General features: G+C 40.4%; 1 long non-coding RNA gene across 1 annotated transcript; it reads right to left on the bottom strand.

Moving 5' to 3' along the window:
- Positions 1-4,019: 4,019 nt before the first annotated feature.
- On the bottom strand, positions 4,020-35,676 carry LOC135208276 (uncharacterized). Its single transcript, XR_010313151.1, has 3 exons — positions 34,908-35,676; positions 30,345-30,410; positions 4,020-5,173 (listed from the first exon to the last, which is right to left on the bottom strand). It is a non-coding gene; the product is annotated as an uncharacterized LOC135208276 (long non-coding RNA).
- Positions 35,677-65,689: the final 30,013 nt, after the last annotated feature.

Below are 65,689 nucleotides of genomic sequence, written 5' to 3' on the forward strand. Positions count from 1 at the left end.
TGCTGTTGACCAGCCCCAGGAGCACTACCTACTAGGGCTGCTCAGAAACGCAGTCTCTCAGGTCGAGTCTGATTGAAAATGAGCTGACACCGGCACAGGTCATCAGACCTGGACCCGAGATCTGCCATTCCTGTACACCATTATACTGACAATACCAGTATTGAAAGCAAAATCCTGTTCTAAATAAAATATCACATTCAGCATTACTTAGATATCTCCAAATATGAATATTGGCCAATAATTAAGAAGTATTGCTGAGCCAGAGAAGCAATTAATGAGAAAAAAAAGAAAACGATTTATAAGATGAATTTGCTGAATTCTGCCATTTTATTCAACTATAATAATCATAAATAATAAAAATAAAAATAATAAAATAAAAAAATTAATAAAAAAATAAAAAAATAATAAAATAAAAATAATTAATTATAATAATAATTATAAATAATAATAATAATAATAATATATGCAGAGACTCAAGGCGATACTCAAGTCAAAACTAAATGCTGGAAATATGATAAAAGCCATAAACACATGGGCAGTGCCAGTAATCAGATACAGCGCAGGAATAGTCGAATGGACGAAGGCAGAACTCCGCAGCATAAATCAGAAAACCAGGAAACATATGACAATACACAATGCACTACACCCAAGAGCAAATACGGACAGACTATATATAACACGAAAGGAAGGAGGGAGAGGACTACTAAGTATAGAGGACTGCGTCAACATAGAGAACAGAGCACTGGGGCAATATCTGAAAACCAGTGAAGACGAGTGGCTAAAGAGTGCATGGGAAGAAGGATTAATAAAAGTAGACGAAGACCCAGAAATATACAGAGACAGGAGCATGACAAACAGAACAGAGGACTGGCACAACAAACCAATGAACAGACAATACATGAGAGACTAAAGAACTAGCCAGTGATGACACATGGCAATGGCTGCAGAGGGGAGAGCTAAAGAAGGAAACTGAAGGAATGATAACAGCGGCACAAGATCAGGCCCTAAGAACCAGATATGTTCAAAGAATGATAGACTGAAATAACATCTCTCCCATATGTAGGAAGTGCAATACGAAAAATGAAACCATAAACCACATAGCAAGCGAATGCACGGCACTTGCACAGAACCAGTACAAAAAGAGGCATGATTCAGTGGCAAAAGCCCTCCACTGGAGCCTGTGCAAGAAACATCAGCTACCTTGCAGTAATAAGTGGTACGAGCACCAACCTGAGGGAGTGATAGAAAACTATCAGGCAAAGATCCTCTGGGACTATGGTATCAGAACAGATAGGGCGATACGTGCAAATAGACCAGACATGACGTTGATTGACAAAGTCAAGAAGAAAGCATCACTCGATGTCGCAATACCATGGGACACCAGGGTTGAAGAGAAAGAGGGAAAAAATGGAAAAGTATCAAGATCTGAAAACAAAAATAAGAAGGATATGGGATATGCCAGTGGAAATTGTACCCATAATCATAGGAGCACTAGGCATGATCCCAAGATCCCTGAAAAGGAATCTAGAAAAACTAGAGGCTGAAGTAGCTCCAAGACTCATGCAGAGGTGTGATCCTAGAAATGGCACACATAGTAAGGAAAGTAATGGACTCCTAAGGAGGCAGGATGGAACCCGGAACGCCACACTATAAATACCACCCAGTCGAGAAAAAAAAAAAAAAAAAAAAAAAAAATATATATATATATATATATATATATAATAATTATAATACTAATTATAACAATAGTAAAAGCAATCACAGTTTGAAACCTCCACATGCCAGGAGTGCCTTGATATATGGAGAGATCCTATGACAATAATGCTCATAATAAGACTCTTCAATATTTGCAGTACAGGCGGCCCGCGGTTAACGGCGCAATCACTCAACGGCGAATCGGTTTTACGGCGGTTGTCAAAAATATTCATTAAAAAAATAAGGCATTTTAAAGGTATCTTTACAGCACAAATTTCAGTTAACAGCGCCGCTAGCGCCGTTGTCTAACGAGTTCATACATATGATAAATGCCGTTCAGACCATAAAGATTATGCAAATTATATTAACAAATTTTATGGAGAGTTATTACGTTATGCCGAAAATATCGAGTTACACAAGTGCAAATTTAGCTATGGATGTGTCGATTCATAAATGTTCATGCTTTTGTTTAAAATGTGTATGAAAATGTATTACGTGAAAGGCATTATTATTTCTGTACAGAAATATGATACAAAGGCAGCTTTTGAAACTGCCCTTCACGTTATCAAATACGATGTTTTTTCATGTTCTTTCTTGTAAGCCGCCGCCTGCCGCTCTTCCGAAAATATCGATTTAAAAAAAGTGCAAATTAGCGATCGATGTGTCTATTTTATAAATGTTTATGCTTCTAAGTTTAAAATGTATATGAAAATGTACTACGAATAGGGTTATTTTTATTTCTGTGCAGAAATATGATAAAAAGGCAGCTTTGAAACTCCCCTTTCAACTTATCGACTACGATGTTTTTTTTCAAGTTCGTTCTTGTATGCCGCCGTCTGCCGCTCTTCCGAAAAATATAGTTAAAAAAAAAAAAAAAAAATCAGTGCAAAATTTAGCGATCGATGTGCTCAATTTTTTCAAATGTTTATGCTTTTATGTTTAAAAAATGTGTATGAAAACATATTGCGTAAAACCCGGTATTTTCATTTTTGTACAGAAATAAGATACAAATTAAGGCAGCCTTTGTAACTAGGCTCCACGTTGTAAGGGGATGGTTTTTCATGTTCGTTCTTGTCCGCCAGTTCCGAAAAATGCATTGTGTTATTTTATTAATTACGCATCTTTTCCATAAACAATCCTTTAAAAAGTTTATTACATTATTTCACTGTATCCAAGAATATGATGTATTCTCATATTATTGTATTTAAAATACTACGGCAAACTAAGCCAGTATTCCGCGGAGCGGCCAATGTTGTGGTTTGAAATCAGCTGATGAATACGAGTCTGTTTCACCATAACGCAATTCTGAGCGAATGCTCTTGCTTCTAGTTAGCATAAACGAATATCTATATACTTGACTTATATGAGACAAAGTTATTTTCCTTATACAGCGTGTTTTAGGTGGAAAATATTTATTGAATATGTCTCGTTCGTGGAATGTGAACTACTATTTTTTTTCGTTAGCAGATTACGTTGGCGGCATGTTTATTGCGTAAAAAATTAACGTGATTCCGTTCACAATACTTATCCTTTATATCATCGTATTAACAACTTTACGCTATTTGATCTTATATCGCGTGAACCAACAGTAAATGTTGGCTTTCAAGCACAGTAGTTTTGATTAAAATGATTTTATCCCAATTTTATCTACAGTTGTGTGTGATGGCAAACTTTTACTGCAGTTTTATCCTTGTTGCCGATGTACGATAATAGTCATTAGCAGCTTGAACAGTTTTCTCAGCTTCAGTTATAACTAGGTTTAAATTTAACGGTATATTTCCCGATTGATCTTTAATCTATATTGATCTCTGATCTATAGCGAATAAGTTATTACATTAAGATATCTTAGTTCTATTCTATACATAACGCCATTTATAACAAATACGGTAATGTTGCACTGTAGTACGATGATCGAAATACAAGCCAAACAGATGTTATCCAGTTCGGTTGTACTTAGAAAAAAAAAAAAAAAAAAAAAAAAAAAAACAAAAAAAAAAAAAAAAAAAAAAAAAAAAGTAGTTTCTCATTCGGTTGTTCATGGCTGTACACGTTCACGCAACGAGTATAACGTTAACACCATACTTTGTTGTCGAAATTCATAGAATCGTTTTACAGATTGAAAGTAAAAAAAAAAAAAAAATCAACCATCTCTCCTTAGAACTGAGGTGAAATGGATAAATCTAGTTTGTGAAATATCACCTATCTAGTACCTATATAAGCTTGAAAGTCAAGGTTCCATCGTTCATATATAGCAATTACGCAAGACCAAGAAGCCATTAAGAATTTAATTCTAATGGAACAAAAGATGTATGAAGGCTGCAAAAACACTACCACAAGTCCCTATTGTGATGGAAGCTAGCTTAACTATCTATAATACGGACTGAAAAAAATATAAAGAAATTTTTATTATTTACAACAAATATCACCCTTTCTGTAAAAGTTAATACGTGACACTTTTTACTCCATACAGCTATTTTCAATTATACTGACTACCACGAATATTTTTAATAAAATCAAAGTTACCCATTCTTTGTCATTAATGAAGTTCTGGCTTTCCATTGTTTACAAATTTCATGAAATTACTGGAGATAATAAGCATCACATATTAGTATTAATCTCACATAACCTTTGTACCCAAGCAAGTATGCATTGAAAAACCTAGTATGTATATAAATATTGGAAATCAAAGGGCAGAGATCTAGGTGAAACCTGCCGAGTAATTTTAAAGCTAGCTCATGGAAAACTCTCTCCTTAAATATACCCAACTTCTCGACATAATATATATATATAAAGATGGCTGCCTAGTAGCTGATATGACATAAGAAAATTGTTTAGTATTATGTAACCCGAGGTATTACATTACACCTAATATCTGATATCAACAAAATAATTGTAGATGAAAATGTTAGACAACTAACTGGTATGATAAAGACTCCTGTAGTTCCCACTCGAAAAACTTTAACAAGGAAAGCTGAACTCTATGTACTAAACCTTGGGCCAGCAGGTACTGTTATGACCCTGATGAGCTGACACTTGCAAATTAATATAAATTAAATTCTATTAGTTTTCATAGTCAACGAGGTTAAGATTTTAATATTATCCCCGATTGTGAAAGTACAACTCATTCCAAACATTTTTCTATTTCAGTCATAATCAACTGTTTAAGTTTAAACGCTACATCTGGGCCTTTTTATAAATCTGATGCAATTGTGATAAAAATTGGTTAGTTGTATCTTGAAGTAGATTCTCTCAATCTGCAGCAAATTCTTGTGGGACTTTCATGGGAGTATGGAGTCTTCCACTTGTCTAATTTGTAGTACTTGTATAAGCTGTCTACTTTTCTGAAGAGATGAGGAACCAGTTGACTTCACCATATTACGACAAGATCTTTGGCCTTATGAGGATGTCAGATATTACAAAGTAATTCTTCGTAATCCAATATTTCTGCTGCGATCTCCAATTACTTGGATTGGAATGCCTGAAATAATTTGTTTAATCAAGTCTAAAGTATGTCAGCTGAAGTTTTTTTTTTAAGCGCCTGCTGAGAAATCTATAAAGTGTAAATAACTTCAAAAAATACTTAATAAAATTAGATTTTGTATATACTTACCCAGTAATTACATAGCAAAGAGTGGTCTACTCTACGGCAACCTAAATTCAAATTTCGTGGGTAGCGCTTCAATGGCTCTGTGTAAGTATACAGTGCTGTTCCCCCAAGACAATACTAGGAACAACTTGGCTAATCGCATCCTTCTGTTTTATGCATAATGTCCATCAGAGGGGAGGTGGTGAGCTCTGATCATATAATTACTGGGTAAGTATATACAAAATCTACTTTTATTATAAAAAGATAATTTTTTAATATGTGACTTACCTAGTAATTAAATAGCTGATTCCATACTGAATGGAGGTGGGATCATGGACATATTCTACTCCAAAGTATTAAACCCTGTAATGAATTTGAAATAGAAATCTGCTAGCACTGGAAAAACAATGCTTGTCGTTCCTATCAGTAAGAGAGCTATGCTCATGAATACTGTCTCTGGTTGGTGCTCATCTTAACTCATAGTGGCATGGCAGAAAATCCAAGGGTCACCTCCAACTTGAGGGGAACTTTGAAGTGAGAGGAATGCTCCTATGGCTAGCAAAGTATTATAGGTGACCACCCTTGTCCCAGGTGCACCACCAAAATAGAACAACCAGAAAACACTGACACCAACACTGAAATAACATCATGACCCATCCACTGAGAGTGGTGGGTGCGTCAAGTACACTGTACCCCCGGCTCTCCAAACTCAGGACCTTACTGAAGACGTGAAGAGATAATTGGAGAACATCCTATGCTTCCTTCCACGATGTTGTGCCAATCACTAACAATGGTCTCAAGATGTTGAAAAATGTTGACCTTTTTTAAGCACACATAAAAAAATTGGAATTTTTTTTATAAAATAAAATTTTATTGTATATTTACCGAACAATTATACAGCTGTAGGTTCCCTAAGAATGGCAGACAATAGATTCAAAACTTCCACAGTGGCGCCGCCATCGCTGATGTAGGCGACATCATCTCCCTCCATTTAAGGGAGCTACAGGTACAACTGCCCAGGTAACATCAATTCATTCTGCCCAGCCATCCACCTGCAGGGAGGAGGGAGGGCTTTGATTAATAATTGTTCGATAAGTATGCAATAAAATTTTATTTCAAGAAAATTATATTGTTATGTTACAATAAAGTTTTGTACATACCCGGCAGATATATACTTAGCTATAGACTGTCATCCCTGACAGAAATTCGAATTTCGCGGCACACGTTACAGGTAGGTCAGGTGATCTACCGCCCTGCCGCTGGGTGGCAGGAATAGGAACCATTCCTGTTTTCTAATCAGATTTTCTCTTCCACTTGTCTCCTGAGGGGAGGCTGGGTGGGCCATTTAATTGTATATATCTGCCAGGTAAGTATGTACAAAACTTTATTGTAACATAATATCATTTTTGTACATTCAACTTACCTGTCAGATATATACTTAGCTGATTGGCACCCTTGGTGGTGGGTAAGAGACAGCTAAAAAAAAAAAAAGGAAAAAGACAGGAAGACAACATACGTTGTAGGTAATATATCAAAAACAGTGGTTCCTACCTGTTTTGGCGGAAGACTTCATGGCTACTGTCTAGGAGCCTGTTTCGCCTCAAGAGCCTCAGCGAGGTAGTGACCTCATGCTAAGAGTTCTTGTGGGTCTGTCAATGGGTCTTATCCGCTTACTTGACAGAGCCTGAGGATCTTTGTCAATGGGGTCCCATCCACTTACATGACAAAACACCTTGCCTAATGGCATCATCAAGGAGCACAACACCGATCCCGATCACCTGATCCTAACACCCGGGTTAGTAATGAGATTGAAAGGAGTCATCCCCAACATCCTTTCAAACAACCCTAAAAACTCAACACCAAACTTGTAAAAACAAACAAAACTCATTAAGGATCAGTATCAGCTCCTTGTCCCAGCACAGCATCCGCTGACACATATGGACCAAGAGAGAAGCATCTCTCGTATGTCCCTCTGACATCCTTCAAGTAATGGGAAGCAAACACAGTTGCATCTCCAGTACGTCGCTGCTAAAATATCTTTCATCGACATATTCCTGTTGAAAGATAGAGAGGTTGCAACCGCACGTACCTCATGCGCTTTAACCCTCAGCAGTTTCAAGGATTCATCTTGGCACTTCATGTGTGCTTCCGATATCACATTTTCTAACAAAGAACGCTAGTGCGTTTTTTGACATGGGTCTCTTCGGGTCCCTCACAGCACACCAGAGACTGACGGCAGTTGATTCTTCTTTTGAAGATAAAACTTCAGAGTTCTGACTGGACAAAGAGACCTTTCTAACTCTCTCCTGACCAGAGGAGAAAGTCCCTTGACTTCAAAACTTCTGGGCCAAGGTCTAGAAGGGTTCTCATTTTTAGCTAGAAACAAGAGGTTGGAAAGAGACAACTGCACTCTCTCCTTTAAAACCCACACAGGAGTCTAATGCTTGTAGCTCACCGACTCTTTTGGCAGTTGCGAGGGCCAAGAGAAAAATGCATTTTCTCGTGTTGTCCCTGAACGATGCTTGATGAGGGGGCCCGAACTTATCAGATTTGAGGAACTTTAGAACCACATCTAGATTCCAGCTAGGAGGAAGAGAAGATTTGGTCTTGGAGGTCTCAAAGGACCGTATAAGGTCATGAAGATCTGTTTTCCTCTATGTTCAGGCCCCTATTCCTGAATACAGTAGAGAACATGCTCCTGTATCCCTTAATGGTGGAAACCGCCAAATGTGATTCTTCTCTTAGGAAGAGAAGAAAATCGGCAATGTCGGTCACAGAGGTATTGGAGGAGGACAGCTTCTTCGACCTACACCATCTACAGAAGACTTCCCACTTCGATTGATAAACCCGCAGGGTAGAAGACCTGCGGGCTCTGGCGATTGCGCTTGCAGCTTTTCAAGAAAAGCCTCTCGCGCTGACGAGTCTTTCGATAGTCGAAAGGCAGTCAGGGAGAGAGCGGGGAGGTTTTTGTGGAACCTTTCGAAGTGGGGTTGTTTGAGCAGATCTGTCCTTTCAGGAAGAGATCTGGGGAAGTCCACCGTCCATTCCAGTACCTCTGTGAACCAATCTCGAGCGGGCCAAAAGGGAGCGATGAGTGTCATTCTTGTTCCTTTTGAGGACAAACTTCCTTAGCACTTCCCCCAGAAGCTTGAATGGGGAAAGGCCTAAGCGTCTATGCCCAACCAATCCAGGAGGGCGGCATCGATCGCTATGGCTCTGGGATCTTCCACTGATGAGCAGAAGTTGTCCATCCTTCTGGAGAGGAACGTGGCAAACAGGTCTATCTGAGGTTTCCCCCAGAGGGACCAGAGCTTCTGGCAGACTTCGGAGTGGAGGGTCCACTCTGTTGGAAAGACCTGGTTCTTCCTGCTCAGTCTGTCTACTTTTACATTCTTTACTCCTTGCACGAGTCTTGTCAGAGTATGATGCCTCGTTCCTCTGCCCAGATTAACAGAGCTCTTGCTATCTCGTATAGGGAGAAAGAGCGAGTCCCTCTCTGCTTTCGGATGTAAGCCAGAGCCGTGGTATTGTCCGAATTGACCTGGACTACCACGCCTCTGACGTCCGATTCGAAGTACTTTAGGGCTAAATGGATAGCCAGAAGTTCCTTCGTGTTGATGTGCCAGGACACCTGTTCTCTTGTCCAGGTGCCTGACACCTCTTTCGTTCCCAGTGTTGCTCCCCATCCTGTCTCCGAGGCGTCGGAAAACAACACTAGGAGCGGGTTCCGAAGAGAAAGGGACACTCCTTCGTTCCTCTCTAGAGGGGTTAACCACCACTTCAAGTGGGACTTGATCTCCGGTTGAATGGGAAAAGAATCCGACAGTTCTCCTGTCTTCCGATTCCACATTCGTCGTAGGTAGAACTGCAGAGGTCTCAGGTTGAGCCTCCCCAGGGAAACTAACTGCTCAGCGACAAAAGGGTACCCAGGAGACTGAGCCATTCCCTCGCTGAGCTCCGTTCTCTCTTAAGAAGGTTGGGACTTTCTCCAAGCCTCGAACAATTCTTTCTCGCGACGGAAACCCTCGAAAACCCCGAGAATCCATCTGAATTCCCAGATAGACAATGTTCTGGCTGGGGATCATCTGGGACTTCTCGAGGTTCACAAGTAGTCTGAGAGATCGTACAAGATCCAAAGTCGTTTCCAGGTCCTCCAAACACTGATGTTTCGATTTGGCTCTTATGAGCCAATCGTCCAAGTAAAGAGATATGTTCACCCCCTTCAGATGTAGCCATCGCGCTATGTTCCTCATCAGGCCCGTGAAAACTTGAGGGGCTGTAGACAGGCCGAAGCACAAAGCCCTGAACTGAAAGATCCTGCCCTGTATCATGAACCAATATTTCCTCGATGCAGGATGCAGGGGGACGTGAAAATACACGTCCTGCAGGTCCAGGGAGACCATCCAATCTCCAGGACGCAGAGCTGCAAGAACAGAGTTGGAAGTTTCCATAGAGAATTTCTTCTTCTCTACGAAACGGTTCAATGCGCTCACGTCCAGTACAGGCCTCCACCGCCCCCATCGAGGCTTTCGGGACGAGGAACAGTTGATTGTAGAAGCCTTGAGTGTATGGACCCTGCACTAGTTCGATGGCCTCCTTTTCTAACATCTGGTCTACAAGATGCAATAGAGTTTCTCTCTTGGCAGGGTCTTTATACTTCGCAGACAGTTCCCTTGGGGTCGACGTCAAGGGAGGCCTGTCTCTGAAGGGGATGAGATATCCTTTTGTCACGATCGAGAGGGACCAGGCGTCTGCCTCTCTCACAGCCCATGCTTCTGAGAACTTCAGAAGCCTGGTGCCTACTGGTGTTTGGAGGACTGACACGTCATTTGGTCTTCTTAACTGGTCTGAAGAAAGACCTACCTCTCTTTTCAGTTCCTCTCTTTCTAGAGGGCGGCTGTGGGTTACGTGACTACTTCTTCACAGCAGGAATGGCTAGCCTCGTCTTCTTTGCTGACTGCACCAGAAGATCTTGAGTCTCCTTCTCTGTGAGTGAGTGAGAAATATCTCTCACTAACTGAGAAGGGAAAAGCTGGTTCAAAAAAGGTGCGTAAAGCAGAGACGACCTCTGAACAGGAGAGACAGCTTTTGTAAGGAAAGAGCTGAATACAGCCCTCTTCTTAAGAATTCCTGCTCCGAAAAGGGAGGCCACTTCCCCAGATCCGTCTTGGACCGCCTTGTCCATGCACGCCAATATACTATGCAGGACTTCGGGGCTCAGGAAGTCAGGGTCCTGTGTCTTCTTGGCCAACGCCCCAAGGGACCAGTCTAGAAAGTTAAAAACTTCCAAGACATGGATAATCCCTTGAGGAGATGGTCCATTTCCGACATTCCCCAAGTGGTTCTTGCAGATGACAGGGATTGTCACCTTGACGCGTCCACAAGCGTGGAGAAATCTGCCTCAGCCGAAGCAAGGAGAGCGAGCCCCATTGCTTCCCGTCTCATACCAAATGCCTCTCCTCCCAGAAAGCCTGGAGAGGGGAGGGGGGGGCAGGTAAAGACAGTCTTTCTAGATTCCTCCTTGGAGCTGAGCCAATTTCCAAAAGACTGTAGCGCTTTCTTCATGGAAATGGTCGGGCGCATCTTCGAGGAGGATGATTTAGAGGTCTTCGTACTCGTGAACAACGAACAAGGAGACGCAGGGGCTGCAGGACTCAGAGAGTCTCCAAATTCTTGCAGCAAAAGAGCTGCTAATGTTTTGTAGTCCGAGAGACCCACACCCCTATGAGCTTCTGAGTCTGAAATATCTTCAAGCTCCTGTCCAGTTCTGATGGGAGAAGAGCGATCAACCGAAGGAGAGCGCCTCTTTTCGCAAGGTGAAGGGCTTCTAGCAGTGTCAGAGCCATCTTGACAAGGGCGACTGCCGCCTGTGCGACATCTTGCGTCCCTGCCAGGAGAAGGCTGATCCTGCGAAAAACTCCTATCATTATCAGAGCCATCCTGACAAGGGCGACGGCCACCTGTGCGATATCTTGCGTCCCTGCCAGGAGAAGGCTGACCCTGCGAAAAGCTTCTAGCAGTACCAGAGCCATCCTGACAAGTGTGATGGCCGCCCGTGCGACATCTTGCGTCCCTGTCAGGAGAAGGCTGATTCTGCGAAAAGCTACAAAGAGGAGCCTCCCGGTTAACTTCTCTCTCGAAAGGTGAAGCTGGAGATACTGGCGCCTCGCGCCTGGCTGGCGCTTCGCGTCTGGTTGGCGCTGTCCGCATCGGACAATACTCGCGCCTGACCGGACTGTCCGCATCTGGCGCTTTGCGCCTAGTTGGAGCCTCTAGCCTAGCTGACTCTGTCCGTATCGGACAATAATCGCACCTGTCAGGGCTGTCCGCATCTGGCGCTTTTCTTCTAGTTGGCGCCTCTCGCCTGGCTGGTGCTTCGTTGTCAGAGGATACTCTATCTGCCGCCTCGGACCTAGGACGAGGAGTAGAGGAGAGGCGCTTGGAGCCAGGAACGTCCACCGGATGAGAAGATCTTTTTATAAGAAAAGTCTTTTTCCTCCGAGAAGGATCCTTTTTTAGAACTCCTACCAATGACGAGATTTGCTCCTGCATTTTAAGGAGAATCTTAGTAGCTGTATCCTCCTCCTCATCAGAATGAGGGGAAGGAGGTCTGGATGATGTAGGAGACGATGTAGGAGACGATGTAGGAGACGATGTAGGAGACGATGTAGGAGACTCCGAGCCGAGAGCAGGCGCAATTAAGGCTTTCTTGGTCTCTCCCTCTCGCATGGAGACTCTTCTGGAAAGCGTTCCGGGCTCGAGTCCAAAGTAGGCGCTTTCCAACTTCTTTTCGTAGGACGCGATAGATCGTCCGAACTCCATCCACGTCTGTGAGGAGACGAATCAGACGAGGAGAAGCACTCTTTGAGGATGACTTTCCAATGGCGATCCTTGGCCGTCTGGGACGCCACAGATCCTGCCGAGGGGACGTCTGATCGGTGGGGATTCTCTGTAACCTCCGTAAGGCTTTCGACATTCCTTCTCCTCTGGGCCTGGGAGCTTGGAAGAGGTCTAGGCCTGTGAGCGAGACAGATCCAATCAGACGCACCCTCCACTGCACTGGGGACACTAACATCACTTTCCACTGCACTTTGCTTACCTTCTAGAGCTTGCATTTTACGCTCCATCCACTTGAGGGCAGCCTTCAATTCTGCAATTTCCGATGATGAATTTGCAGTATCTGAGAAGGGAGAAGGTGCTGATACTGTCTGGGAGGAAGCTTTTCTAGCCCTATCCTTCTCCAATTTCCTTAAGTAGGAATTTAAAATCTTCCATTCATCCTCACTCAAATTAACACATTCACTGCAAGTGTTAGATACAAAACATTCATTCCCCCTACACCTCTTGCATACAGTGTGAGGATCTACCGAAGCTTTTGGTAGTCTCACACTACAACCCTCATTCACACATCATCTAACTGCATAGTTAGAGTCCGACATCTTGAGAATAATCTGAAGCCAAATCCAAAAACCAGTCCACAAAAGCGTATGCCAAACCAGAGATCCAATACGTCATCAAATAAATCAGTCCAGAAGATCAACGGCGATGAAAAACGAAAGTCAAGTCAGGAGGAACCAGCAACGATGTTATCAGAACTGGCGACAGAAAATCTGATTAGAAAACGGGAATGGTTCCTATTCCTACCACCCAGCGACAGGGTGGTAGATCACCTGACCTACCTGTAGCGTGTGCCCCGAAATTCGAATTTCTGTCGGGGACGACGGAGTCTATAGCTAAGTATATATCTGACAGGGAAGTTGAATGTACAAAAATTCCATTTTTATTGCAGTATCTTATCGAACAATTATACAGCTGATTACCCATTACAAGGATGGGGGCTGTGGATGCAAGTAATTCAAAAATAACATATGATTCTTGAAAAAATGACCCAAAAGCACCGTTAGTGCCTGTTGCACCTTACCTTGTAAGAGAGCTACTGCAAGAGAATACTGCCTCTGGTTGGTGCTCATCTTACATAGCAGAAGGCTTGGAGTATGACCAATGGGTGCCTCTACATGTAGTGGAAGATCCTCGTAGTCATGGTGTTCACCGCTGACTCAACGGAGATACAACAAAATATTGCCCTTGCCCTGGGCTAAGACCAGAAATAACCAACATGAAAACACAACTGTCACCTACACCGAAATAAAACCTTTACCCACCAAAACTAAAACTAAAATGACTGGCGAGTACTCCAGGTACATTGTACCCCCAAGACTTCCCTTCAACTTGTCAACCTTGATACAAGGTGAAACAGGCTAACAGTGGGAGTAACCCCTATGTTGTTTCGCCCATTTCTATTTCTTTCAAATAATGCGTAGCGAACACAGATTTAAGACCTCCAAAAAGTATTTTGGAAGATAGCAGATAGTGACAAGTTGTGTAAAAAAACTAACTTCGTGCGCTTTCACTCTCAGTAAAGGAAACACCGAGTTGTTAGCTTGAGTGTGTGCTTCGACAATTAATTCTCTCACAGAGAAAGGTGATAGCATTTCTTGAGAAAGGGCGAGGGATTTGTAACAAGCACCACAAACGATTCGACTGACCTCTAATTTTCTCCTTTCTGCAGAGGTAACATCTTAATGCCCTCACGGGACATAAGAGCCTTTGTTCTTCCTGGCCTATCAAGTCTGTCAGGTTCTTGAGAATGAAGTTACATGGCCAAGGATTACAAGGGTTCTCGTTTTTAGCGAGAAAATGGAGCTCCAAGGAGCAAACTGCGTCCCCTTGAGAAAATCCCATCTTTTGTCCATCACGTGTAGCTCGCTAACTCGTCTAGCTGATGCTAATGCAACTAAAAATGTCTTCTTGGCGAGAGTCCTCATAGACAAAGAAAATAGCGGCTCAAAGGGAGGACCCGAAAGCCATTCAAGTACTATATCGAGATTCCATGCTATTGAGCCCTTTGACAATTTGGAAGTCTCGAATGATTTAATTAGACCGGAAAGATCACTATTCGTGGATAGGTCCAGTCCTCTGTTTAAAAACTGAAGCCAGCATCGCTCTGTATCCCCTAATAGTTGAAGGCGCAAAACGCTTAACGTCCCTTAAGAATAGAAGGAAATCCACTATATCGTTCACAGATGTTTCAGAAGAAGAGACAATTTGTTTACACCATTTTCGAAACACTCCCCATTTAGACTGGTATGTCTGTTAGAAGAATCTCTTCTGCAGTTTGCGATAGCTTCTGCAGTTCATTTCAAAAAACCTTTCGCTCTGACGAGATTCCTGACAGTCTGAATCCTGTCAGTGCCAGAGCGGATAATCCTTGGTGGAATCTTGCGAAGTGCGGTTGTCTGAGTAGACATCTCTTTTAACGGAAGAAGCCTGAGGAAATCTACAAGCAAGTCGAGGAGATCTGGGAACCATTCTTTCTTTGGCCAGAACGGAGCGACTAGTGTCAGAGAAACTTTTTCGGGAAATGACACTTCGTCCAGAACCTGTCTTATTAGGCCGAACGGGGCAAAGTCGTACGCTTCCTGGTCCGACCAGTCTAGTAACATTGCGTCTACTGACCATGCAAGAGGGTCCAGGACTGGAGAGCAAAACAGCGGAAGGTGGTTGTTCCTCGAAGTTGCAAATAGGTCTATCATCGGCTTTCCCCAAAAGCTTCCATAGGTCTATGCAGATCTTCCGTTGAGAGTCCATTCCAACGGCAGTGCTTGGTGACGTCGACTTAGTTCGTACGCCAACACGTTCATTTTCCCTTGAACAAATCGAGGGATCAACGAAACTTGAAATTTTTCTGCCCACAGAAGCAGATCTTTTGCAAGGTTGTAGAGGGTGAAGGAGCGCGTTCCCCCTTGTTTCCTGCTGTAGGAAAGTGCTGGAGAGTTGTCTCCACCTGTCCCGTCACAAGATTAGAGAACACCTGAAGTCCCAGGTACACTGCTAATAGCTCCTTCACGTTGATATGAAGAGAGCGCCAAGTTTCCGACCATTTCCCAGACGCTTCGTTTTTCCCCAACAGGGCTCCCCAACCTGCGTCAGATGTGTCTGAAAAGAACTGAAGGGTTGGGTGGAGCGGACGAAGCGAAAGACCCTCTACCAGTCTTGGTTTTGAAAGCCGCCATGCTATGTCCTACTTGATTTCGTCTGTAATCGAGAACACTGTCAAGTCCGGTCGAGTATTCCTGCACCATGATTCCTTCAGGAAGAATTGTAGGGGTCTCATGTGCAGCCTTCCGAGTTTGACAAAATGTTCCTCCGAAGCTAGTATTCCTAACAGACTGGTCCAATGGTTGGCGGAACAGGACTTGTGGTCCAGGAAGTCCTGGACTACTTCCAGACACAACTGGAAAAACCCAAAAAACTTGAGAGTTCAGTCATCCCCAAATAGAGAATGCTCCGAGTCTGCATTAACAGAGATTTCTCCTCGTTTATAAGAAGACCTAACGAGTGAGTTAAAGAAAGAGTCCTCTAGAGATCCTTCATACACAGACTTCTAGAAGAGGAGCGGAGAAGCCAGGTGTCTAGGTAGAGTGACACTGATGCTCAGGTGGTGTAACCACTTCCTCAGCGGAGTCAGCACTCGCGTAAATACTTGCAGTCCTGTCGAGAGGCCGAAGCAAAGAGCTCGAAACTGGTAGATCTTGCCCATGAACATAAACCGAAGGTATTTCCTGGGGTCCTGGTGAATTAGGAGTATGCGTCCTGCTTATGCAGGGATACCATCCAATCCCCTTGGCGAAGGGATTCCAACACAGAACAAGTAGTTTCCATATTGAATTTGGTCTTCTGAACAAACAAGTTCAGTGTGCTTACATCCAGTACGGGCCTCCAGCCCCCTGATGACTTGTGGACTACAAACAGACTCTTGTAAAACCCCAGGGATGGTCTGTCGCTTATCTCCTCTATGACCGCCTTCTGCACAAGAGAGTATTTCTCAAGTTAAAGCTACAAACTTCTCCGATCCTGGAGAGTACGCGGGCAATGCAATGGGAACATTGGATAGAGGTGGAGTGTCTTTGAATTGAATTGAATTTATAAAATTTGTGGCCATTTGCCACGCGCCGGAGCCAAAGGCCATTCAGCGCATATATATCGACTGGATATATTTACTAATACAAGAACACTTATATAAATCAAATTATTAATATCAAATTCATATTAAAATACTCAATTAAATATCATAAAACAAATGGATTTCCTTAAGAAATTTAAAAATCTCCTCTGTGGGAGCACCCTCTCCTAAAATATCTGACAAAGGTTTGTTGGTGAAACCAAACAGACGCCTATGATTACAATAAAGAGGACAGTCAGCAAATATATGCCTCACTGTAATGCCAACATTACAATTGGAGCACTGAAGAACCTGCCTCTCTGTTCCACTAGTTAAAAGATACCCGTGTGTTAAAAACGTATGCCCAATACACAGGCATGTTAAAACTACTAGATCTTCTATCCATCCTAACAGAAGGTGAGCAGGGATGAACAGAAGGCCTTATCGATTTCAGCTTTAAATTACTATTTAAGTTGGACCAGTGATTCTGCCACTTAGTCCTACAAAATGATTTAATAAAAAGTTTAAAATCTTCACAGGGAACCCTCACAGAGTGGGAAGCTAGGGAGGAAGCTGCCTGCTTAGCGGCTGTATCAGCCAGCTCATTACCACGAATTCCCACGTGTGAGGGAACCCAACAGAACTTCACACTGATGTGTTTTCGAGAATGCAGGAGGACCAGCCAATCCTGCACCTCTTGAACGAGTTAGTTGATTAGATGGCATCAACTTCTGGAGTGCAACTAGGGAACTCTGGGAATCACAATAAATAATATAAGAGTCCCCAGTACTACCTGTACTAAAAATAAATTTCAAAACGCTAAAAATAGCATAAATCTTAGCATTAAAAATTGAGAACTTCATTGGAAGGCTTTTTTTAATTGTTCTCTCAGACGATGACAGAACATCCAACTCCATTTGCTGATTTTGACCCATCTGTATATACAGCAATCGAGTTACTATGCTCAGAAACATGGGCCAAGAAGCTACTTTTAAGCTGAACACTGAGCTGATCTTTTTTTGGCAAATATCTAAAGGAGGCCTACACCAAGGAGGGAATTTAGAAAATGTAGTTTCCATAACCAGTGGAGGAATAAGGCCTACCTCTCTCGCACTGATGTTTAATCTAACTTCAAGGGGCTTAGGCAATGCAGGTTTAGTTGGTGCTCCGTCAACAGGATGTTTTATACACTTAAAATTTGGATTAGATTGAGAGGTTAGTGCTCTTGACAAATATCGGAGACCCTGTTCCTCCCTCTGAATGAAAAGAGGAGGAAAACCAGAGTCTACATAAAGGCTCTCAACAGGAGAAGTTTTAAAAGCACCTGTACAAATACGCAATGCCATATTGTGTACTACATCCAGCTTGCCTAACAAGGTCTTACATGCCGAGCCATAAATCCGAGATCCATAATCAATCTTACTCAAGCATAGGGCCTGATAAATTCTTAATAAAGTAGTACGGTCAGCTCCAAAATTCAGGTTACTAAAACTTTAAGAATATTGCACCATTGTTTAACATTTACTGCAGTCTCAATTATATGTTCAGCAAAAGTCAATTTTTTGTCAAAAATAATTCCTAAATATTTGACTTCATCTTCATACAACAATATACAACCTTCTAAAAATAAGGTTGGAATCTCTTCCCTTCTTCGTGTTCTACAAAAACGTATAGTTTTAGTTTTCTCAGCAGAAAATTTGAAACCTTTATTAATTAGCCCAGTAGTAGCAGCATTAATTGCAATCTGAATTTTAGTACAAGCTTCAACTGCAGTAGCTCTACTACACAACAATATCATCCGCGAATGCTTGACCAGTTACTCAAACAGGGAGATGTTCAAGTAAACCATTAATGGCAATATTAAAATAGGTTGGACTAAGCACACTCCCTTGTGGAATGCCTTCTTCCTGAAGATACTCTGATGAGAAGGTAGAGCCAATTCTAACTTTTAGGAACCGGTCAGACAGGAAGTCTTTGGCAAAACTAAACTTATTGCCACCAATATGCCATTCAACCAGCTGCATTAAAATACCAGCCCTCCAGGTAGTATCAAATGCTTTTTCCAGATCAAAGAACACAGCAATGGTTTGATTTTGGACTGCAAAAGCATTCTGAATCTCACGTGAGAGAAATAATAAGAGGTCCAAAGTACTTCTATTCTTGCGGAAGCCAAACTGCCTCTTCGATAAGAAGCTCTGTTTCTAATAACCTTACCAGACGAAAATTCACCATTCGTTCGTAAATCTTGAAGACACAGCTGGTAAGAGCAATAGGTCTATACTATTAGGATGACTAGGGTCCTTTTCCAGATTTCAATAAAGGAACTTTAACAGAGTTTTTCCACAACTTGTATGAAGTCCCCGAGCACCAGAATTCTTTTAAAACATAGACAAATAATTTTTTTGACTCCAGAGGTAAATGAGAAATCATTGCATAAATAATATCATCTTCTCCAGGTGATGTTGGAGAAGACAAAGATAAGGCATATTCGAATTCGACAATACTAAATGAAAGGTTATATGCCTCAGAGTTAGAACAAACAGGCGAATTAACTATAGTCATGTTTCTAATTTTGCAAAATTCAGGGGAGTAGTGACTGGGGCTTGAAATGCTTGAAAAGTACCAAGCAAAGGCCTCTGCCACCTCTCTTGCATCCGATATAACTACCAAGTTGATTTTCAAAACTGGTTAAGGAGAAGTGGAAAATTTCCCTAGAATTTACGGATTCTATCCCAAACTAAAGAAAGTGGTGAGTTATACTTTAATTCTGATATGTACCTAACGAAGGACTCCCTCCTTGCTTCTTTAAAGACTTGCTTTTGCTTGGCGAGGTTTTTCTTGTAAATTATTCTATTAACCAAGACAGGACGCCTTCGATATCGCTTGTAACTAGCTCTTGCAATTTTCCTAGTCAAGGCACATTTACCATTCCACCAAGGTACCAGTGGACGACGGGGTTTCCCTGATGTTTTAGGAATTGACGTCATTGCCCCTCCAATCAGTACACTAGCGAGATATTCGTAGGCAGCCGAGGGGCAAGGAAATTCATTGGCCTTACGATTAACTTTGGTAGATTATTCATACAGCTGCCAATCTGCTTCCTTTATCTTCCACTTGGGTAAAGATGGGGAGGGTGTATTTTGTACATAATACTTAAGATGGATGGGATAGTGGTTGCTCCCATAGAGATTTTCATCCACTGACCACTTATAGTCTAATCGTAATGATGACGAACATATTGTAAGATCAATTGCTGAACTGGAGTTATGGGCTACATCAAACCTTATAGGAGAACCGTCGTTCATTAAAACTACATCATTACAATCTAACAATCTTTCAATTATAAGCCCACGGTGATCACACCTACCTTCCCCCACAAAGTATGTTTTGCACTGAAATCCCCCATCAGAATGAAAAGCTGAGGTAGTTTGTCTAAAAGTGATTGCAAATCTTCAACCTCTAATTGTCTTGGATTGCCAGCTCTGTCCACCAATAGTGTTTCTAGGCCAGGTTCTAGATAAAGAGATCACAGAGTGACCCATTTGTTGATGACAATCTGTGTTACACAAGCTTGCAGTATGGAGTCTAATTGGATAACTTTTTGTGGTAATGACTTGGCCGCAATAATACATGTGCCACCTTGAGCACGTTCACCTACAGGTGGTGGAGATCTGTGAAAAATAAAGTTCTGTCCACAGTTAAGAGAAACATTACCAACTTTAGTCTCCTGCAAACAAAGGGCAGCTAAATTATGCTCCTTGAAAAGGACCCGGACCTGTTCTCTGTTTGAATGGAAACCTCGTATGTTCCACCGACATAGAGCCATTATTTACTATTAGATTTTTTTTTTTTTTTTTTTTTTTTACTTTTTGGACTTGGATTGGGCTGGTCTGGAAAGACTTGGTCTTTGTTTCGTAGATGAACTTGGCAGATCCTCAAGAGACCTGCTATTTCCTCTCTTGGGAACCCTACTATGGTGTATTTCTAAGAGGCACCGTCTCTGCAGTGTGCACCTGAGCCTTACGAGGTGCATTGAACAAGGTGTCATTCTGGGACATACCCAGATCAGGCAGTGAAGCTGCCTGTGAGGCTTCTACATCAGAAGCCCGAGAGACCTCCCAGAAGCCCAGAGGAGGCCCATCGGGAGGGGACAAAGGAGCCTTCTTGAATGAAGGCGGAGATGCTGAATGTACTTCGAGCTCAGAAGGGGATAGCTGAAGCTTTGACTTTGAAGTTGGTATTCTAGATTGATCTTTATTAGATTTTCCAATTTTCACTACATCACTATATTGAGGTCTTGGGAACAAGTTTTTTTGCCTGGCCAATACTTAGCTGTTCAGCATGTGCTTTCTCTATGGCTGCCACTTCTTTTTTAAATGACTCACATTCCTTATGCCTTGCATTATGATTTCCCTTACAATTTATACATAATATTGATTGGAACATTCGCCTTCATGCTTTTGTAATGAGCAGGCAGCACATAACTGGTTTCTAGTACACACCTTTGACGAGAGACCATACCCAAAACAAATGAAGCATTGAAGTGGTTTATGCTTTTTTATGGTTTGTGTGGGGCGGACGTGTTGAAGGTCTCTCTCACATTTTTTCACAGATAAGAAGGGTTTTTCGCCCTTGGTGATTATACCTTTTATAGTAAGCAATGTGTTAATAGTGCCTCCACGTAATACCCGGCATGTAAGCCGGAGAGTGTTATGCAATTGCAGATATTCTAATATTCTTTCTGCTCCAATCAGTGCCTTAGAAATCTTTCAAATCACAGCTACTCGAGGCCTATTGGTCTTGGGAAATGGGTAAAAGAATGCAGTGTATGTGTTATTGCTTGGCCCTTCCCTTACCACAAAAATGTCATCCGACCAACCTCCAACCGTTGCGAACAATTGTCTGTACTTTACACAATACCAATCTAACCGTTCCAACGTTGAGTCCGCTATACAATCTGTCAGTGATATCTTCTCAGATAAGGAAATCAACGTTGCATATACGAAATGCAAAGATCTGATACCAGAGAGCATCCTCAAGGAGCGATCCACGAAGAACTTGTCCTCACACAAAAAAATATCATATATCACTTAGTGGCTAAGGACCTGCTCGGTGGAAATCTACGCCGATGACCCTTACAATCTGCCTCCAAAGGGGCCCGCTGACCTAAGCCTACCCGCGGTGTACCACACGGCAGAAAATGCCTTCCAAACAGCAAAATCCCTCTCAGAAATATTGGGAAAAAACTCAGAAAAAATCGAGGAGACCAATGATAAATTATCAAGAATCTGGGACGTGATCAAAGGACTGCAGGATTCCCTAGACAGTCTTAATACGGTGGAAACAAATAATCTCACACGGATCTGGGATGCGATCAAAGGAGTGCAGGGATCGATTGACAATCGCACAGATAGCCACCAAACTCCTATGAATGCGGCATCCAGTTTTTCCTCGCCTCCCAGCAACACGGAAGTGCCCCCTTCACCTGTAGGCCATTCTGAGGAGACAGTTGGTCCCCCAACCTCCCCTCCCTCCCCAGTGCCTCCGGTGGAAGATAACCTTCCGGTGATGATTACCAGCCCTTGTGATCCTCCCCACCCTCTCTCTCTCCCCGCCAACCCCCCATCGTAGATGCAGATGAGAGTGATCTAGAGGGGTCTGGCGGCTGGCAGATACAAACAAGCAGAAAGAAGAGAAAAACCTCTCGTTTGGCCGCTGGACCGGAGCCCAACATTCGTATTAGAGTTTCACCTCGCCCGACACCTGAGAAGAGATGTCACGTAGCAATTCACAATCTGCGCTCATCGGTGACGCTAGACGCCATAGTGGAGAGAGTCAAGTTTCTCACTGAATCCGACCCACTTATCTCTCACGAACTCTCATGCAGAAGTAAACAAAGTGGCTTACAGGATTACCTGCCTATTTCAACACCTCGACTTTCTTAAAGGCGAGAACTTCAGTCCTAACATATTAGTTTCAAGATATAACCTAATCCGGGACCAACCACCCCCAGGGGAACTTACGGTCACTCCAACCAGGGTCATTTCCACCGCAAGTGCCAGCCAACCGCCCACGGCAAGTGACTGCCCACTCCCCCTGGATAACCCCCCTTCCACCCAAATGATCAACGAATTCATCTCCCATCTTCGTGAGTAGCCATGGATACATTAAACATAATCTCTTGGAATATTTTTGGCCTCAAGCGGAACATTCCTCTCCTGAACATGCTCTGCAAAAATTTCAACGGCATCATTGCATTGCAAGAAACGCTCCTCTGGCCTCATGACCTTGCCATCTGCGATTCAATTCATGAAGACTTCAGAACCTTCTCGACTTCATTGATGCAAGTTACAGATCAAATCATAGCCGGTCGCCCGAAAGGGGGACTTTCTTTCCTGTGGCACAAATCGTTAGACAATATGATAAAGGTGATGACCTAAAGGAGTGACAGATTGCTTGGGCTTCAAGTGACAGTAGGGAACTCTAAACTCCTAATAATTAATGTTTATATGCCATGGGAAAATAACAATAATTTTGATCATTACTGCATGATCCTAGGGGAGTTACACAGTATTATTCAAGATTCTCCTGCTGATCATATTTGTATAATAGGGGACCTTAATTCTCACCCCACAAAACAATTTTATAATGAACTTACTCGCTTCTGTCAAAATCATGCTCTCCAAATTAGCGATGTAATGCTCCTCCCTCCCTCCTCCTACCCATATGTACATAATAAAGCGGACGCAATTACAACCTCCTGGCTGGACCACTGCATCACATCTCCACAACTTCATGATTCTATTATGACCTGCAATATTAGCTACGATCTTGCAAAGAGCTACGATCACATCCCATTACAGGTGTCATTCAGTACCCCATCCCTCCCTACCGTGAACCCACTATCTGACCGCCCACCAGCGGTTAACTGGGAGTTTAAAAACCAACAGAAAACCAGATACTTTAGGGCGACAACGGAAACCAGGTTGCGGTCAATAATTCAACCGGCTGACGCCTTAATGTGCACCAACACAAAATGTAGAAATGACCACCACAAGAGGGATCTGAATGAATTCTATTCGAACATAATCTCCGCTATGCTTGCTTCGGGCAGGACTGCCTATAGATTTCGTCAAAGTAATTCTCGTAATATACCTGGTTGGAATGACTTTGTTAAGGATCTGTATACATACTCACGAGAAATGTTTTTACTGTGGAGGCAAAGTGGCAGTCCGAGGGAAGGACACACTGCATTACTAATGAGGCAGGACGAACTATACCAGAGAGACCATGAGACTTATCACTGTTGTGCACAATGACATTCTGAGACATCTCACAAACACTCCACGCTACCACTCCGCCACACAGATTTTCTTAGAAAACCACCTGGACAATTTAAAAATCATTGTAAGGCGAACACTGTCCAGCCTGGTAACCCGAGTGAGAAACAGCGGCAACTCGCTCATACAAAGCATCCTAAGGAGTGAAGCAAGAAGATCTAAATTGTGGGAAAGATGGGAAAATGAGGCCTTTGTCCCCTAAAGGACTTAATCTCTGTATTAGCAAGATGTCATCTGCAGATTTTGTCATTATTATATTTATTGCTGATATTTTCTTTTTTCATTATTTCTGTGATTACTATCAAGTTAGTTTTTTTTTTTTTATACACATTCAATTTATGTATTTAGCCCTCTGGACCCGACTACTGTAACCACCTAAGGTCTCTAGTTGAAATTTAAGTTTTATAATCTGTGCACTAACTGTTACAACTCTCAATGCATTTTTTTTCTCACCAATATTATTACTATTACCAGTATTATGATTACTATCTTTTATGCTACCTTAGCTATTTTGTGGATAAGTGCCGATTACTCATTTTTCCTATCATGTTGACTCATATCTAGATTGTGTATGTTACTGTGTATTTTGTATATTCATTGTATATGGCTCTGAACCGAAATAAATTATTATTATTATTATTAAAAGGTCTAACATGAAATCTCTCCTTGTCAACATATACATAACCAAGAACTTCATCATTATTAAAAGTGAAAATAATCATTCTTGACCTTGGAACCTTGAAAATCTCCCACACTTTATTATCACACATTTCCAGCAATTCCTTATCAGACTGTTCATATAGGTCTTGACTGAATACCACTCCCTTAGCGTAACTACCAGTTCTCAAATGTTTCCTGAAGTGAAAAAGATTACAAAAGTCTGATTTTGTTGAAACAATCAGCCACCTGGCTGGTAGAGGTGTCCTCACCTTATGTTTCCCATCTGTAGTTTCCAGACTAACTCTAGCTGGATAAAAGGAACCTACTTCAATATTCTGGGGTATTTTATGAATTAATACACACTAAGTTTTCCTTAGATGAACACTTGAAAGCATTCATGGCATTCTTATAAGTAGTAAACTCAATCCAAACCCTCCAAAATGCAAAATCTTCAGTTTCACAATACTTAATGACTTTAATTTCACCATACCTTCCAAACATTTCCATAAATGCAAAACAATTTAAATCTGAGGAGAGAGAATAAACAAAGGATTCTCTCACCACTGCCAGAGCTTTCCATAGCCACATTCAAGGTCTTGTCATGGGTCGCCTTCTGGACAATTTAATTTTCTATAGGATTGTCCTTGTCCGTGCCAGAGGTCGAAGAGGAGGGTAGTGTCAAGAGGTCGCATTGTCCGGGGGAGTTTATCATAGGGTCGTTATTCATTAATCCTTCAGCAGAAATTTGAAAAACCTACTGCAAATCAGGCAGAAAACCAGGCCCCCCACACCAACCCCTCTCTCACCAAAGACACTCAGCAGAGACTGACTCCCATATGTCCACTCCCTACCCTACCCCGAAGGGATAGCTCTATCATAACAGGAGTGGCTCAAGTGTTAGCAAAACCGGCTTGATAGGACTGAGGGCATAACTAGTATGCAATCATCTCCATTCATGTTACAATAGAGGGCAAACCGGATAGAATGCCGAGAGTCCTACCGTAGACTATACCTCCCCAGATTTCGCAGCCAAGTCCCCCATAGGTAGTTCCACCCCGATGGATATTGGTATGAAATGATATAAACATCCTAAGGGTCCAAACATACTTGAGAGGCAGACCAAACCTCTAGTGTCTCTGCCATTTGGATCAAGAAAGAGCCAATGCGCAGAAGCCCAGCCCCTGCCCAACCTGTAAGAAAGTTTTAGTGAAGAGGGGGGGACAGCTAGGTTGAGCAACTGATTTAAAGATAGTAGAAGAGTGGAAACAAATTTAAGTAAGAGGAAAATTAAGACTTTTGGATTCGAACTGGGAGATATTCGAACGTGAAGATATTTCTCCCAGTTCGAAAGCCCTTTTGCCCGCTATGCATTTTCAGCTGTCAGCTGAAAATGTGCAACTTCGTCAAGGCAGTCTCAAATCAGGAGGGTGGAGTGCCTTTGAGAGACAGGGAGTAACCGAACCAGAGAACTTGGATCACCCAGGGCTCTGCCCCTCTGCAACTCCATTCCTCCCAAAAGAGGCTCAGTCTGCCCCTACCGGAGCATGAAGGATTGAAGGATCACTTGGATGATTTGGGGTCGGGTTTGGTCGAGAACTCTGTCGGGTGTCGTAAATTCGATCGAGGCCTGACGAACTGTCTAGACCTGCCCGAAGAGATAGGTGACAAGAGAGGGTTCTTGATTCACCTCATTGTTCTTCGGACATTGTTTGCTTTTTTTTATCCAGTTCATCAGCTCCTGCAATTGTTGATGTAGAGGAACTAAATCCTCATCTTCTTGAGTGAAGTCTTAGCAACTGGGGTTGTGGACTTCGACACAATCGACACCGGAGGTCTTGCGCCAGTGGAATTATCTGTCGCATGCAAATTCGAAGGTAAAAGTTTGACAGCTTGAGGAGTCTGAAATCTCAACGGACTTGGAATCAGTCGTTCCACAAGAGTCGAAGGCTGCTGTCGCTGTCGAGAGAATCCAAGGCGAAGTCCATGTAGCTATGCTACATGACAGGCAAGGGTTGTCTACTTCTGTTCCTTTTCACAGGGGGTGGAGAGAACACCTATTCAGTTGAACGTCTCATCAACGGACGGGAGGCCGAAGAATCACTCAACTGTCAATAACAGATTACTGAACGACACACCTTCCCCATGGTGTTTAGTCGAATCCTGCTGTCGCATCACAGGATCGACGGAGGAAGCGACTGTCAGTGGGCAAAGCCCAACAGTCTCCCTTGGACCTCCGGTATGTCTTCTCCCTGAGGCGGGGGAGCAGGACAGGGACCTTCGTCTAGGAGAACTATCGGGACAAACAGCCACCCCCTAAGATTACACTGCACTGACACTTTTCACTTCGCTAGAAGTCTTTTCCAAGAAAGACTTTACAGATAAACTTAACTACATAACTGTATTAGCTATTACATAAAATTTCTATTCAAATTTAGACTCGAGGCTGGCAATGGTGTCAGGAGAAACTCCACGGGAAGTTCGCAAGGGAGTTACAGGTGCAGGAGGAGGAGGACTCAAGATCGGAGACATAATAAGAGAAGGAGAAGGAATTGGAGCAGGTGCTTCAATAGAGAAAGCAGCAGCAGCTATACTAGTCTTACTTTCAGCTCTGAGAGCCTCCTTCCTCTTCCTATCCTTAATTACCTTCCCCGAGTGAGAAACAAAAACTTTCCTTGCATTCATCACAAGTACTCTCTAAACAACTCACAACCCTTACACTTAATGCACTTAGTGTGTGAATCATATATTGATTTAACTAACCTAGTTTTGCACCCTCCGGCGCAAAACTAACTCCTGAAGGACTAGAGTCCGACATGATGGTAAAGCCACAAAATTGCAGAAAAGAAATTCAGCTAACTAACTTCAATCTCACAAACATGAAGTTGAATACTTCACCTATATTGGAGAGATATACTTCCCAACCAATGAAGAAAAAGTTTGCACTGACCACCGATGTTCACCAGAAGCCGGCAGAGAACGAATTGATGTTACCTGGGCAGTTGTACCTGTAGCTCCCTCGAGTGGAGGGAGATGACGTCACCTACATCAGCGATGGCAGCACCACCGCGATAGTTATGAATCTATTGCCTGCCATTTGTAGGGAACCTACAGCAGTATAAATGTTTGGCAAGACACTGCAATAAAAAATAAATATATAGTATATGCAAAGATAGTTTATGCCTCCGGTAGAGCGACAGCAGAATGGTCTTAAAGAGCAACAAATGACTAAAAACTATGGAGGAAGTGGTTAACCTTTTATCCTTAGATTTCCTCCAAAAGAGGCCAAAAGACATTCCACAACACTGAGTGTTTCTCAAACATGAAGCCCATATAAAATGGAAAACCACAAGTTTAACAGAAGAGACTGGTTCTTACTGTAACTTCCTACGGTATGGATGGTCATCCGATTCCTGTTGCAATGTAAGCTAGGGGTCTTTAGCTGTGTAAACAAGCAGGAATGTACTGCATGACTAATGGCTTCTGGTCACTGCGAGGGTTGGTTCAGGGAGTAACTTTGCTTACCCTAGAAGCAGAGCTATCAGGGCACGCAAAGTCTTCTAATATTCACTCCAAATCATGGTTAAAACTAGTAGTTGAACACTTTTATGAACTAGAGAAAATAGAAGACGAAAAACAGCTTTATTTATCAGAACAAAAATTCTGAATCATCACAGTGGTTTATGGGTTAATTGTGATGAAGAAGAAGACTTTAAGAGACTTCTGTTGTACAGTGGGTGTACTATTGGGTACAGTGGGTGTACTATTGGATAAACAAACAGACAATACTGAATCTAATGAAGTAACTATCCGATGATTCTCGCAATGGTAATCGAGGAGCGCCCAACAGGAACCAAAAGCGAGAATCTAAAGCCAATCCGAGACATGAGTGTGATGGTTGGCAAGAGATTTGAGTTAGGTGTTAACCCTCGACAGAGGATAAACAATACTAGGACTAACAAGATCTCAGTGAGAAGTCAGTATTCTACCCCTCACTCGACACTGTAAGCAGTTGCCTGGTAGTATATTTCTTCTTGGAATGAGTTAGTATTATACAGCTATTGAGTGCACAACAGATACATTCAAGGAATTGCATGCTAATTGAAACACGAGGGAAAGCAATCCTCTTGTTCAGTGATAATACCAACCCTGTGTTGTTGTTGCCAAACAATACCACTAGACTTCTCAAAAGTCAAACCCGGAAACTTTTGGGGGCACAAGAGGCTGTCCTAAGTTTTGGTTAGTTACGAGAAGGTACTATTTTTCTCACTGACACACTAGAAGGACTAACTCACCAGCATGCGCCTATTACTCGGGCAGTGCAACTGATAACATACTCCTGTTGCAAGAATATAAAAGTACATTCGTAGGCTACTGGTGATCGAATGCCAGCTTAATTCTTCTTCACTTCAAAAGAGAACAAGAATAATGACTTGAGGCAGATATCCTTTATTCTATAATGCGAGCAAATGAGAAGCTATCCCGAAGGACAGCTTCTACGGCAATAACAGGACACAGAAGAAGACTAGTCCATACAAAACTGGTTGTTCCTAAAATGGGAACACAGGAGAGGTGGATCTCAAACTACTTAGTGATAAGCCATCCTGAACAAATGAATGTAAGTCTGGTGATATCCTTAGAAGGGAGAGGATTGACCGTTCTTTCCTGCTCTTCTCGGAACTGGCAGGAAGGGGCGATAATGTGTGTGATCATCAACTTGTAGTGATAGCAAAGTAAAGACTTAGGAAAATGTATTTGCCTCGGCAAGAAAAGCTTTCAGAAGGGAGAGAATGGGCTTTCACAGACCAGATGGATTCTTCTCTTCCTACAACTGGTTAGATCGAGGGAACGCAGGAGTTTGAGTGGAGTTTAATGTGTCAAAAGATGACAAGAACTTTCCACGTCTCGTCACTCATCAGTCTTCGTGATAAAAAAACCTCACAAGAGGACTATACAGAAAGCTTCCTGCACGACTCAAGTGAAGTCGAACGAGAAGACTTATGTTATTGGGCAACCAACAGCTAGTGCTAAACTACCAGCAGCTGGTAGCAGGGAGTGTGTGGAAAGCTCCGCACTAGGTGGAGCATGGGATGCAACATTCTTACAACATGCAAGAATTACTTTAAAAATAAGCATTTTTAAGATAAGCATGAACAAGCTACTTGCATGCAGCCTGATCCCAGTAAGTAAATAAATGCTGAAGTTTTGTGATAAAAGAATGGACAACATTCTAGAATTACTTTTAAGGTAATCATTTACCCTTGGCTTGAGAATAGCCTATGTCCGGTGAACAATCACAACTGCAAAATGACTGCTCTAAGGTAATTATTTACTGTTGCCTTTATACTAGTTTATGGCCAGTAAACAAATTATAAAAAAAAAAGTTTTGCCTAAAAGAATGACTTAACATCAAGATTACTTAAGGCAACTCTTAACCGACGACTTACATGTTAAGCCTGGTAAGTAAAAAGATATATGGTCAAGTAATTGATCTTCTTGAATAGTGATCCATTCATGATATATGCTAAAGTAATTGACCTACTTGAATAGTGATCCATTCAAGAACTATTTATAAGGCCATTATTATTCCAGGAGACTGCAAGTATCTGGCTAGATAAGCTGAACAAAATAAACAAGGCTATAAATGCGTTCCGGTGGTTGTAACACTACTGAAATCCGGTGATATACTCGGAAAATAAGAGCAAGCTGCTGTGCACACTCATGTTTCGTCGAGCGCGGCAGAAAACAGAATGATGAGATTAGCCATGTCATTCCTAGTATTGCTGTTGGGGGACAGCACTGTATACCTACACTGAGGCATGGAAACGCTACCCAGAAATTTGAATTTTGCCTGCCATCGAGTAGAAAACTCTTAAGTTATATTTATTGTGTAAATTAGATGTAAAAAAAAATGATTTAGAAAAGGCTTTACAGATATGTTTTCATTAACTTGAAGAGTATTCTGCCAAAAAAATAAGACACTATGGAATTATTACCATTTTCTTATAACAGAAAAACATTAACATATAATTTAATTTAAAAAAAAATGTCTAAGATGTCTTACCTTCCATATCAAGACTAGAGCCTTCACATCAAAAAGATTTTAAGTCATTTCAGTTCGGCTCTCACCCTGAAATATAATGTGGTCCTTTAGTATTGAATAAGAATGATCTAAAGTATTTATAATATTTTTCCTAAATATAATTGGAAAATTTGGATACTACATTAATTACAAAACCTTCTAACTTTTAGCTCACACACATACCATCACGGTTGTCTTTAAAAAAAACAAATATTTTGTCTGATAAAATTTTTTCCTATACAAACAAGACACTTTCTTATGTTAGAGGTAGTTCCAAGCAGTGTCATTTTCGAGAATCAGGTTTAGCACTACTCAGTTTGCTAGAAGTTTAATCATGGCCACAACCAAAATATGCAATACATAGATACATATAGTTTGCCTACTGCAGTTATGGAGTCCTCTGAAAACTCTTTGTGGACAAAGTCAGACGAGAAACTCAAGAGGGGCTCCAAAGGGATATCAGCCTGCATTTAGGACACATGTTACAGGAGAAGGTGATAAATAAACGAACAGCAAATTAACCACACACATCTGAAATTCAGATTTCAGCAGAAAGCAGGAATGAATTTGCTCCTTGCTTAAGTAAGGCATGTCCAGACGATTGGGCCTGATCGGCGGGCAAGCATGTCATGGGGCGCACATACCAGGCAAACCAGCGAAATGGTCGTGCCCACGTAGAGCAAAGTCACCAGTTGGTTCCCGGTGATCTGAGGCAAGTACTGAAGGTACGACACTGCCAGACTTACGTTATCATAGGGGCCCCATAAAAAACAATTAAAAGGACTGTTTTATCATAGCTCTGTGTAACTTGAGCATGACTTAGCATTTTGTATACTACAAGCAAATAAAAAAAAAAGGAAATTGGTTAGGGCACTGGATCTTACATAAATTAAAATAAGGAAATGCCTTATCAATTTGAATATATAAATAAAAAACATACATAAATATATAACTGAATAAAAAAAATTGGAATGTGATGAATATGGTATAAAGGCAAATGAAATTATAAATGTACATACATATATGTAACATAAAAACATACACTAATACATGCGTATGCAGTTGTAGCTCTCTATACCGAGACTAAATATCTTGAAGACTTTAACTATTCTTATAGTTCCCAGAGTAAAATCAAAATTATGACTGAACGACAACCATATTTTGATAGGACTTCTTCCTGGACAAAATTTATGCCAAGGCAAGATAGAAAGGCTAAACAAAAGTATTCCTGTTTATTCCAACTTTTCTTCAAGGTCATTTGCCCAATGGTCTACTGTCAATATAAAATAAAAAAAATAGAAGCTGGTCATTTGGCAATTTTGCTTCATACTAATACTCGGTACTTTTGATAAATTTCTATTTGAATACCAGTCTCTCTCTCTCTCTATGTGTGTGTGTGTGTGTGTGTGTGTGTTACTTCACTTCGGTTCAAATTCCAGTATCTCTCTTTTTAGTTATTGTTCCTGTATATCTATTCGAATTCTCTCTCTCTCTCTCTCTCTCTCTCTCTAAAAATGTCAGCGTTGCTTCCAATCAAGCCTCTGTTGTTATTCTTCTGTTGTTATTCTGTGTCGCATGTTTGTCTCTTTTTCGGATGTATGGCTCTACCTTTGCTAGCTAGGAGTGTATGGAATCGGTGGCCATAATGGAATGTACTTACACTCATTCTCATATAGTAGTTTCTATGGTCATGTTCAGAGGCATATTGTAGCTACATACTATTGTTGTATGCCAATCTTTGCATCACTCTCTCGTCTTTTTCTTTATACATAAGCAAATCATTATGCAGCACAACAGTTTCTTTCCTGTTTTTTGTATGACACTCGAAGGTGTACTGGCATCGTCCGCCCATTCGTCAACTCTCTTGTGTGGACAGCACTCACAGCTAAGCCTGGCAGAATTTGCTCACTGACCACGCTGCCCGGCGATCATGCCAGCTCGTCTGATCAGGACTTTAAAGCTGGGGTCACACATTCACATATCATGACGGCGTATGCCCATGTAGTATGTGGATCGTGGGCATCTTTGCAGTGAAATGACCTTGACCAGCTGGTAAAAAGGACACGGGCCAAGTGACGTAAAGCCAGCACCGTACATTGCACCACAAATGTACGAGCAACGCAAGCATGGTGTGACGCCCACCGGAACTGGCCCCACGAAGTCCTACACAACCCCATTATTTTGCGTTGCAAAGCATGGCACACTGACGCACAAACGCCCAGAGTGAAAAGTTCTACGTTGTGGACTTGCGTCAACATCACGTCGGTACCACGCCCTACGTTGTTGGGCCGCTGGGTACGAAAGGGCTAGCCTGTAAATAGAGCTTGCAGTTCCTCTTGTCAACTCCTTGCAGCAAGTAGTATTCGCCCCTGTTCTGAATCACTATGGATTAAACAAAACAGCATCCTTAGGAACTTAGATAACTGTTGAAATGGGGTTCATTCGCAGCCACAAAGAACTAATACAATAAAAATGCATTACAAGAGTCCCAAGACTAACCCTAGAGCACTCGATGTGCACCAAAACACACATCAATTACACTAAGTAAAATATGAAGCTATTTCAACTCAACTATACAATGAAAAGGAAATGAACTGGAAAATAGAAAATAACAGAAAAACAGAGAGAGAGAGAGAGAGAGAGAGAGAGAGAGAGAGAGAGAGAGAGAGAGAGAGAGAGAGAGAGAGAGAGAGAGAGACTTCAATGAGTACCAGATATAAAATAACTAGAATTATAAAGATACTTGAAAATACATATAAAATATAAATATACTTAAAAAGGCACTTAACATTCCAAATATAAATATATACATTATATACACTAAGTTATCGATGAAAACTCTAGGTGAGGGGGGGAGGAGAGATTGATAGAGAGAGCGTAGAGAGAGAGAGAGAGAGATAGAGAAGAGAGGAGAGTAGTTGAGCGAGAGAGAGAGAGAGAGAGAGAGAGAGAGAGAGAGAGAGAGAGAGACTTCAATGAGTACCAGGGGTATTAAAATAAATTAACTAGTAATTTTTATAAAGATACTTGAAAATACATATAAACATTAAATAAATATACTTAAAAAGGCACTTAACATTCCAAATATAAATATATACATTATATACACTAAGTTATCGATGAAACTCTAGGATGAAGGGGGAGAGAGAGAGAGAGAGAGAGAAGAGAGAGAGAGAGAGAGAGAGAGAGAGAGATAAAAGCACCAAGTATTAGTTCCTTTTTCTCTCAGATGTAGTTTTGTAGTTTGTGTGGAAAAATTTTGCTTTTGTCTTCTGTGTATATTTTGGTCATATATTATTTTGTCGTGAGTTTGTTTTTTCATTTCATATGTCTAGACTTTGATGTTTGTTTGCTACTTTCAATTTCATATGTCTAGACTTTGATGTTTGTTTGCTACTTTCAAAGTGAATACAAAAATATCTTTATTAAAAATGATTTATTGTATTGAGATAGTTTTGTATCTCTTATATGGCACTGCTGACCAGAAGGTGCCGACCTGACCTTTTTTATACCGTGCTACAGCGTTGCCACATCATACAGGGTTGTAAATGTGCCAGTTGGTTTCCCCATAGGCTACCACGCAAAGAGGCCGCCCACTTGCTTCGTGGCAAGAAAAAAATTGCAGTGGCGAACAATGCTGCCGAGCCCAGCGCCTACCCCATTGCAGTCACTGTGGGTCCCACATGCAACGCCTGGAGCTACGTTAGGAGACATTTGGCGTGACCACCCACGCACGACTTGTTTTGAACATTTCAAAACAGTAGTGGCCTATAGCGGTCCCCTAGGTGGTGCACAGTGCCTGGCCGACCTTACCGTACGTCCATGATTTTACGAATGTTTTACATAACATTTACAGTTAACGGACGTAAGCTGTTGCCAACTACCAATTTCTGCTCATGCGTGGGCGTGTGCGCGTTGATACGTGAATGTGCGACTAGCATAAACATATGGAGATCGGTGGACAACTGAACTAGGCTAAACTAATCCAGTTTCAGTTGTGGGCAAGAAAAAACTAAAAGCAAAGCGAGTATATTGTTTAACCTGATATACTAGAAAGCAACACTTAACTTGGACTTTTGCTCTAAGAAGAGTGTGTGTGCATTGTGCAGGAACTCAGGCGCCTCAAAATGAAGATTTTCAATTTCATTTACAAAGTGACAGAATGTACCATTAACTGGGAATACCCAACCTCTTCAGAAAATCAATGAAAGCACTTTTCATTTGGGCAACTAATGTACTGTTACTTCATACTTTCTGAACAATCAATAAGCAGAATAAAAACTTTCAAAGTTTACTTTCACTGTTGCTCTTTCAGAAATCTTATGAACATGTATGTTTGCATTGCATAGTAAACCATATCTTTATAATCTTGATCCTTTCAGTACTACTGAGCAAGCTTTTACTACAGTCCCCTAATTTTCTATTTCTGTCATTCTTTATCCCCCTTCATTTGCAGAATAATGTAGAAGTTTACACCCGACCTGAAAGGTCTCCTACAAAAACTGTGAGATAGACTACATACCAAAAAGACACTTCAAAACTCACCGAAGACTAAGCAATTATTTTTAATGGCCAAAGCCACCAATAGTAAGTGTCTCGCCATCGGATATTTTCGCCGAGACCTTTCTATCAGCCTTCATTTGTTACACAAGGTGGGGTCTCTTGCTAGTTCTCGTTGAAAAGTGTTCTTGATGAACTGCAATACTTCCTTGTCATAGAACTTCAAGATATCTCAATGTTCTCGTATCTCTGTAGTTCCTGGGCATCTTAAGGGATAGTCTGGTGGTGCCTTGTGCTAGAAAAATTTAATTTTCTGTTATTTCAATGCAACCTGATCCCCCTAATCCTCATTCCCCTGCGCTACTGTATATGCACAAACCCAAATGCAGGTATTTCAAGGTGATAATATGAAAGTTTCTTTCATTTAGCTTTATAGAGATTCTATACTCCTGGACCTCCTTTTAATTTCTGTCCTTGGCGCATGATTAACTTCAAATTGTAGCCAGTAACTTTTTGTTAAGTTTTCAGTCGCTGTTGCTTTTGAATGGTGGCTGCTGTGCTGTGGGGGGGGGGAGGAGGAGAAAGAGTTCCTTTCATCTTCCAGATCCTTTGCAGTCTCTCCATGCAACCTTTGTACCAGTGCATGGTGTCCTTTGTAGCAGTTGGGGCATCTGGCTGTAGTTGCTTCTTTCCTTTTATGTCTATCAATGCAGAACTTTGTTGGGTGCTTCCCACTGCATACGCCACATACGGGTTTGTCTGTGCATTCCTGTTGGTGGTGGCCAAATCTCTGGCATTTGAAGCATCTTAGGGGTTCGGGCGTGAATTCTTCAGTGTGGTACTTGCCCTATGTCATGTCGGGATGTCTACGACAGGGGGCATTTTATCATGGAAGGTGACTAAGACCTTCTTTGTGGTTCCTTTGCTTTGTTTAAGCATCTCTTGGAGGGGGGGGGGAATCGTTGGTTGTTCATTTGTCTGTGAGGGGTTGTCTTCTGTAGTGTTTTCTTGGGGAGAGTAAATTTGCGGTCTGTGTTCGAGTGTCGGAGGTGGAGAAGATGGTGCAGATCTGGTCCGTCTTCTGGTCATTGGTGTTATCGGGGCTGATAGTTTGGTATGGATGTTGGGCCGAGTTTGTGATATGATGGTGGGAGATGATGGAGTAAATATGGCTCAGGCCTGCACATTAATTCCCTTGTTATCAGCTTACTAGCAGAACAGTCTTTCCATCTTGTATGGTTGTATTGCAAAGGGATGCATCGATGCCTTCATCGGTGTTAACCTGTACAGGGGTTTGACTTACAAGTCGTGAGATCCATACTAAGGGGTTCTCCTCATCCTTGGGGAAGAGAGGGGCTGAAACACTGAAAAATAAAATTACAAATTACTTCTCCTTCATCCACGAAAGCTTGGAGGAGAATTTTTGCTCCAGTTCAGGATTCATTATCATGACTAGTGAACGAAAATGAATAATATTAGCTTTTATTATCCTTATATTGTCAATCTTACTAGATATAAACCATATGCTTATAGGCCTTTCATTAGGTATAAAAAGATGATTATCTGATTTCCTTACCATTCAGGAGGATTTTAAATGTTTCAAATTATGTTACTGTCTTGAAGAAATTGCTCTTCAGTCTCCTCTGCCATGGATTCATTCCCAGTGACCTAAAAAACCAGAAATTAATTATTATTAGTGTTGTTTGATTTTTAACAGATGAACTAGGCCTAGAATACAACCTACATACAATCATTCTGCAAGTCTATGGAGTGAACTGATAGACTCAAGCCTATATATCCTTTCAGGATGATCTACAACACCCATTGAGGCTAACATTGCAGTAGCTTGTTCATATAGAACTCCAGTATCTTCCAGTATACACAGAGCTGTGGTAGTGTTGGTTTGTTTTAGTTACGCAATGGATTGTGCAGAAAAAAAGAATCTAGAATTTATTCTTAAAAGTTTAATATTGATTTGATTACTATTGATATAATTTTAAATTTAACTTTTTGATGAACGTAAGTTCTTGTTGAGTATGTTTTAATCCTTTTTATAGGTGTGAAACGTTCTCCCCCTTCCTTTGTATGGATGGTTCTTGCCCTTCTGTGGATTAAAAAACAAAAAAATGCCCCTTTGGCGAAGAAAGATGAACTTCTCAATTACATTACCTTTTGAATCTTTTAAAGTGACAGATTTGAAGCATTGCCTAGTGAGCAAGCATAGAAAAAGGAATCATCTCAATATATATAATACAGACAGTTTAATATGGAGATTTTCCATTTTGAGAAGGCTACATTAATAATTGTGGCAAGTACTGAAGTCCTTGGTGTTAAAGGGCAAGATGCTGAGTTTCAGTGTACAGATTTTTTCATTTGAGTGAAGCTCTGGCAAGTGGTATGCTATTAACTAAAATATGATTTTTTTTGTTACCGTTGACTATATTTATTATTGCTGTTAACACGCTTGTCTATGTTGGATTCAAGTGCCTAATGCTATCAAGGAAAAAATATACACAGATTTTGTAGATTAAGTAGTGGTAGAAAATTGAAGTGTGCTCAAGCGTGTCTGTGGTGTGGAACTGGTAGATTGCCTGGAAAAATGCCTTATTCTCCAAGAAAATAAGTCTCCATTGTACCTATTACTGAACAGATATTTGTATTTATTCATTTGCTCTGGGTTTGGTGACCTTGTATTATAAATGGACTAAAATCCCATTGTTTGGTAGCTGTAGTAGTTATAGAATAAATTGGCATTGAGGAAAATTTGTAAGAATAGCTTTACATATTTCCTCTTGAAACCATCAGCCAGTTATATGTGACTAGTGCTTTACTTGTTAATCTAGCCACAACAGTCACACCATACAGTAGCATTTACAAAATTCAAAATGCTACTATTTCCCTAGTACAATAGACAGAATATAGGGCCTTTTTTAAACTGGTATCAACAAGATGACGGCTGTATATGTAATGAATTACTTGTATTGCCGAGAACTTGTTTATAAACAGCATTAGTATAAAGTTACCTGTCCAGAATATTTTACCTCTAGTTGCTAATCAAACTCGAATCACCCTATTGTCTGAGATAACCGAATGTACTACAGGACTAACGTTGGACAAATATTAATCTAAGGCTGCGGTTTGACCTTAATTGCGTATGTTTATATAATTTGACACTTCTGGAAGGTAAAACCTGACTCCAGTAAAACTGGTCCAAAACTTACCAAGACATTTCAATCTTTGATTCCATACTTGCGTATATGAACTATGCATAAAACTAGAACTACCAGTGTTTAGGACAAATATATACCTCTGATAGCTTTATCAATAATTATATTTTTCACTTGTATTGTCCTTGAATAATTCATCAATAAATTAATATGCTTTTGAACAAAAAAATAACTTAAGAAAAAAAGATAATTTTCCTGATATACTATCTGGATGCTTACCGACTGTTTAAAGGTAGCTTTATCTTTGTGCCGTTGTTGCAATCGGCATTTAAGAAAAAAAAAAACCAAAACGGGAATGGGTAACTCGTTACGACTGTCCAAGTATCCGTTTCCCACCAGATGGTACTGGAACGTTTACTACTATTATTTGGAATGAAATCTTACCCATTGTTAAAGTTAGCCAACTACCACATTGAATGAGGATGGTGGGTTAGTGCAGCCAGAGTACAGAGTTCAGCCAAGCAGACTAAAAGCTTTTTAATAGATGTTGTAACCACTACAGGGTACAGTAAGGTCCTCATAGCGAAACTTGTCAGAGGATTCTTCCAGGAAATAGGACTATCTTGTAGAGTACTTGGTGACTCCTGGGCCTGAGTTGAAAGCCCATAACCGACAGTCTAAAACTAAGGATAATTTAATTATTAGTTTCACAATGAAGGTAATAATTCCTATAGTACCCTGTATACCTTTCATGCTCCCAAATTTCAATAGTGGGATTTCAAACAACTAACGACAAGATTGAGAGCCATGGTTACTATCATTTTGGTTCAGGAGTGAGTGTGTGCCACTTGATAGGGCTTAGGCGTACCATGTGCTAAAATTGAACATTTGTGAAAATGCAGCAAAAATAGTTGTAACTCCCCTGAACTGCAAGACAGCCTTCCTAGCAGGTGGTTTTTAAATGAAATAGACATGTTTATAAGACAGAGGCCAATGAGGATTAGTATCTCCAAGAAGGAATAAAGTATTTAGGGATCTGTGTGTTCTTAGACTTGAACCATTTTGGACACAGGAGTTGTTTGGCCTACTGACACCGCAGATAAAATCTCCCCTTCTCCTCTTACAGGTTCATGTATGTCCAGGTAAGCCCTTGAGGATTCAAACTGGGCATAAGAACTGACAGAATATAGCATTGCAGCCAGGAAGCTATAACTGAACTTCAAAATTATCGTTGCTATGCCAAAATTATTGTAAAAACAATATTTTGGAATCCATGTGAAAAATGATTACATATTTTACCACTACACTAGCCAAGCGTGTTTTGATTTAGTTTTTTAAGGCCAAGCACACCAAAGATACAAAAAGTTAGCTTTTAAAGAAGTGGGTTAGATTCTTACAAATCGTAACTTCCACCTCGTACCCCACCAGTTGTTTCATTTTGAGTTTTTAAGGGGCAGCACAGACTTCCGTAACGCCCCATTTATAAAAGTAAGTCCTTGTAACTTCCTATGATTGAAGGGATTTGCTTGAAATTTCTATCACTTATTCTTCAACTAAATGAAATTTTTCAAAGAGAATCTTTTTTAGAAAATAAAGTTCCAAGTTCATTTTTTTGCATTTAAAAGAAATTAGGGGGTCACTAAAAAAAAAAAAAAAAAAGTTTCACTCTAAAATCACTTTGGCTCTTTGAAATTCAAGATAAATAGTTACACTTCAGCCTGTAAAAGTTTTAATGAATTTAGTTCAGTCTTCTTGAAGTTACAAGAACTTGTTTGTGAAAACTATTCCAGGTAGAAGGCTGATTTTTGCACTAAAACTATTCTGTCATATAAGAAATAAGATCTGAAATTTACAATATGATCCAGTGAATAGAAATATGATTTCTTGATTACTAAATTTTACCTAAAATTTGCATTCATATTTTTATGTAAAGTTTGCAAATAAATTTTGAATTCTGACAGTTAGAGGACTGAAATTTACAATTTAATCAAGTGAATAGAAATGAGATTTCTTGATTAATATATCTTACCTCAAATTCACATATATATATTTTTATGTAACATTTGCAAATGAATGAGAAACTGATAGTTAGAAGGCTGATTTTTGTACTAAAACTATTTTGTCATATGATAAATATTCCCTGAAATTCATAACAATCAAAAGAATAAGAATGTGGTTTTCAATAATTTCTATATTTTTATCCTGTTATTAATGTAAAAGGGTTAATAAATGGCAATGATGATGATGCAATATCATTTTCTAGTTAAGAATTAAACTAGAATTAAAAAAAAAACTCACAAGATAGAAGATGGAGAAGGCTTACACAGAACATCGACCCCAAAGAGACAGGTAAAAGCTGAAGACCTTAGAAAAAGAAAATTAGTTTAAAATTATAATGTTAAATAGAATTCTTACATTTACATATATACATAGGAATTTTATAACATGAGCATGACTCAATTAAATGTCAAATACAGATCTGAAAATGGTAAGATTCCTTACAATATTCCTGTCCACCAAACACATACGTTACCATTCATGAAGGATTTTATTGCACAAGTTTATATAACAAATATAATTCAGTGATAATAAAGTGTTGAAAATTTATAATCACATATATACTCTCTCTCTCTCTCTCTCTCATGTATAAATATGTATATATAACTTTCTCTATCTCTTTGTGGTAAATTACTCTTTGAGCCATAGTCTGGTCAATACTGAACCTAATATCCAAAGTTCTGATACAGTTATAATTTTTACTGCTAAATTACATGTAATTACATCATAATGATCCATAACGTTTATTCTTATTCTACCAAAATGAGTTATTCATAACCTATAACAATACTATATCCTATCAATATAGTTTTATTCATAACCTGTATAACAGTATATATTATCATTCATAACCTATACACACAATAATTATAGGTACAAGTTCCCGTTCAGATATTGGAGGGGCAAATTCTAAACAAACAGCGAGGGTAAAGTAAACAAACAAATGCTGAACAGCTATGATAAAAGAAGATACACCTAACCCTATACAAATCATAAGTCGGACAACAACTCTCCGTAGTAAAATGAAGTTTCCTGTTCTTACATAATCATTATGATTACAATGAAAAATAGTTATCATGAAAGAAAACAAATCAGGTAGTTTACCTATCCGGACAGAGCCTACAGCTCCTAAACTATGATCCCAAATATGAAATTTTCATTATTAAAATGAAGTTTTATTGTATACTTACCGAACAATTATAGAGTTGTGATTTCCACGAGCGGCAGGATACTAAATTCAAATTTAGCGCGTCGGCGTCGCCAACACTGGTGGTGATGACGTCATCTCCCTCCACTCGCGGGAGAACCAGGTACAACTGCCCAGGTGAATCCAATTCTTTCTGCCCGTCCGTCACCTAAGGGGAGGAGGGTGGGGGTATAATCATAATTGTTCGGTAAGTATACAATAAAACTTCATTTTAATAATGAAAATTTCATTTTTATTGTAGTGTCTTACCGAACAATTATAGAGCTGATTACACATTTATGGGAAGGTGGGATTCAGTGGACCACTAGTATTTTCAAATGGTTACATTTATTGCACTACCAGTAAACACTCAAGGTGTCTGTTGTACCTTACCTTGTAAGAGCTACAGCAGACTGTTACTGCCTCTGGTCGGTGCTCTTCTTACTATTGTAGAGGAATTGGAATTTGACCAAAGTTAGCCTCTACAAGAGTGGAATCCTTCCGTAGTTCAAGCGAGTCAAGGCTGACTGACGGAGGATAGTAACAACAAAGATTGCCCTTGCCCTGGGCTAAGACCAGAAATTCAATCATACAAAACATTTGTCACCAACACCAGATTTAAAAACATATATACCCAACCATTGTAAAATCTGACTAACAGACTGGTGAGTATCCCAGGTACTCAGTACCCCCAGCTTCCCTTGAACTCGACAACCTATTCAAGGTGAAAAGTTAGCATAGAGGTGACTACCCCTGTGCCGTTTCTCCCAACACCATGCCAGAAACCGCCACCGGACCTAACGTTTTACAATTCTCGAAAAACCGTTTCTATCTCTTTGAGATAATGACTCGCAAAAACCGAATTCGATCTCCAGAACGTGCTCTTGCAAGAATCGAAGCTAAAGATAAATTCCTTCTGAATGCTAAAGAAGTTGCCACTGCTCTAACTCGTGAGCTTTAACTCTCAGAACGGAAAGATTGTCGTTCTCGGACTGCGAGTGAGCTTCCCTGATAAGCTCTCTAATAAAGAACGATATAGCATTCTTAGAAAGAGGACGAGAGGGATTTGAACCGAGGTCCAGAGCTTAGAAGATTGTCCTCTAATACCCTTAGTGGCAAACAGATACTGCCTTAATAGCCCTGACTGGACATAAGAGCCTTTCTTCCTCCTCATGTCCAACCAAATCAGATAAGTTCCTTACCACAAAACTCCTCGGCCAAGGATTAGAAGGATTCTCATTTTTGGCTAGAAAGGTCAAAGATACCGAAAATACAGCATTGCCTTGAGAGAAACCGACTCTTTTGTCTATAGCGTGCAATTCGCTGACACGCTTAGCAGAAGCTAGTGCAATAAGAAAAAGTGCCTTCTTAGTCAAGTTTCCTGAGTGAAGCCGACTTCAAAGGCTCAAACGGTGGCCCCATGAGGAACTTAATCACCACATCTAAGTTCCAAGCCACTGTATCTTGCGGGAGCTTAGTGGTTTCGAAAGACCTAATGAGGTCCGACAGATCTGAATTGGAGGAAATATCCAAACCTCGATGTCGAAAAACCGAAGAGAGCATGGCTCTATATCCTCTGATCGTCGAAGGAGCCAGTTTCTTAAGAGTTCCTAAGAAATAGAAGAAAATCTGCTATTTTCTGTTAAAGAGGTCGCAGAAGTAGAGACTTTAGCACTTCTACACCACTCTCTGAAGATTCTCTACTTCCCTTGATAGAGTTTGTTAGAAGACTCTCTCCTACAACGAGCGATGCTTCTGCAGCTCTTCTTGAAAATCCTTTTCGCTCTGACAAGATTCCGGACAGTCTGAACCCTGTCAGAGCTAGAGCGGACAAGTTTTGGTGGAACCTCTTGAAGTGAGGTGTTTGAGAAGACCACTTCTCTGGAGGAAGAAGTCTGGGGAAGTCTACTAACAATGGAGAAGGTCCGGGAACCACTCTTTCCTGGTCCCAAAAGGGAGCGATTAATGTTAGTGTTACATTGCTGTGCGAAATGAACTGTTCAGCACTCTCTTATTAGACCGAACGGAGGGAATGCATAAGCTTCCAGACCCGACCAATCCAACAGCATTGCGTCCACCAAAACCAAGCTAAGATAATGGGACTGGAGAACAAAAGAGAAGGAAGAACGGTTGTTCCCTTGATTGTGCGAACAGGTTCATTGACGGTCGGCCCCAAAAGGCGCCAAAGGTTTCTAACAAATCTTGTTGTCCAAAGGTCCCTCCAGAGTTAACAATTGCTGTTGACGACCTTAAATCGTCCTCCAGGACGTTCCTTTTTCCGGAAACAAATCTCTGGGATAGCTTAACCCTTCGCTTCGTTTGACCACAAGAGGAGATCCTTGGCTACTTCGTACAGAGAGAAAGACTGAGTCCCCCCCTGTTTCCGCACGTACGATGAGAGCCGTGAGTTGTCGGAATGCACTGCCACTACTCGACCTTCTACTAAGCTCCGAAACTGTCTGAGCCCCAAGAAAATTGCTAACAGTTCCTTTACATTTATGTGGAACTTCTTCTCCTTCTCCGACCAAGCTCCTGAAGTCCGTTGATTTCCCAGTAGGGCTCCCCAACCTGTGTCCGATGCGTCGGAAAAGAACTGAGGTTCGGGAGGATGGGTCGTAAATCTAACCCTTCTTCCAACCTTGCTCGAGAGAGCCACCACCTTAGGTCCTCTTTTATTTGATCTGTGACAGGAAAGGTAATCAGAGTCTAGGTTGTTGTTTATTCCTGCCACCAATGGAGGCTCTCAGGAAAAACTGCAGAGGTCTCATGTGCATCTTCCCAACGTCACAAATTTCTCACTGACGTCAATTTGCCCAGGAGCCTCATCCACTGATTGGCAGAACTTATCCTTTTTGTCCAAGAAACTCCTGAACTGTCTCCAGACAGCCTTGAACCCTCTTCGGGGACAGAAAAGCCCGAAAAACTTGAGCATTCAGAATCATCCCCAAATAAAGGATGCTCTGAGATGGAACCAACTGGGACTTCTGTTTGTTGACCAGAATTCACTAACTTTTCTGGCAAGATCCAGAGTTTTTTGTTCCAAGGTCCTTCATGCCACCGACTCTCTGATTCCGACCGGAGAAGCCAATCGTCCAGATAGAGGGATATTCTTACTCCTAATATGTGCAGCCAGCTTCCTATCGGGGATAGAACCCTGGTGTAAACTTGAGGATTTCGGTCGCTAGTCCGAAGCAAAGCGCCCGAAACTGAAACACCTTGCCTTCGAACATGAACCTCAGGTACTTCCGAGATTCGCGATGTATCGGAATGTGAAAATTAACGGTCTTGCATGTTTCCCAGAGAGACATCCAATCCCCGCTGATGGACTCCAGAACCGACCGAGTGGTCTCCATATGAAATTTTGTTTTCTGGACATGCAAGTTCAGGGCGCTCACATCCAAAACGGCCTCCAGCCCCCTGATGACTTGGGAACTACAAAAAGGCGATTGTAAGCCTGGAGGAAATCCCCTTCTATCTGTTCTACGCTTCTTTGAGAACAAAGCGCTTCCACTTCTGCGGCTAGCGCCAGAATTTGTCTGAGCCCGGAGAGCATGCCTGGAATGGAATTGGCACAGGTGAGAGCGAGGGAGGTGAAACGAGAGGAATACGATAGCCGAACTTGAGTACTTGCACTACCCAGGCTTCTGCTCCTCTGTTTTCCCATTCCTCCCAAAACAGAGCCAGCCTGGCTCCCACTGGTGCATGAAGAACCGAGCTTTCATTTGGAAGGTTTGTTAACCTTGGCCGAGGCCTTAGACTGAGGTCGCAAATTCGACTTCCGGTCCGCGAAGAAGCGCTTGGGTTTTCTCCCTCGAAAGGCCACTTGGGCCAGAGGATGAAACCCGAAGGTAACTAGTCTCCCACAGGAGCTTTAGGTCTCTTAAGTGTAGACTGTGCCAGTAAATCCGAAGTAGATTTCTTATCTAGCGCAGACGAAATTGACAACACTACATCGTCTGGAAAGAGGTTATCTTTCACAAAAGGAGCAAACAAGAGAGCAGACTTCTGTTGGGAAGTAACCCTTTTAGAAGCAAAGGAGCACCAAAGTTGCCTTTTCTTAAGGGTCCACCAAAGGCGATGAGCGAAGCTAACTCATCACATCCATCCCTAATGGATTTGTCCGCACAGGACAGAACACCAATCCAATCCTCCGCTAACTCCTGAGAAAGAGAGGACAGTTCTTCGATCTTGGCCGCTAAAGCGCCAATAGTCCAATCAAGGAAGCTAAAGACTTCCAAAAGTATAAATAGATTCTTTACAACGTGGTCCAACTCAGGCGCTGTAAAGAAAACTTTCGCTGCGGCGAAAGCAGATCTTATAGGAGTCGATTAAACTGGAGAAGTCTCCCTGGGAGGAGGCAGAAACTCCCAGAGGAGCAGCTTCCCCAGTTACATAAAACCTATACCTCTTACGAAGCAACTTAGAGGGAGGGTAAGCAAAAAGAGCCTTCCCTAAGTCTCTTTTCATAGACATCCATTTCTCAGTCTCTTTCAACGAATGTCTAACCGCTTTAGATAGAACAAGTTTTGGGAGGAGAGGGTCTGAAATTTTCCTCCCTCATCAAAAAATCGAAGTTGGGGAGAGCGGAGCCGCTTTCTCAAAAATAATCTGGATAAGATACCAGAAGAAATCTAAGGAGACGTGAATAACACGAGAGGTGATGTGAATCCTCCTCCTCTACTTCTTCTTCATTCTCCGATACCGCCGAAGAAGTAGACTGAACTACAACCGGATCTGAAGGTTTCGAACCACCCTTGGACCTCATTCATCCAGTGGTTAACATCTCTAACTGCTTGCGCAAAGGCGCCAGAGAAGAATCAAAAACAGTTAACGTAGGCTTGGAAGAGCCTAAATGTTTCAGCAGGAGGCGGAAAAACTACTTGCGCCTCGCTCGGAACCGCCGAAATTCGAGGCGAAACAGGCGCATCAGGCGTAACAGACGAAAAAGCGCCTAAAGAAACACCCTTAGAACTGCTAGCTACAGCGCTAAAAACCAACAATCTGCTACTAGTAGATGGAGCCGAAAAAAGGCACAGATTGAGGCGACGAACGAGCCGCTAACGGCCGCGGCGCAACCCTACTCTCAGGCTCCTTATACCGCTTGACTGGAGGAGGCGAAGAATCGGCGCCTGAACGCCTCTTTAAGGGACGCGAAACGGGCGAATCTCGCCAAGAGCGCCGCGCGACCGGAGACGAATCGCTTGAATCATTCGAAAGGCGTCTGACCGCAACACCTTTCCAACGCTTAACCGAGCCCTGTTGAGGCGCAACAGGCTCAACAAGAGAGGCGCCTGCTGTGGGCAATCCCGATAGACTCCCTTGGACTTCCGGTATGTCTTCTCCCCGGTGCGGGGGAGCTGGACATGCCTCTGTCTAGAGACGTGTCAGGGGGGGGACAGACAGACGCACCCTCAACTACACTCTTACCTGAAGCGCTTTCTCCAAAAACGTCTTAACTGAATTACCAAGTTGCAAAACCGTATTCGCTAGTACCGAAAATTTCTGATCTAACCTCGATTCCAGACTGGCAATGGTGTCGAAGAAACTACACGGGAAGCCGGAGAAGTGGGATTTAGTAGGAGGAATAGGAGGTGTAGTTAAAGGAGGACATAACAATTTGAGGAGAAACAGAAGGAACAGATGCATCGCAAGACGAAGCAGAGCTAAGTCTACTTTCCCTAAGCGCTGCTTTTCTAATTCTGTCTTTAGCTAATTTCTCCGAGTATGAACTAAAAAACTTTCCATTGAGAATCAGTCCAATACTACTACCTCGTTTACAATGTTCCATCTGCTGAACAAACCTGTCCCCTACACTTAACACATTTAGTGTGAGAATCATACTCTAACTTGGATAATCTAGTTTTACATCCTGAGATGCAAAACCTAACTCCCGACGGACTAGAATCCGACATGGCAACGCCTAAATAAAAAGCAAATAACAACAACGCCAAAAAAAAGAGTACTTCACCATTCCGAAGATCAAATCCACAAGAAAAAAAGCGAAGCAAAGTCATCCAACCGCACCGACCACCGATGTTCACCGGACGCCGGCAGGAAAAGAATTGGATTCACCTGGGCAGTTGTACCTGGTTCTCCCGCGAGTGGAGGGAGATGACGTCATCACCACCAGTGTTGGCGACGCCGACGCGCTAAATTTGAATTTAGTATCCTGCCGCTCGTGGAAATCACGGCTCTATAATTGTTCGGTAAGACACTACAATAAAAAAAAAATTAATAGAATAAATGTTGTCCAGCATTCCAAAATCTACTGATATTTCCATGAAACGTAACTTTTTCTAAGTACCCAGTAATGTGAACGTGACATGGAAGTCAGAGCTCCAGTAGTTCTTGAGATGGCCGCAGTGAGGCGCTGTACACTCTACCCCATCGCAGGGATTTTAAATCAACCAATAACCTGTACCAGGTTGACCCAGGGCATTCCCAAAGGACTTGAATTAATTTACTACCAACTAATAAAAACACATCTAATGAATATGATTCATACACCCATACCTTCTCTCGCAGAATTCACTCTTTCCTTAGTTCACCATCATCATGGACAGAACACAGAACTAAATATTGTTCCCGAAAAGTGTATCTGCGAAAAGTGTATCTGCAGACGAGTTAGATAACTATACTCATTTGTATATTAGCATTGTGATAAAAGTTTCTACGCAACACCGACAAATTTATGAAGTGGCTTTATAGAGAAGGTTTACTTGAGGATTATTCAGGTATGTACAATGTGCAACACCAAAAACGACAGTTCATTTAAGACGGGACCAGCAAGGCCACAGGCCAGCCCATATAAATGTGGCCCTGTACAAATAGCAAGTGTTCTGATAATAAGAAAATTGGTTGTCCTGGTCATATTGTCGAGATTGACGAATCTAAATTTAGGAAATGGAAGTACAACCTTGGTCGTAAGGTGGACGGATCTTGGGTGTTCGGTGGCATTGACCAACAGACACGCGAGACCTTTTTCAAGGTGGTTCCTGACTGTTCTGCCGAAACTCTGCTCCCAGTGTGGCTTGATAACATGCTTCCAGAAACCACATCGTATCTGATTGCTGGAAGGCGTACAACAAAGTCCGGGATCATTATTTCCTGCATAATGTTGTGAACCAGTGTTAACTTTTGTTAGCCCTTATTACAGCCTGAATGTATACACAAACACTATAGAATTGCAGTGGTGGGTTCTTAACGGAGCGCGCTGCTAAAACACTGTATGCTGAAAGAACTTTATGAAAACTATTTTTCTATGTACTGTATCCAGAGGCGGTATCTACAAGATGTTCTGTGTCCTCATTTCGGGCACTTCTGAATTTAATAAAGCGTGTATCTGCTCAAAAGCCCCCAACATCACCTATCTCAGATTTAATTTCCCGTCCAAAACAATAAGACCAGGACCTTCTACCAGCAAGGAGTGTCATCCCCCGTCTGTTTCGAAAAGGCCGAGACTGACAGCTTCATGGTAGTCAGACAGCCGCCATATTGGATTTCAAAACTGCCTTTAAAACATATATTACGAAGAGAGTCACATGCTTATTTTAGTTAGTATGGGGCTTTCATATATCATATTAGGGTAAAACATCACGGACGACCAACCCTCATCACGCTGGATGGGTCTTATTCACTCTATATTTAATTGGTGAAACAAAGATACAATTAAAACTCTAAGCATACCATTCAAAAGATTGAAGTTTCCTCAACATAATGTGATATATGAAAGCTCCAATACAAACTAAAATAAGCATGTGACGCTCTTCGTAAAATATGTTTTCCAGGCAGTTTTGAAATCCAATATGGCAGCTACCGTGTGGATGGAAGGGTTTTGGTCCAGTGAAAATGGAAACACCCATCTTTCCCAGCACTCATTTGAACAATGTTAGCGTATATATATTAAACTTATTGATCTTACTCAAGACTGCAGTTGTAATCAGCACAATAAACATTTTGTTGCCTGTATTAATGAAAGTAGAAAACTTGTTATCCCAGGGCATGGTTGAACTGAATTAATTTTTACTTGTATCAGGGTCCATGGTTTGAACTGAATTAATTTTTACCTTGTAATCAGTGGTTTTCATCCTTACTGCCATCACAACTGAAACTCCACAGTGCTTTTTGATTATTATTATTATAGATATTTTGGTCTCGCTTCACTCCATATTGCACTTTAAACAAGTTGCTGTTCCTGGTTCCTAAGTGCGCGCGCCACAAACACAGTTACGAACAGCAGACGACAACACTGCAGAGTTATATTCCCTAATTTGTTTACTTTACTCTTTATTTAGTTCAACTTTACTTTATTTAAAAATTTTAATTTAATTCATATCAATTATCCCTTTTCTGCAACAAAATTACCCCGAAAAATTACAGATATTTCTAAAGTAGATACAATCCACTGTTTCTAACCTTGTCGTACATCTGGCTGACGAAAACCATAGAGGAACAGACTACGGATAAGTGGATAAGTTTTTTTTTCTTTTTTTTTTTGCTAGCACTTTTCATTGATTTAAGTTTATATAGTATTTGATTTTCTATAATAACTGTATGCCAGAAATAAATGTAACCTTTAATGTTTTTGCATGCTAAGAATGGCAAAATCATCATTGCCACATTAGTGGAGCTTCACACATATGCCGATGCATTATTATAAACGGTTTCCATGAATGCTAGTTGTCATAGTGATGCAATAATGATAAAATTGCTTTAATATTTATGTATATATATACTTCCAATACATAGCCTAATTTCACCAATTTCCACATTTTGTGTAAGTCTTTTACCCAGTTTGGAGGGTGAACACACAATTGGCGAGAGAGAGAGAGAGAGAGAGAGAGAGAGAGAGAAGAGAGAGGAAGAAGAAAGAGAGAGAGAGGAGAGAGAGAGAAAAGGCGAAGGAAGGAAGGACAGGGGTGGCAGTGGTGGTGGGGGGAGAGGGTAGGAGGAGCTTTTTACGCATGCTCGTATCCATTTCTGAATAATGGAGTTTTTGTCTCTTGGTACAAGGACAAGTGACGTTATTCTTTACGATTAGTGATTCACGATACCCTTATATATTACGGCACTGGGTGTAATGCACTATAGCAAAATCTCGTTCTGATATAAGTGTTCGTTACAGAAATATTCCCAAAAAAGGTGCTTGCACTGTCTCTGTAAACCCATAGTAGGTATGCTTGCTTAGTGTCAATCAAGTTTTTTGTAATAAGTATTTTTTTACAAGCTAGCTATTGTATAAATTTGTATTTTTCTCAATCAAAACATATGCCCCTCAATGCTAACTTTCCTCTTTTTAAGACTTTCTGGTCATTGCAAATTCGGCCCCATGATTCCTTATGGTGCGAAAACAGACAGAGGCCCAGGAACCGAAAACGATTGCGTCACACTACGGCGATAATCCGGCAGTAAAGCATCTTCATATATCCAAAAAGTAAATAAAGATATATATGTGCAATACGATTATAACAATTACATGAATAGCTGATAACAATTTGCATGAATAACTGGTAAACTATTCTGCAAGAAAGTTTAGTATAGCAATTATTTACAATAGGTACGAAAGTCAAGATGTCGTGACGTCATAATACAGGACTTAAAACAACGTTCTAATTCCGAAAAATAATGACTTTAATTTGAGTCAGAATAGTTACTTTTTCAATAACGAATATTTTCAAATTAATCATCATAAATATGTAAAATATTGATTTTTTACTATTTATTTAAAATATTATCTAAGTGCTCGCTTCGTCGTCGTCTTCTACAAAAAAGTTGTTTACTTAAAAACGTTCCTGGTAAGGGACCGTGTTCAGATTGTTGAGATGAAGTGACCCAGCACTGTGGGTACAAGTGGTGTGGCGGATTTATCACAGGAAATGGGAAGTTTGTTGACAAGTGACTCCGTAAACATCGAGATGGCGTCAATCTTCTAAAATATTGAAGCGTAAGTAAAAATTTCGAAAGCGTTTTGGTGAGATTTCCACTGCCGTGGACACCCTTTTCACTACCCTCTGTTTAAATCTTAAAAATTGACCTTAATTTCTAACTTTGGAGAAAATACTTACTTCGAAAGGAGAGTAGAGGTCTTTAGCTCCGTTTCTCACCAACAACAAGTCGCGACTGATGCCCATCTCCGGTGTCAAGACGCGTTATATATAATGTACTTTTTCGGAGGGTGGCATGCATTGATAGTCGTTGGCCTGCTGCAGGCCATGCGGTGTTTTACCCTATGTTGACGAAACTTCAATCTTTTGAATGGTATGCTTAAAGTTGTAATTATATTCTTATTTCACCAATTAAATAAAGAGTGAATAAGACCCGGCCAGCGTGATGACTATGGATCGTCCGTGATTGTTTACCCTACTTCGTAAGGAGAGTAGCTAGAGGTCTTGAGCTCCTGCTAGGGTAAAACATCACAGCAGGCCAAACATGGACCACCTACATTCAATGCTTGCCACTCTCCGAAAAAAAGTACATACGCGTCCTGACACCGGAGATGGGCATCAGTCCGCGACTTCTTGTTGGTGAGAAACTGAGCTAAAGACCTCTACTCTCCTTTCGAAGTAAGTATTTTCTCCAAAGTTAGAAATTAAGGCCAAATTTAAGATTTAAACAGAGGGTAGTGAAAAGGGTGGCTACGGCGTGGAAATCTCACCAAAACGCTTTAGAAATTTTTACTTTACAACTAAAAATGTTTCGAAGATTGACGCCATCTTGATGTTTACGGAGTCGCTTGTGTCAACAAACTTCCCATTTCCTGTGCTAAATCTGCACACCACTTGTACCCATAGACGCTGGGGCACTTTCATCACAACAATCGTAAACCAACCTCTTACCAGCACTTATTCAAGGGGACTACGGCATTCTTTGCGGCGTTTTGCACTCTTCAATTGCTTATCAGTGTTGTCAATTGGTGTGTGTTTACCCTCCAAACTAGGTATAAGACTTACACAAAACCGGGGAAATAAGTGAAATTAGCGTATCTATTTGTATTATATATACGTACATATTACAACAATTTTATCATTACTGCATTACTATGACAACTAGAATTCATCGAAACAGTTTGTAAATGCATCGGCGTATGTGACGCTCCACTAGATTGGCAACGATGAGTCATTTTTCCTCACGTCGTCTGCTCGTAAGTATACATCCGAAACATTTGTAATTTTGGGGGGTTAATTTGGTTGCAAAAAAGGGATAATAGACATGAATTAAATAAACATTTTGAAGTAAAGTTAAACTAAATATTGAGTAAAGTAAACAATTAAGGGAATAAAGCTTTGCATCTCATAATCAGTGTTGTCGTCTGCTGCTCGTAACTGTGTTTGCGGAGTGAGTGCTTAGGAACCAGGAACCACAGCGTGGTTCAAGTGCACTGTGGAGTGAATTAAGACCAAAATGTGTATAATTACAATCAAATAAGCACTGTGGACGTTTCAGTTGTGATGGCCAGTAGGATAAAAAGGAAACACCGATTACAAGGTAAGAATGAATCTTTTCCAACCATAACCCCGGGAAATAACGAAGTTTCATACTTTCACTAATATAGGCAACAAAAAGTGTTGTTTTATGTGCTGATTACAACTGCAATCTCGAGTAAGATCAATAAACATTACATATATACGCTAACATTGTTCAAATGAGTGCTGGGAAGGCTGGGGAAAGATGGTGGCCGTCACTGATGAGAATCGTCCATGCAAAACGTAGCCGCCATATTGGATTTCAAAACTGCCTTGAAAACATATTTTACGAAGAGCTCACATGCTTATTTTAGTTCGTATGGGGCTTTCATATATCACATTATGTTGACGAAACTTCAGTCTTTTAAATGGTATGTTTAGAGTTGCAATTTTATTCTTGTTTCACCAATTAAATATCGAGTGAATAAGACCCGTCCACCGTGATGAGGGTTGGCCTGCCGTGGTATTCTACCCTATCAACACCAACTCATGACTGATGACCATCTCCGGTGTCAGGACGTGTTAAAGTATTTTTTCAGAGGGTGGTCAAAACCGCGGTAGTCGGCGAGTTGGTCAGTCCACTCAGTTGTTTACCCTATGTAGAGTGAGCAGATCAAAAGTTTGTATGCAAAGTATAATGGGTTAAACTCTTGCATGTAGAGTAAAGGGTCAACCGTAACAAAACCGTAAATATTCACATTTGTGTGTCTACACCGGGAATTGAGTTTCGGACGCCGTAAACTTCCGAGGCCGTTTCCCCCCCACCCAAAAAACCGTTTCCCACGGAGTTCCCCTTTACCGTCCGACTTTTTTCCTATGCTTTCTTTCCACAAGGTCAACTACAAAATTGTTGTTCATAACAATTATAATGTTCCCCATAATTCCAAAACTGCAGTATACCTGTATAGATAATTTCTTATTTTTTCCCCACGAAAATACTACCTACAAAGTGGTTCCAACAATTCTTACCAAAAGCAGCCATTGTCCATATCCGGCACCGAGTCGTTCCTATTTCTCCCTCAGACGGATGACATTTCTCTTGATTCTTGGAATTTTGTAAATAGTGCGTAATAATGCTCTAGAAGCGATGAAAATCGGTTATGGAAACGGCACAAATTCGTCACACCGTAAAATTGATTGGTCTGACCAAAACAAACTTAAAATTTGCAAATCGCAAACGTTTATGGCGGGTAAAGGTGACGGCGACGCTCTTACACAGTACTGTTAACTACGCTTATATAATTGTATTTATCTTAAAATGGATAATAAAAATATGTCAAGACATACAAAATATTATATGTATACATGTTGCCATCTTACGTATGTGATACGACGATGACTGAGTTCAAAATATCAAGATGCATAGATAATTATATCAATGATTCCATATTTTTTGTACAGAACGTACAAGCCCTAATTGAAGAAAATGGATAATTTTAGTGGGGGACTGACGTATATTTCTTAACTTTCTACTATTCAATATTTGCAATCATAATTACATTGAGTGGCAGTTTGTACCTCTATGTCACTCAGAGGGCGATATCACGAGGTAATATCGAGGTCAATAGATATATTTTCTCTGATATGATATTTTTGAGAGGGCCAGTTTTTTTTATATCGTAGATAATGTGTATTCTAATGGGACAGAAGAGTATATTTCTCACTTCCACCTAAAAGTCACATAAGACATTATGCGACAATTATTCACTATGCCACTCACAGGTCAGTAAGGCGTTGAACAAATATGTAAAATAACTCTCCTAATTTTTTTGCAATATTACTTCAGGGCATGTTTATTTAGACATTATTAAGTTCAAATCCACCAATAACTAAAAATCGATAATTTCTCGAAAATCGGCTGTCGCTGCCGCAGACCTTAAGTAGAAGTCCGGTCTTTTAAGGCACTGTATACAGCAACCAAGACGATTTTGGTCCATTTTCCATTCAAAATCGCTGTTTACCTCTAGTGAGTATCTTCATACCTGGTGTACAAGGATTCCGTGGTCTTATGTGTCATAATACAGTGAGGATTTAAGTTATAATGTAATGGGAAAAATATTCCTTTAATCATTAGTGATTTACTTAGGAATTGATTCATCATCGGCCTCTAATATCTTTATACTACTATTGTAAGTGTGATTGGAACTAAAATATTTTCGTTTTTGTTGTGGACACGAGTGCTTGGCAGTGTAGCCAGTCCCTTGTTTTGAGTGTCTTTCACTTTGAGTATAGGAGCGCTGCCCTGAATCTTTAGTCTGCATTTTGGTAACACTAAATGACCATGTAAGAATCACTAAATGCTCTCGTGTGAGGACGTCAACCGGTCCACCCTTTCCTTTTGGCTATTTTACCAAATTATTAATACAAATTATTATCTAGTCCAGGAGTTCTGAAGACTAGGTAAATTAACCAAGTCCAGGAGACTAGGCCTGGGAGAAATTTGGCATGATGTACTGAGTAATAAAGAAACAAGCCGAGTACCAGGAATTTTCTTCAATACCCCTAAAATGGAAATCAGCACTTCAATTGCCTCCCAGTGAGAAGACATCACCTAGCCTCATCAGTAATAAGACCCATACACATAAGGAATGTCATGTAATAGCAGGTAGGACAGGCCTACCCTAATTCCCAGGCAGCGTAAAGGTCATTAGTCTTCATACCCACCGTGTTAACTATGGCACAGTACCATTCTCCGACCCCTATCTCCAGGCAAGAAGACTGACAACAGTGCATATGTATAGTAGTACCTAGTATTATTATTCTCGTATCTTAATGTCATGGTGAGGGAAAAATCCGCCCGTGACAATCCTAGTAGACAATAGTATAACAAAAAAATTCGATCTTAAATCTCCCCCTCGAAACGTACTAGCTGTATTTTGCGCATGCGCACTAAGATATAAATTATGTAACCATGACGTCAAACGAGGGAGCGGCTGCATTGCGCCAAGTTTGAGATTCAAAGAAATTCAGGAGGAGAAGTGTCTGCAAATATTATTTCCGATTATTCAGAATTGCGAACAGAGATAAAGATCGCCAAGCAATATTTGATCTCGACGAATTACAGGGAACCATTTCTTTCGATTCCCTCGAAAGTTTAACGAAAGGCCAACTGCAGAAGAAATGTCGGAAACTCGGGATAAGAGGTGTGTGGGTCACGAAGAAAGAACTCTTAGAAAAATGAATGGTGTTTAAATCAAGCCGAACCTCTAATAACTCTGCTGGAAACTTATCCACAACTGACGGGACAAGTTGCGTTCCCAGATGTATCAGACCAAATTATCGTACCAAACCTCTTCAAATTATCGTATTTTGATTAGAATTATCGTACATTTTTCATATAATATAGCTGTATTTCACATACAGCAATAATCTTTATATCTATTAATGTAAGGCTTAATAGAAAAATTGTAATGTCATTTCTATTTATTGCTAATAATGACAAAAAAAGAACAAAAAGATAACTTTTCTGTAGGCTGTACAAAGTAACCTATTTAGTACTTCAGTGATTGTTATAGCCATTCTATGTCACCAATGTAAACTTTAAAAAAGAAAAAATCACAACTAACATGAGTACTGCTTTAAGAAAATTGCCAATTGTTCTTAAACATCACATTACAACACCATTTAAAAAAAAACACCTGCAGCAAAATCTATAATTGTTTAGCTTTCAATTCTTCACTGATTAGCCATTACTAATCATCAGTAATTACATCAATGAAAAATGAAATGGAAAAATAACGACAAAAGATCATGTTAATAATCATCAGTGTTATTATCAATGAAAACGAAACTAAAAGTTCAGTACTATACTGTTTATGAAGGACTCGCTAATTGTTCGTTATCATCGCACTAATAACAAAAACGAAAAATATGTATACAGAAACAAAATGACTTCACTGCCTTATTCATCACCATCAAAAGAGAGAGAGAGAGAGAGGTACATATTTGTCAGTTAACTTTCCATATCTTCTTTTTTGCCTTCTGCTCCTTTTAAACTTTACTTATTTTCAGGCGGCGAATCTTCTAAATTCCTATAAGTTGACGAAAAAGTTTAAATTATCGCACATTTCCAGTAATTATCTTACATATATCGCGAATTATCGTATATCGTACGCTCGTTATCGTACAGAGGGTAAAATTATCGTACTTGTACGATAATTATCGTACGTCTGGAACCCGCAACAGTCACAAACTCTGATTTATCTCAGCGACTGGAAAAGTTCATTCAAGAGACTGCTTCGAACTTTCGAGCTGTGAATGAACGTTTGGACATTAAGAACAAGGAACTTTAAATTCTCAAGAATCAACTACTTACAGCTCTTGGAACTGCAGGATAAAGTTCGAAATCTTGAAGCCACAACTACTATAGATACTGAAGAATCTGCTGTGACACCAGAGAAGTAAGGAAGATCTACTGTTGGGGGTTTTACTCAAACGTTAAGGAGCATCCGGACAGCGAGTCGAGTGCTGAACAATAGTTCGAACTGTAGACGAAGCTAATTTGGGTTTGTTATTTTCCTATACATAAATGTATACTTTATGCTGGCATGGAAGACCTTATGGAAAAGAATAGTAATGTAAACGATAATATTCTTGATGACTCAGGTGCTCTTGTTGCTGAACTAAAGGCAAAAAATGAAAATGTGTGTTTATGTTTGTGAACTGGTTCCAGACCTACATGGAAATCAGGATCGCGTTGAAAATTTTAACTTTAAATTAGATGAATGGGGTTCTAAAAATGGAGTTTCATTTATAGGTGCAGACTTGTTCTTTAAAATAGGCAGGGGAGATCACGACATAAGTTGTTACCCTTCAGTAAGAGAAATCTCCAGATGAAGAGCCATTAGGCTTGTTGATGTTATTGTTAAATCATGTCCAGGTATCGCTCGTGATAACTGGTCAGAAATAAAGTGAAATTATGTTACTTGTTACCAGTAAGAATAATGGAGCATTCCCTGAGGTCAATAGGTATCATTTGCAAAATCACTCAACTTCTATAAAACGTCATGGAAATCCTCCTGATGCCTTAAGACATTTTGAGAAAACAGAAATAGAGATATGTTTCATAAACAAACAGGCAGTCAGTAGGGAGCACTGTTAATGGTGGTATGTCTGGGAGATCTACCCTAATTTCTTTTATCAGAATGGTAATAATCATAGAGTAATTAAGTAAATACCATGTAAATTATCATTCCTAATTATAATCGTCAGCTGAGGTGCGGGAACTGTTGAAAATTAAGTCATCAAAGTAAGTTTTGTCGAGAGGGTGTTTTCGTAGGTTAAGGGTCAGGCGAATAAGACATAACCGAAAGTTCATCGAGTAAGGAAAACTATCTCAATATAGCTCATGTCAACACAAGGTCCCTAATAAAATGTCCTGATGAATTAAAATTGTTTAGATGCGATGGTGGACGAGGTGGAGGTGCCTGAATCTGTTAGAAATGAGCCGAGATGTGTTCAAATGAAGAATATAATTCCGTCGAGTAAAGGAATCTTAGATGTCTCTGTTCAAGCACAATTGCGCAAATTACCAACCATAATTCTGGGATCCCTTTACCCTCACCCAAATACTCCAGTAAATAAATTTGATTACATACATGATAAATTGCAGTCAATATTAACGGAAAAAATTTTTTCTTTTTATTGGGTGACCTGAACGACGATCAGCTGAAAAATCTTTCTAAATTAAGCAATATTATAAATTTATTACATTGTGCTCAGGTCATTGATAAGCATACACGTATCACCCCTTATTCAAAGTCTCTCATAGACGTATTAATTAGAAGTAAAAAGGAGATAATAAAAAAAGATAGAAGTAGCTTCTTGTCTTCTCTCTGAAATTGACGTAAATAAACCCAAACGGAAACGTGATGTCAAAAAATTTCGAATCTTGAAGAATTATAACCCTATGACTTTATGTCATAAATTGATTGATAAAATCCCAGTGCTTAGTGGTATCTTCAATACAGATGACGTTAATAAAGTTAGAATATTAACAAGTACGTACACTTAAGTCATGTTTAGATTCTCGCGCTCCTATTGTTACTTGGGAAATTACCAGACCACCAGCTCCAGAGATGACGGAGGAAATAAAAGCGGAAATGAAAAAAAAAAATATATCGATTGAAGAAAATTTTTGATAATTGAAATAGAATCGTTTATTTTGCCGAGTATATAGGTCCAAGAAAAAGGTAGCATCCTTCATTCGCTCAGCTAGAATACATATCAATAAATAATTTACGAATGTAAACGAAATCAAGGGAAGACTTGGAAGTAATAGAAGAGATCTATTAAGTAAAAGTAAAGGTTCAAGGGTTATCAATGTTGGCGATCCTGTTGAATCAGTAGAAAAATTGAATGAATTCTTTGCCAACGGGGGTCAAACCGTTTTAGAAGAAATACAGAGACAAAATTTAGCTATTGAGAACTCCGATGCAGCCCCTTGCTCAACTACAAAACAATTATTTACGTGCTTTTGACCCCAACCTGTTAGCGTAGAAACTATAATAATAATCGTAAAAAATCTAAAAAATAAGAATAGTTGTGGAATAGATGAAATGAATATTAAATTTCTAAAAGATCCTCTCCCTGTTTTGGTATTTTATATAACCATTATCATTAATACATAAATCGTGACTGGCATTTTTCCAAGTGATTGGAAGTATGCTCTTGTTTGCTCTGCATTGAAGGGAGGCAATAGTGTAGATCCTGGACAATATAGTCCCATTTCTCTTCTACCGATTTTGTCAAAGGTCTTAGAAAAAGTAGTCAGTGATCAGCTGTATGAATACTATCTGTTAATCACCTGTCAGATACACACCATGGATTTAGGAGCCAAATGTTTAATGTTACATTTATATCCTAATTTTGTAATTATATCTGTAATTTCTGACCAAGTTTAGGGAATTATTTACAATAATAATGTGTTTTTGTTAATATTTGATGCATCTATGATTTTTATGATAATACTTTTAATGGATATTTAAATATAAATCTATGTGTATATTACTTTAATCAGCAGAGGTTGAATTTTAAACAAACTGTAATATTGCGGAATAAAGGTATTATTACAGTTATTATTAAAACAGTAAGAGGAATATAAGCTATTCCGAGAGAGAGAGGAGAGAGAGAGAGAGAGAGAGAGAGAGAGAGATATGGTTTATAATTGTGTGACTGCTTTGATGGCCTGTCAAACGGTCTCTTGCCTATTGAACCGCCTGTGAGAGGGAGAGAGAGAGAGAGAGAGAGAGAGAGAGAGAGAGAGAAGGTCGGCCTATCCTGGACTCATGAGCCTCCTTGTAGAATTGCTATGCCTATTCCGAGCTTAAATTGACTACAGGTAAAATTGGGTCAGCACTTAATCTAATTTAACGATTACGTAGCGACACCAATTGCTGTTGTAAACGGTAATAACAGAAACTGTTCGATATTAACGGAATACCGCCGGCGATGTGGAACCATAAAGCTGTGCCAAGGGCTCGCTTTTTGCCGAAATGACTGAAACTCCGCCCACTAACTGTTACCCTAACCACCCTGGGAACCAAGGCGAGATCGTCGGTCGCTCGGTTCCCGCACTGTGACGTCACAGGTGCGCGTCGTCTGGGCAGTGCACTTAATGATTATGTTTTGACAGTAATCTGTTGCTATGCTGGTGTTCACAATTTCCATACAGGAAAAGTCAGTCAGTCAGTCAGTCATATCAAGATATCCAAGACCTTACAATACTTATTAATCTTGTTGGAATACGAATAACAAAAGTCAACGAGGGTGAATGAATATAAAAAAAAAAAACTTTCCAGGCTTCTCCGATTAGCGTATTGTTCTTTTATTTCCACAAAAAATTATTACTGAAGAATTTTTTTCATTTTGTTTACAACCTTTTTAAGAAATTCTGGTTTCCTTTCAGCATTTAATATCTTCACCCTAAAATAAAATGTCTTCTGTCACCTAATAAAGAAACTTTCATTACTTCCTTCTGGAGCATCTATGTTTAATTCCCTGAAAATATTAACTAATTTCGTAATCCCATCAACGCCTGGTTTGAACTGTTCCCCGTGAAAAGATTTAAAGAGTTATTCCATTTCCTTTCAATTACTGACAAATTGAGGACTGGTCCTAAACATCACTTTCCTCCTCACTTTGGAGATCCAGTCGTTGTTTAGGCCTTCAATTTCTGGGAATCCTAAGGAAGGATATTTACTTTTGTACTTATGAGCTATATAACCTCCCAGATAATTCAAGGCTTCAATTTCCATACCATTTTCACTCTACTCCAAGATCTACAAAATCCTCTTCCTCCAGCTCATTAGGTAGACCTACCTGAGGAATCCTCATCAAGAGATGAGCAGAGATACATAATTCAGAGTCTAAGTCAACATGACTGGAGTCACTTTCTTCAGGGGTTTTGGAAACCCAAGACTTACCTGGTTCCATAACACTAGTATTACTCATACATTGGGAGCGACATTATGACTGTCATTGCTTAAGATGTTCTTACCTAACGAGAAATTCCTGAGTCTACACTCGAACTCAGTCTATACTCAGACCCCACGATATCCCTTAGTGGGGTTCTTAAGAAATAAAATAAAAGATCTAGGCCTAATTCTTGTCTGCACAGGAAGACTTAGTACTCAGAAGTACGTCATTACGCATAGGTCTAATCACCTGTTCGAACAACTTTACATTCATAAAATGAAAGTATAAAAGAAAAGAAATTGGATGGCCTTAATCCGATAATTTCTTCATTCATTGGATATGCTAGGCCTATTCTAGTTTTGTACTTCATTTCCAGAATTTAGTCCAGGCTACTTATCAACCGAAGATATGTCACTAATTATTGCACTAGTGAGATTGTAAACAAATTGTTAAACCATACCTGACTTGATGTCCTTGACAGGTAAATTTAAAGAGGGAACTGCGGTTTTCTTTAATCTGTGATAACTTCTCTGGCAAAGTTGTGGTAGCAGTTCATGTTGAAGATTTCTTTAGTCATCTTCTGTCCGGAAATGGACAGAAAAAAATCCTGGCATCCTTAACATTAATGCTATCACTTCTTTTTTTTACATGCATTAATCCATACTTTGGACACCTCGGGGTCTTTAGGGAACCTGTGAAAACAAATCCCTTTCTGTCTGGAACTATTAGTGCACCTAAATATGGAATACACACCCATGCAACTGACGGAATGACAAGTGCATCGCCCAGTCGATGTGCTCCAGTGACGTCACTGGGAGAGGGAAATTAGCGATCGGATCCCTCGGTGAACACACCTTATGTTATTCCGTCTTGCTGGGAACAACAAGTAATAGTCATTACTATAGCACTTTGATAGGATTCATATAGAATTCTAATAAGACCTAAATAAGTCTCCCGATAAGATAAAAACCACAGGATACAGCAGATACCAAATAGGACTCCAATAGGACCCAGATAGGACTCTAATTCTCGACAATTACTGGGATTCTGTCCTCACAATGATGCACACCCATCCAAACCTTTAAATTGGGTGAATACTACAGGTTATTAGCCAAAAGTTCAGCATTTACTTACCTTAAATTTTCTTTCTTTCCTGTGTCGTTCCCCCAACACCCACATTCCCCCCCAACCACCTTCCCCCTCCTTCGTTTTTTCGTGTCCAGCTTCACCGGAAGAACTTAACGAAGTACCTTCAACCTCACTTGTTTTATAACGACACAAGGGAAATGCTGATGTTTATAAGGCGTACTCTGCCTTAGCACTTAGGTCCACAGTGCCTTCACACTCACAGAATAAGTCAAGTCTTCAATTTTCCCCCATAAAAAGATAAAGATAAAGGACCGCTCGGAATGGTCGACTACCTATCAACAATACCGTTTAGAAACTGCACCCAAATTCCAATTTCCAAGAAGACGTCGACCAGAGCAGGCCAAGACCCACAAATTCTTATCTGTCGCCTTCTCTCATTGGCTAGTTAGTGACTGGAAGGTTTTGAAAGCCATTCGCCCCATTGGCTGGTTGGATGAAAATGCTTTTCCGAATTATGGCTCTTAGGGAACAAGACAGAGGCCTATAAAGAATTTATTGCAGGTGAATAGAGCAAAATAAAATAATTAAAATGTACAAACTCGACCTTAAGTCGTTTCAAAGGAGCAGAATAGAAGGTGCATCCAATAGTGATATAAAGGTACTGCACCTTGTGTGGAGGATCAGTTTAATGACAAGCAAACCTCCTCGATCTGTGAGGCCTGATTTAAGTATTTTGGTGGGAATCTTGACTGTATAGGTGTCCATATTATTAATTTTCTTATCATTCTGATTTTAATTCACGAATTCTATTATTATTAATCCGAATAAGGCAGTTACATGCATGGGGATATTTGTAATTGTGTTAAAATTCATAAGCCTCATGTGACCGAGCTTGTGTGAATTCTAAGGAAGTTTTTTGATATTGCATTATTCAGAATGCATATATATACATATATATATATATATATATATATATATATATATATATTATATATAATTTTTTGTGGAAGTAAGACTTTTGCAAAAACTAGACTTTGGGCTAAATTAAGAGCTTTTGTTAAAGTAAGACTTTTCACTAAAGTAAGGTTTCAGGCTCAAGTAATTAAGGCTTTTGGCTGAATTTAGGGTTTTTTGCCGAAGTAAGGCTTTAGGCTAAAGTAAGAAACTTGTGTGCATATATGTATATATATATATATATATATATATAATATATATAATATATATAGATATATATATTCTCATCTTGTTGCCAGTTAATGATATGTGAATAATGTATTGGATTATTTTTAAAACTGTTAATTAGTTAAGAATGGTAATTGCTAGTTTACTACTCCGGTGTTTGGCTTGTTGTTTGTTTTGCTAATCCTCTTTCAAATTCCATATATGGTGATTTTACTGGGTCTGGCCTTCTACGCTCCCCCCCCCCCCCCCCCCACCCCAAACCCCCGGCTCTTGTTGACCACAAGGGATATGGAAGTCTTCGGTGGTTATATGAGCCATTTGTTTCCTGAACCTTCTCTTGGGCACAGTTTGGATTGACCATTGGTACTGATTTCTGGCCTCTGCATATGTACATGGACTGGAGAATATTCACCTCCTACAAACCTTTTGGATCACCCAGTCTGCAGCTTCAGGATTTATCCTTAACGCCTTTCGTTCAGTTGTAAAGCCAAGGGGACCTCTCTGTCCCAAGGTAAAATATTTATATTTATTAAGCTCACGGCAAAGGTTCTTCTGCTGTCGTCTTCAGTGGACAGTTTTGATACTTGCCAGCCACCCCCTTGTGATATTTTTGGGATTCAGCTCTGTGATTGGAATAGCATCTGATAATCACCCTGATTTGTCCACCACTCGTGGAGTTGTACTTTGCCTTGCAAGAGGAGAACTAACTTTAAAACATACGGAAGTTGCTTGGAATATTAGTGTGTATTGGCTAGGATATTCTTTCTTTTTGCCTTTCTCCTCCTTTCTGGCTCCACTCCCTTTGTGTTTGAATGTGTTGGTTTCTTTTTATAGTTGGGTGTTTGGGATTTGTATAGTGGTTATTTAAGCGTGAGTGTTATTCACATCTTTTTGTATTATAGAGGTTCGGGTGTGATTTCTGCCTAAAGAGTTCTGTATTAAATCTAAGTGATTTTTCCCAAGTGTCTATTTTCACCCTTGAATTGATTTTCCGATCAGTGGTTTTAAGGTTTTGTTACGATTCACACATTGTGAATTCCGTATCCTGTCAGTGACTACAGGTAATTTTATAAGTGTATCGTGTAGTGGTTAACACCCCATCACTATTCATATGTGTATATATATATATATATATATATATAATATATATATATATATATATATATATAATGTATGTATATGAGTCTGATCACATCACCGTAATTCATTAAGCTAGAAATGTCCTTTGATATCTAATTCGCTCCACCTCAGAATTAATATATTTTCTTATAGTTAACTGAAGGGGAATTTCTAGTTGATGATAATTTATTCGTCGGCTCCCGGGCACGAACCTATATAAATTTTGGTTATATAATATATATATATATAATATATTATATATATATATATATATAATTATAGTCATTATAATATATAAACTTACATACATACATACAGACTTCTCAATCTACTCTCTCACAACCTTGTCCAGTCGCCATCTTGTCCGCTGGATTCCTCCTCCTCCTGGGGAGGTCTCCTGTTCATCCCGCCCTTCCTCCTGTTCTTCAGTGGCTCTCCTCCACCGATGAACGACCTGGTATCATTGACCCGCCTCCCTCCGCCCTCTGTTTCTTCTGTCTTTGAGTCCTCTCTGTGAAGCTCTCACTCAGGGTTGAGGAGGAGGTCTGGGAGAGGGAGGTCTCTCTCTCTCTCTCTCTGGAATCCCCGTAAGTGCCCTTGAATAATGACTCGCATTTGGTCAAATGCTTAAAAATGAGAGAGACCTTCGATCGACACGTGGCTGTTGCCTCCCAGAAGCACAAAGGACCCCATTCAGACACCTGCCATCCTCCGTGGACTCCCTGGAGCTGTCCGTGAGGACACTGAGCCACCTGTTTTTTTTTTTTTTTCGAATTCCGGGGCTGCAGAAGAAAAGGAGAAGACCTCGGATGGTCTCACGGTGGCTGAATATGACTTCCTCTTCTCCCATGTCTTCCAGGAACTGCAGAAATTGGACGCTGGGTCAAGTGTGTCCTCTTCCAGGGTCAGGCTGAAGCAAGACAATTCAAAAAGACTGAACCCTCCGGGGAAGGAAGGGATTCTGGTTCAATCGAGGGCCCTATGCCACTGACAGAGAGAGAGAGAGAGAGAGAGAGAGAGGCAAAGGTCGGGAAGGGTCAAGGCAGGTGGGGGGTCCATTCATGGTTGCATTTCTCTCACGAAGTTATCGTTTTTTTGGGGGGGGGGTTAGTATTTTCTGGTGTAGTATATACACTGTTTCGTGTCTAT

The sequence above is a fragment of the Macrobrachium nipponense genome, chromosome 35 (assembly GCF_015104395.2).
Source record: "Macrobrachium nipponense isolate FS-2020 chromosome 35, ASM1510439v2, whole genome shotgun sequence".
In the NCBI taxonomy this organism is placed as follows: Eukaryota; Metazoa; Arthropoda; class Malacostraca; order Decapoda; family Palaemonidae; genus Macrobrachium; species Macrobrachium nipponense.